The sequence below is a fragment of the Thunnus maccoyii genome, chromosome 18 (assembly GCF_910596095.1).
Source record: "Thunnus maccoyii chromosome 18, fThuMac1.1, whole genome shotgun sequence".
In the NCBI taxonomy this organism is placed as follows: Eukaryota; Metazoa; Chordata; class Actinopteri; order Scombriformes; family Scombridae; genus Thunnus; species Thunnus maccoyii.
This window is the reverse complement of record NC_056550.1, coordinates 10286038-10358126: the sequence shown is the minus strand read 5'-3', so window position 1 is coordinate 10358126 and position 72089 is coordinate 10286038.

The following is a 72089-nucleotide window of genomic DNA, read 5'->3' as shown; positions in this document are numbered from 1 at the left end:
AAATAAACAGTGGTAATTTAGAATTTAAAACAAAATTTAATTGACAACAGTTTACAACTTTTAGTCACACAATGATTTTTCCTTATTGATGCATTTGGTTAGTGTTGAATTATGTCTTGACACCATTGCACAAGTGATGTCTTCAGCACCTTCATAGCCATATTCTCTTGTTTCATTTTAACAGAAGTGCATAAATGAGGGCTTGACATGTGATCCATGCCTTGGGGATTCAAAATTCTAACTTTCACAGAAGTACAGTATATGCACATAATTGGATTCCTGAAGAAACCAGACATTTTTTCTTGCTATGTATCTTTCCCCTGTAATGGTGTGGTGTTGTAGGTTTGCGGCTCAGATAGTGAGAGAAGAGATGTCAACAGGGAACAGAGTGACTGACAGTTAATGGGGAGATAGATGATCATCAGCCTATAGAGAACAGATTGTGGCAGGAGATAACTACACACACACACATACACACACACACACACACACACACACATATACACTGTGTGTGAACATGACTGTGAACATAATTTGGACTTCGGTACCACTGTGTTTCTGTGCTTGTACTGTATGTGTGACAGATAAAGCTTCTCCCTACATCATTTGAGCCAGTGTAACATACCTTTTGACGTGCCTAAGCTTTCTCAGTTGCTCTCACTTTCCTTCTCCCTCCCCAGTATTTCTTTTTATCTTTCACAGCAATCATTTCTCCTTTGTTGATTCAAACTTAATGTTCTCTTCTGCTCTGTGCAGTAGTGGCAGTTTAGCCAAGTGGAGGTCATTGTCTGATTTATCTAAGGTCAGGCTCTGCTTGGCCTGCATGACACTCCAGACCTGGGTCACACAGCATTTATCTTTGTTTTCTGTCCACTTGAGGTGCCAAATATGTAGATTTTGCCACTCTCTCTCTCTCTGGTGTTATATTTATCTTAGAGGGTCAGTGCTCCCAAATCACAATAAAACACATTTTCCCACTTACATTCAGTTATTTTCAGGCATTCAGTTTTGGTTGTATTTGCTCAGGTTATGTAATATCTTTGGTACCTCAGCAACAATAAAAGTGAATGGAATTTTGTTTGATTCGCTCAAAACACAAAAAATAAAATTTGACAATTTTAATCGTAGTGTGTTTTATCAGCAACAGAACAACAGCAAGGTGAAAAAAATTCACTCATGCAAGACAAGGTGCTTTGTCATTTTTTTTGCACTTAGAACTTGTCTGTTGTGGCAAGCCCCACTTGTCTGTTACTCTAATCTTGAATTTGAAATGATTGGCTGTAGCATGGTACATAAGATACAGAAGATACACACGACTCTTACCTCTGTTGTATCAAATTCTAATGCTGACAGGACTGGACGCCAACTGCTGTTGTTCAAGCCTAATATTATTATTAACTCAACTCTTATCAACTAGTGTTATGTCAAACTATTGTTGTATATACTTTTTTGTGCATATAATGAATATTTAGAGTCAGTTTAGATTTATAGTCATGTAGTTTTATAGTGAAGGCACTGTGGCCATGATTGTCCTCCAAATGAGCGGTCCTTTCTGCACCATAGCTCCAAAGGTGCTAAAATAGAAAATCATTACCGATAAGAAAAAACATAAAACATGTCACATAGTGTTTAATGCTCTATTAGACTAGCTGGCTCCGTACAGGTGTGTGTGTCATGGTTATAAATTTATTACATGCTACAAGTCTGACTTTCTCCTTCCCTTCTGCCTACTTTGTACACTCGTCTGATACTATCTTTTAGTTGACCGTAGCAGCTAACACTGAATGTGTAAGCTTAAAGACTCAAAATGTGGAATTGCTGATTTTGGTGATACCTAGTGGTGTGAAAAACAAACAAACAAAAAAAAAAACATATTTTTTCCATCAGACTATTGTTTTCAGGGTCAAGAATGAAATTCTATGCTTAACGTTTTAAGTTAAGACAAATTAGAAGTCTAAAAGCTGGATGTTCATGGAAGTTTTTTTGGCCCCAGTCCCAGTCAGAGTTCTTTAATACTGGGTATCTGCCAATACAGAGTCCGATATGATACTTATACTTCTTCATCTAAATGTTGATTAAATATGTACGTGGCACATCCACTAAATTTGGCGCACCTAATTTTTCATATAATTTCATAAGCTTCTTGCTTGATCCACATACTGGAGGTCCTGTTTCAAAATTATTAAGTTTATAAATTATAAATATGATATGAATGAAAGTTTAACTGGGAAAATGTGAATCTTGAAATTGACGTAACATGAGTTTCTAAAGGATCTTTAGCTGGGTACAGACACCAGCTGCAGAGATTACTTTAACCAGACAACAGCAATGTTTAATTTTGGCCTTTCATCAAGTTGCTGCTGGAGTCAACATTAATTAGTGACAGCTGATATGACCTGCCACCACCCCGTTTGTCATTTCAACCACAAAAGTAACAGTCAACGTAGGCTGAAATTGAGAATTTGTTACGTGATATCTGCATATTTTGTACATTACTCTTTACTAATAAGGAAAGAGGAAAGATAACAGTTTTGAGAGTCAGTAAATCTGTCTGAATTTTACCAGTCCATCAGAGTCACTTGCACTGGTGCACCCTTAATTGCCACATGTATATGCTGCAGCACTACCACAATTACAAGATGAGAATGCATAAACAATATAAGCATGAAATAACATGCAGAGCTGCTTTCCGCAGCTACTCTGACCTCAGAGAAGGAAACATTAAGACTCAAATTAGGTAGTGAACAGCAAAGGGGAAAAGAGGGGGATGATGGCAGGGAGGTGTTTGAAATAAAGAGAGTGATGAGACATAGAGGGAAAACAGGATGAGGGTGAAGGAAGCAAGGTTGGCAGAAATAAGTGAGGCAGAGAAATACAGTAAGGTTAGACAGAAAAACTGATGCATATGATGCAAAAATAGTAAAAACCCCTTAGTGAATGCACTGAAAGCTGTTCTGTATACTTATATACTCTGTATACTGTTTTAGCAAGTTACCTGTACCTTGCAAAACTTGCATTTTAATCCAACTTCAATACTGTACAGTAGTGATTTTACCATCAAAAGCTATTTAAAGTAGTTAATGCTGTATTTCAACATTTTGTATTGTAATACTCTCATTAATGATTGCTTTTCATGAAAAAGCATACATGAGTTGTAAAAAATACAGTCTCTGGGCTCACATTGCTTAACTCTGATGGAGTTAAATATTATTTGCAATTAGTATTGGACCAGATTCGGTTCTCTGCCCATATGATTAGATTTAGGTTTGACAGCTTGATGAGTTGTGGGAATTCAGCAAAACTGGACTCCTTTTTTGTAAAGGTCAGCCATGATCAAAGAGTGAAAAGAACCTTGAGGAAGAAAGCAAGTGAGACGAGGATGGAATAAGTGAGGGATGGCTAGTGACAGGAGATTAAGGGAGGGAGATATTAGAAGAAAATATGAAGAGGATACAGGGATAATACATACACCAAGGTGGGTCAAAGAGAAAAAACAAGAGAGGAGTAAAAAGGGAGAACTTAAAGGGGACCTATTATTATAATGCAGATGGTTGTTCTCTGGGCCAATTTCATCTAGTCATAATAATGATTTGCTGCTTACACCCATAGAAGCCAGGGCTGGTGGGAGGAGATATTAAGAAAAAGAAGAAAATGGCCCAACATATCCACTACCCTGCCTCTCACATTAACAAACATATGGAACCTTTTCCATTATATATATGACTGCTTTTTCAGTCATATATATAATGTTACAATGTCAGATGTTCATATTAAATGTGGCCAAGGTGTCAAATAATGAGATAAACTTATGTAGAAGTGATCCCTGTGAACAAAAAGCTCAGGCTTCAGACTGCTCTACACACTTGGTTTTGCGGGTTTTTTTTCTACTTTGAGCCTGATCTGATGTCGGCTCATAGTGGATTTCTTAATATGGTCATCTGCTCCACGCACAGCATGCCAGTTCACTGCTCCACTCCGCTAACATTATGGCATTTTTCATGGTTTTGGAGGTTTTCGAGTCGTGCTGGCACGCTGTGAGTGTTTTTCCATTACACAGCATGGCAAAGTAAAATAAGTTGTTTACCTGTTGCAGTTATTTAGTTATTTAAAAGCTTTTAATATGAAGCGACAAAAGCAGGAAATGTTCGGTTCTGACACGGCTGCCCCTCAGCAGGTTTCCAGAAAGCTGGCCAATCAGAACAGAGTGGACTCATCAGGAGGGGGGCCTTAAAGAGACAGGAGCTAAGACTGCCTGTTAAGAGGCAGAGGCTGAACCGAGGGGCTGTATAAGGGGCCAGTATAAGATAAATAAGGAGTTTTTTGAACTATGAATCATGCAAAGCTACTCTAGTGGAGGCCCTGAATAAAAATATAGAGCTGGACATTAGCATAATATGCCCTCTTTAAGGGGTAACTGAAAAATATATACAAACAGGATGTGGAAAAGAAAGCGATGTCGGCTAGGAGACAAGAAGTGCAGACAGAGGGAGCTAGACACAGAAAGCAAGAAAGAGAATCGAGGGGGAAATGTTAAACATTAAATTGGGTTTTGGTGAGAACATCTATAATCCGTCTTTTTGTCAGTTGAATTATGCCAGAATTGCAGGATTCTATTTTACTTCCCCTAATCTGTCTCCAACCAAATAATAAACTGTCTGCCAGTACAGGTTCGCATCCGCTGCTTCTAGCACTGTCTCATGTTAGATAACGCCGCACAATAGGGTTGACAAATAGGACTTGTTTTTTACATAGGCTCATGCAGGGAGAAATACTTCTGAATTCTACTTAGTTCAGATCATGTCCTAGCTGTTTGATATCTCTTCCATAGCAACAAAAACAGAAGGTGGAAAAACAGCAACTAAGAAGAAGCAGATGAAGGCAGAGATGAAGGGACGATGTGTGTGTGTGTGTGACTGTCTAGGTTGCGGCGTGTGGGTGCTCTGCATATACATGACATGATCTCTGGTTAACACAGAGATTACACAGCGACTTAGCCTGCTTTGCCACTGTGACCCTGCTAAGCCATGCTAACTCTAATAGCTAATAACAATTATACGCCAGCTGCCTGCCAGCCTCAAACTTTGCATGGCTGAGTTTATGTTTATGTGTGTGTCAACTTTCACTCCTCCTTTCTATCACTCCCTTGAATCCACTTTTTGCAACCTCAAAGCATCTGACCACATGCTCTCTCTCTTGCTTTAATTCATCTCTGCCTACAAGAATCTGATTTTCTATTCCTCTACCTTCCTATCCCTTTTTCCCATTTCTCATAATCACTCCATCTGACTCTCTCTTTCCCCTTATTCATCTTTCTCTTGTTGTTCTCCTTCTCAGCATCACTCTACCCCCCCGCTCCTCCAGCAGGGGTGTCATGCCTTCTCTGGCACGTGAGCCCGAAGCCCAGATGTCTGCATTGGCTGCAGCTGGAAACTAGGTCATGTTGAGAGAGAGAGAGAGAGAGACGAGAAGATGGGACAAGAGGCAAGGAAAGTGAAAAGGAAATGGAGAGTGGGATAGGAGAAGTGCAGGGCAAAAGCAGAGGGAAGAAGAGGAGTGAGGTGAGAGGAGCACCAGACAAGACGAAAGTGCAAGAAGTAAGAGGGAGAAGAAGAAGAGGGTGAGAGGAGTGAGAGAAGATAGAGGCAGTTGGATGAGTGGGGAAGATAGTTCTTTCTTGGGGAGGAAAATGGGGGTGGTGAGAGGGTCCACAATCGAGAGGAAACCAAATGTAAGGAAAAATGCTAACATGGGGGAGATAGGAAAGTTAAAGCTGGTATTCATAATTAAAATGTCCATGCTGGCATATTGTACAAAGTATGCCTGTTTGTTAGGGTTGATCCTTTGTACAGCAGTTCCATGTTTGCATAATATTCTGATTTCATGAGCTCCAAGGCAAATGAATCTCTTGTCAAATCTTTTGTTTCCTCAATTTTTTATTAGCAAAAAACAATTAGCTTTGCTGTTTAAAAATGTACATTCATTTAAAAAGGCAATGCCCTGCGGCAATAATGTAACTTTTAACAAAAATTAAGCAAACCTGAAATAAACTGTGATGGATTACACAACTTAAGCAAGTTTCAAGTTGTCCAGTTGATTTACATGATGTATATGTAGTATATAGTATATGCATGCTGAATGATGAATGGAAACCAATGGCTGCCTGGCACTGTAAGAAAAACACAGTCAAAAAATGTGAAACAGTGAGTGTATCTATTTAAAAATGGTTGCCAAACCAAACATGTACAAAGTATGCATGGTTTGTAGTAAAACTTGAAACAACCCTGGTATGGTAATTTAATTTCACTGGACCAGCAGAGGCAGACTGTGGCTAATTAGAAACATGACACACACACTCCTCTTTGTCCATGATGAAGGGCAGGCAGCTTAAAGAGCCATAACAAAGGGAACAATATGTCACTGCCTGCTGCTTAGTGCGCCCAGCTTTGTGTGTCAGCGTCTGTTGGCATTAGAATACAAGTCAATCACTCATTGAATACAATGAACATGACAGGGAATTTACTTAGTTAATGCTGATACATTACAACACAATAACACAGGACTGATAAACTAGGTCCTGAATTAATGTAAATTATACACTATGCAAATTCATAAGCACCTTATTTGAGTAGATGACAAGCATTTTTAGGCCAGCAATTACCCTAACAGAAGCACAGCCCAAACTGACAACCATATCCTTCTACTGTATACATACAGTATGTGCACTGTAATTGACAATGACTGTAAGACAAGTGTTTCATTTATTTGTATTATACACAGATCACAATATCAGAATCTTGGCCTTATTAAATGGACGCTGAACTACAGTATACATTTTATAAATTAAAATGTATACATACAGCTTTTACATTTATATACAGTATACCTACTCTATATAAATACAGAAGCTTGAGGGTGATATATCTCCATTCATAGCCACTCAATGCCATAAAAGTTTTTAAAGAATCTGTAAATACTGTGTATAGGTAAACAAAAAAATTAGATGATTGTTTCATCTAGACACTGTGTTAAGTTGAAAGTGGATAAACAGACGTGATCTATTTTAAGTCTAGGAGAAACTGAGGTAAGCACTCATCTTTTGCAATTAAATTTGAGATTGTGCCCTAACATGTTTTTCAACATTATATTTCATGTCTTTACCACACTTATTTTCAGTAACACACCCTGTGACATACAGAACCATGTTGCCTGCAATGGAGGGTTGGAGCTATGCTAATAAAAGAACTATCCAATCAGTTAAACATGCTTCAGTTTAGCTTCAGTTGTTGTTAAAACCAGTGTTTCTCCATTTTCAAACGTAAGAGGTTACGAATGGCCCAGTTACTTGCTGGTTGTTGTCATATTAAATTGATTCTATTGTATTATGTTCAGGCAGACTATAGCAAAGGCCTCCATTGTAGGATTTGTTTGGCAATATTACACAGAATGGGTGTTATCTGCCATCTGCTATGGATCAGGTTTCACCTGGCCATGCAACAAATGTGATCTCTGAAATAATGAATACACATATACAGTATTATTTATTAAAGCAGTTAAGAGACCCAACATACATTTCAGAATAGCAGAGTATGAATACAGTAACAATGTATTAAAAAAAAAAATATATAGATTTCAGCTTCAAAAGTCAAATTTGACCTTTGAAAGTTTATAATAGCTGTTTAGTGTATTAGAATTAGAGAGATGGTGACTCTTGTTGCATCATTTGTGGAGGTCAACGTTTTTATATATATTCCATAAAATTACAATCATACAGTTGTCTGCAGCCACATACACACTCAATCACTCACACACAGGCACAAACCGCCACTACACACATGCAGACCCACACACATTTAAGCAATCTATTACATTGATAGATTGCTGTGGTAGTGAGGATGTCTATGCATCCTCAGGCATTATTCAGAGTAGCACTGACTCTGAAGATCCACACACTTCATCATCATCACAACCATTTATATAGGCTCCTTAAATGACTCCATTTATGCACAGAAATACACTCCCACACATACACACACACACGGGGCCTCAGTTATGCACATATCAAACTCACACTTAAATTCAAAATACATACAGTAGTCTTAAATATATAAACTGACATATGCACACACCTGTGCATACAAATTACACAGGCATATGCATTTGTGTTCACACTGCTTATGAACACAGGTGGTCACAAATCACACACACGATTGCATACTAGCACAAACATAGTGTCCATACTAAGGGCTCAGTTGCACCAGCGTTTACAACAGCAACATTTCAGACCAAAATCAAACCATTTCTGCTGCAAATTCAGTTGATTTGTCACTTTGTGCAGTACTTTTGGTTCAACTATTCTGAATTTTGACAAATTTGTGCAATTGATCATTTTAATTTATACTGTACCCTGCTCTGCTGAATGAGAGGCAATGTTTATAGAGCTTTCCACTCATATTAATTTTTTACCACAAATAAACTACAACCACTGCATGGCCTATTAGTAGTTACCATGTCAAGAGGCTTTCAGCACATTTTGCAAGGACATGTGAATCATTTCCAGTGTGCCTCTTTCTGACTGAGACGAGATTGCCAATCATTTCTTCACCAGAATACACTCATGACTTAAATATTAGATGTGTATTTTGTTTCATCTGGAAGCTATTAAGGGGAGGTTATGTTATGGTGCAGGGATTTACAGCATCATTTTAAATTGCACACGATGTAGCAGTATATAAGACCATTTTTCCATTTCACTGATTATCAGTACTTGGCATGGTTACATTATGCTTCTTATTTATACCTCTTACTGATATGTGTCCCATGTTACTATCAGTCCAAATCTTTCAGTGTTAATTGCCTGTGTTGTTACATATTCATTAGTCTGTCTAAAGCTGCAGATTGTATGTGCAAAACCCCCCAAAACAAAACAAAAAAAACAACTCTCTAATGAGTATTGGGGTCATTACCTTGCAGGGCAGCTGGATTCACATCACAAGATAACATGTGAATCCATCTTGTCAGGCTTCAAGTTATGTGCTGGTGTAACCCAGGTTAAATAATCTTTGCATGTAAATTAACCTCAATAAGGAAAAGTGCTACATAGAAAACTGTTCAATCATAAAAAATAGAAAACAGAAAATAACCTGTCAGAATTAAAAAGAATAGAAGATAAAGATTTGTGATAGATGCACATTAAGGAAAAATAAACGGACGACTTGATCTGAAAAGATAAATCTTTTTTTTTCCTTTATTAGTGTTTGATTTCAGATGATTCTAAACATTTTACACGTGAATTTGAGAGGCTCTGTCAGCCAATCAGGTATCAGTTACATCTAGCGTGCTGACAAAACCTATGCCAGAGTTTCACTTCCTGTTTTGAGTCACAGCAAGGAAGAGGGTAGCCACCGTGACGAGCGTTAACTGTTAATCTTGGATAAAAGTTTAAAAAGGAAGTTGATTAAGGGTAGCTAAATCAGCCCGCACACATACTGTGTGAGTGTGACCAGAGAGTCCTGTCGTCGCTGGTTACTGAGAAATAGCCGCATTGGTGAGATATGTTTTGACTGTTGTGGCGTTAGCCGCTAATGCTAACAGGCGCTAGCCGTTAATGCTAGCAAATACAAGGGCAAATGCCATTTGCTTGTGCTAAAAGTATTAGCTACGCTATTTCAAAATGGAAATATAATTTTGTACAGTGAAATACATAAACTTATCTGATGCACATCTGTTATACACTTAATATTTATTTGCATTGTTTTAGCACCTTAACCTGTGCCTTTTAGCCACACTCAGCTGCACCTTTGCTAGTTGTTAAAATGTTTTGTGGTGAGCTACAACCCAATGGAGTGGAACTAGAGACTCAATTGCATGCAGAGGATTTAAATCCCGGACTGGAGGACTTTGTCTCCTCACACACAACTAATGCATTCTACAGTACGGTAGGACGAAAAGTTGCCACTTCCACAGTGGTACAAATAGAACTATTAGTTAGTTCTGGATGATAAGTGTGGGACACAAGGACTGAGATCACATCAGTGACTAAAGTGACTGAAAGGGAATAGGATCTGATTGAATCCTAAACCTAAAGACTTATTGGCCAATTAGAATTTTGTTTTTGCTTTTCAATTACCCCGGTAATAATTGTTTTTCATATACATTTTTATTTTTTCTACTTTTCTTCAATGCTTTCCATAAAAAGGAAGAGTTGTTCTTCCAAAAGGTAGATATTGTGTCTGAGTGTTGTTTCTGGTGTATTGTTTGGTATATTCTGGCTCTGTAGATGATCGTAGTAGCTTCTGATTTTCTAGCTATAGTAAATATCACAACTAGTATATTCCCTGCAACCACTACTATATTTCATAACTTTTAGTAAAAAGGGTTACACTTGTGTCCAAACTACCAGTGGTTCGGACAAATCAGAGTCCTATGAAGATTCTCACGTCATCTTGTGATCTTGTGAATCCAGCTGCCTCACAAGGTAAGATGCTAATAGACAGATCCATCATGATCATCCAATCACCTGCCAAGTATTTTTTGAAAGTGCCTGCCCTTTTTCAAACAGTTGCCAAGGACGACTTCTCAGATGGTTCTGTGTAACAAACCATCTGGCATCTCAGGTTATTGGGGTCATTTAGCATGCAAAATGATGGGAATTAGGTGCATTACGGCCAAATGTGCACAGAGGTGTCAAATGTCTTTAATGCATATCAACACTCAACTGCCCTTTCACCCCCATTTGCCTCTCCCTCCAACATTCTATCCGTCTCTCCATGGCCATTTTGACTTATTTATTCAAATAATGCCCTGCTTTTCCATTTATGAGATGCTGCCTTGTCTTCCTATTTCTCTCCTCATAATTTACAGTCACAGGCTTTTAGCTAATGCCCTGATCCAGAGTGACGTGCAATCAATGCAGCCACAGAATAGTCACAATAGTCAGCGTTTGTGAATCCAGTGACAACAAGTAACCAACTAGATGAGAAAAAGTGGAAAAATGAAAGAACAATAAATGCGGTGCTGTGTTCCACTATCAAATCCATTGGTGGCTACTTATTGCGTCTCTCTTTTCTTTCATGCCTTCCATCCATCCATCCATCAATCATATTAACAGTTCTTTCATTCTATAACTCTTCTCAATCATTCCTTTATCGTTCACACCCCACCTTTTATTCTGTCCCTGTTGCAGATCATCCTTCATCTGTAATTGTCTTTCCCCCCCGTCTTTCTTTCCATCTACATTATTCCTCTTCTTTTGCATGTATATTGCCTTTATCTTTCATTTCTCACCAGTTTTCACTTGTTATGAATGTCCTATGACGTTTCTGTACAAACCAGCTATCACAAAATCATCATCGCTGACACAAATTTGTCAATTGTCTCTCTCTTCTGATAAAATACACTTTCTTTCACTGTGGGAAAAACACTTACAGATAAGAGAGAGACAGACAGGTTGGGAAAGGAAGGGGAATTATTGGTGAAAAGTTCAAGTCTGAGAGAGGAGGGGAGGAAAGTGGAAAATGGGTGGTGAGGACAAAAAAATATGGGCTGCAAAAAGGATACTCGAGGTGAAAAGAGAAGAAAAGGAAAATGGTGCAAAAGAGACAGACAGTAGGAAACAGTGCAACACACATATAAGGGATTGGTTGTGTGATAAATAAAGACGGGAAGATGAGATAGAAGGACAGTAAATAATGATCCGGTCTCAGAGACAGAGGGAGAAGAGAATCAGGGTAATTAATGAAGGAAGGAGAGAGAGAGAGGAGACTGAAAAAAAATAAAGAGTAGATAAATCACACTGAACAGAAGAAATAGGGGAGAGCAGGAGAGCTGCATCAACTGAGAATAACTTTCAGTGCATGCATGATCGTTGACTCAAGACAACAATAGGTTCGCACATCTGGATGTGAACAATATAGATGGACGTGAACACCCTCAAATATCCGTAAAGGTGAAATTTAGCACATTAAGGTCATAGTCATTGTTTCCAATGTGCTTGAGTCAAAACAAAGAAAATGTATCACTGTCCTATTATTTATGGAATGCAGTGAATTGGCTTAACTGGTTGACCTTTACAGTGCACCTCCCTTTAATAAAGCACTAATTAATGAAGTGGTTGTAAAGGGTTGGTTCACCCAAATTACAAAAACACGTTTTCTCATTTAGCCGTAGCAGCCAATGACAGAACATATTATCAACAGTTTTCAAAGGACAGCAAGGTCTTTGGATTGTCCAAAGTAATCAGGATATTGTTTCAGGAAATACAATTTTACACAATCTTAATTAAGAAATGTATTTTTTTACTGTTGTAAGCAGCACAAACAGAACTCAGTTCCTCTACATTCTTTTAGGGTACAAGTAAAAATCTCAGAAACCAATAACTACAATAACTTCCTCAGATAAAACCAAAGCTTCTGGTCTATTCTGCTCCATTCGGTCCCTTTCTTGCTGTCACTATCTTTCCCAATGTCTTTTTTTCCCCTGGCTGATTTATGTTTTGCCACTTTGAGAACGGCATCTTTAGGTCTTTTGGAATATGGGTTGTATAATTTTATTCCTGGGCTGTTAAATATGAGTAAGAGAGCTTGTCAAGCTATAATAACTGGCTCAAAGAAAGAGAAGGAAATGAACATATCGCAGACTGGTGGCCTTTTAGAGTACTGATGGACATGAAGCCTTACAGGTTGATTGAAAAGATGGTATGAATGTATGGCTTCTGGCTTAACAAATACAAAAAACGGATATTAATATGCTACAGTCTAGTGGCCTTTTGGAAGATCGGTAGGCATAAAGAGAAAAACTAAAGGAAAAGTCAATGGCAGAGCAGACAATATGCTCTGTGATGCATTCAGGTATATCAAAAATATGAATGTTTTTATTTGTTTGTGTCACCTGTGTCTTTAAAAAGTGTTTCGTAATGGACAACTGGCAAATACTGTCCTGGATTAATGGTTAATCCAGATAGAAGTAGAGACTGGCAGCATCTCATAAATGGAAAAGTTTGGACACCTTCCCATTCACTTTAATGAGAAAGTGTGTCCAAACTTTTGACTGGTACTGTATAATTACCAGCAACTGATGGTTATCTGCAACTGGCTTTATGAGTTAATAAGGATTACCTGAATGCGCCATCGAAGACATTATTGCTGTGCAATGCTACACCTGTTTTTTTCGTCCATTGTCCCTGCATTTCGTAGCCCAATTTCATAAAGGGACAGCTTTGTCTACTCAATATGACATATTAGGTATTGATGTGCAGACTTCAACTGGCATTCCATATTAGTGGATGCTGTGTTTAGTGATATCACTTAAGACATAACTCAACATAGAAAAAAGGAGGAGATACTATATGGACAGAGTATATATGGAAGAATGAAGATATGGAAGAACGAAAGGATTAGACAAATACAAAACCTGGATAAAAATCAGAGCTGAAGTCAGTACATTTACTAACAAAGTGTGCTGCAGTATGTGTAGACTGATTATTTTAGGAAGGTGTGTATGTACCCTGGAGCTGGGCAGTCAAATGACGGCATCTTCGGCACATCTGCCCCGCAGTCCCCTCCACACATAATCAACTTCTCACTTTCATTCCTAAATGCTTCCCACACACATGCAACACAACATGCCTCTAGGGGAGTGTTACAGAGAGGCGAGAGAGATGGAGGGGGGAAATGGAGAACAAGGAAAAGAGGATTTTGTTTTCCATGGACAGTGATGGTCCAGGAGGGAGCATCAGGCCTACCTTGGTGTGAAGTGGCAGCACCCCCGTGGGCTACACACAAATGAATGAGGCTTACATTGTGGACATCGATAGAAAACTTAGCACTGGTGATTAAAAAGGAGATACAACTGCAGGGCAATTTAAAATCTATTTTAGGTTTGACTTAAGTGGTACCTTACAGGCTAATATAACTTAATTAAAAGACAGTTTGATGTTTTTATAATAGAGCTGGATATTAAAGTAACTAAGCATTTATAGGATAGCCATATTTTTTTTACAGTTAGGGCTATTGTTTCCAGCGTGCACCTTCAGGCATGTAGGCAAGTGTTGACAACAACACATGGATGTTTTACGTGCAAGCATTTTTTCACATGCTGGATTGTGAATGCGTGATCTGTAAGTGAATGTTTCAGGAATCATCAACAAAGCTCTATATTTAGGTCTTAGGGGGTATATGAATGTGTGTTAACATGTTTGTGTTTGATCATGCATTTGCAGCAAATGTTCCTCTTGCTGTTCACTCAGAAAAAAAAAAGGAGATGGATTGGAGTGGTGTGTCTGTGCGTGCATGTATGTGTGTGTGCCTGTTTGGCCGGCTATAAAGACAATGGCACCGTTGAGGGCTTTTCTTGGCAGACTGACAGAAACACTGATGACAAGTGATTGGATAAACCATGCCTGCAGGAGACACACACACACACACACACACACAAACACACGCAAACACACACACGCACACACTTTCATGATCCATGCTGTCCAATGCAGCACTTTTTTTCACTGACCCTGATTTTATGCTTTCACTCTGATTGGACACCGCTCTCATCACTCTGTTGATGCTCGGTTTCAATTGGCTCATGTTAAAGGTTGTTTGTTTTATGGTAAAGGGTCAGGGTTTGAGATTGAGATTGATGCATGTTAGGGCCCATACAGGGTGTGAGGCTGGTTTATAACTTTCTATGACTGGCATGATGTATGGGGCCATGGCTGACCATACACACATGCACACACACACTCACGAACAAACACACATAGACACACTCAGTGAAAATAAATGAATGCGCTTTTACAGAGAAATTGACTGAGTGCAGCTTTCCCGCCTCCTTCCATGTAATGGATGTATTGACAGAGAGAGATTCTGATGTGTGTGTGTGTGTGTGTGTGTGTGTGTGTGTGTGTGTGTGTGTGTGTGTGTGTGTTTTTCATGAACATAAATGCACATGCATATATATTGGTGTCTATGAATGGATTTATGTACTTTTTGTGGGGATGGGTGCATGATTTGTGTGTGTCTGTGTGTACGTGTGTGCGTGCTCTTTTGGATCAATAGGGGTTCAGGCCAAATGTCAGAGTGGGAGGCAGCAATGAAAAAGGTCTTAGCCTTGATCCATATCAGTCGGCAGCTGCTCTATTCTTCATCGCTCACATACACACACATACATACAGTACACGCACATACACACAGAACCTAACAAACACTGCTTTCATCCCCATTAATCACAAACACTGATACACACACACACACACACCAATGTCAAGAACATGCACACTCATACACACAAAATCAAACAAATAGATGTTTATTTTCAGATTTTCAGCTGTACACTAATTCACAAACACACTTGTAAACACACCAACAGTACACATACACATATGCGAGCTCACGCACCCATTATAAAACAAAAATAGTCATTAACAAATCATTAAAGCGTGATTTGATATCAGCACATACACAAACAACATGACTCATACCCACTACATTGTCAGTGATGTAAATAATCATTGACACAGCTACACTCACATCATTTATCAAGCTTAGTGCGCCTGATGACTGACTGCTGTAGGCAATGACAGCTCACACTCTCTCTCTCTCTCTCTCACGTATACACATATATACACACACACACACACACACATTTTTAGACTCAGTAATCTTTCAAGTCAAATCCTTTTTTATTGACCATGGAAATCATTACAGTGAGCCCCAAGGGTGCATGTGTGTGCACGTGCCCACTGTATTAATGTGCTCTTACCTGTTTACTCACCCACTCTCCTACTTTGGATGTGTGCATTTTGATGTAAGTGTGCTTAAGTGTAAGGTCACAGCTGACATGAACTTTATTCAGCAAAATTCATGTGTCGTAAAAATGGTACGCCAATAAATGTACTCAATATTATAGTGACCTTTCAGCTGAAAATCAAATGTGAAGGAGTGTCTCACTGTGTGTTATAGTTGTACTTCAGTCAATTGTTGTTGCACAAACCAAAAGAGGCTGCATTTGCTGTGTTCTGGCAAACTGAAGCAGATACATATATATTTTTTATTTTGTCAGTGTTACAGTTTCCACTAATATAGTAGCTGTAGAGCATAACCAGGTTGTTTTGTAAGTGTTATACCTAAAATATACATTATACATTGATATCAATTTTATTTGCCAGACTTTTTAGTGTCAAATTGCCTTTCAGTAGGGATGTAACAGTGCATAAAAACTACAATTTGATACATGGTTTGGGGTTCACAGTGTTAATGCTAAAAGTGGATCATGGACCATAATCCTTGCTGTAAAAATAAAGGCACTCAAGCATTTGCAAATGATCACTAACTAAAAGGAAACAAAAGGCAATTTGTCAGGCAACAATAAAGAAAAAGTGGTATATTGCCAAAGCTTTCCCAGTGGAGCTCTCCAGGTGGAGCTCTTAAATTGTGTGTTCCAACAAAGAGGCTGCAATTAAACCATATTAGATTAAGACTGTAAAAATTTGGTTCATAGGTCTTACTTAACAGTTTGGGATGTGCAGAGTAATGTTACATCCCTGCTTTTTATTAAAGACTCACTTATTGGCTACGTGTGGCTTAATGTTGAACTTTTGGAGGTCCTCACTTCTGGAGCATGACATCATCTTCTGCTACATCAGATGCAACATTGCAGCAGTTTCACCCAATACAGCTAGTGTCTGTGTTTTGTATCTGTCTGAGTGTCAGAGTTTTTTGTTTTTTTTCTTCTGCGTGTGTGTGTTTATGTTCCTCTTGTTAAGCTCTCCCATGTGCCTGTAAGTTGCCAGCAGGGGTTTAGTAATCCTGTTCCTCCTCGATCCCCTTTACCTCTTACCTCTACGCTCCCCTCCATCTCTTCCTCTCCTCTTATAACCCTCCATCCTTTTATCCAGATTCCCCTCTGGTCTCCCTTCAGCCTCCACCACGTCTTACCTCTGCAGTCTTTGCTCAGCCCCGCATCTGCTTTCTTTCTTGCAGCTGAATTTTACACTTGCTCCATTTTTCACTGCTAAACCTCTTTTTCTTTACAGCAAGCTGCCAGCAGGCATCAGGCACTATCATCAACTTGAGAAGAATGCTTGCTTTACAATCAATTACAGCCCTTTTTCACAGCATGTTTTGTGTTCATTGTATGGCCCCTAATGGAAGCTCCAAGCTGAAAGGTTATTATTTAGTCCTATCTCACACAGGTTCTGCCCTCTACTGGACTCTATGGATAATACTTTCCTCCAATCACATGCGTGCAATCGCCCACTGAAATTTGCATGTATGTAGCTGGCCAATCGCCCACCAATTACATGTGTCTCACACAGTATATAAGGCAGTGTTTTTGCCGCTGCTCCCATCCTTCTTACTTCAGTGACAGCGATCTGCTCATTGATCTTACCTCTCCACGGATGGAGTGACCACTCCAGCAAGCTCGTTCTTGCCCGTCGTGCCCTGGCCCCATCATCGCCGCTGCCGGGCATCTCCTCTGCAGAGATGACCAAGATATTGGTGGCCCAGCCCTGGTCCACTCCCCAAGTTTGGGGGGCCCTGTCACAGGATTTGGGCTTAATAGGTGCACTGCCCACGTTGGGCCAACATCTCCAGGCTTGGCTCCTGAGACAAACAGGCTGATGCGGGCTGGACTGTCTGCGCAGGTGGTACAGACCATCCAGGCAGTGAGAGCAGGATCCATCATTGTTTGCTACAAAGTAAAGTGGTTGGGATTCCAACATTGGTGTGAGGAAAGGAGACTGGACCCCCTGACATGTGCAGTGGGAGAAGTTCTCTCCTTTCTACAGTATCTGGTGGAAAAGAGGCTGTCTCATGCCACTGTTAAAGTGTATGCAGCAGCTATTTCCTCCTGTCATGAGGGATGAAATAGCTGCTCCCCCTGGGCAATATATGCCTGCATTCTCCTGTGCTCCATGAGGACTTGGGGAATGAGGTGTGCAGGGTGTTTGTTATATAGTCTTTGACCTCTACGAGGTTAGGCCATGGCTGCACCCAGTTTTATGTTCATATTAACTTGACTGGGTTGATAAATTATAAATTATAAATTATAAAGCAGTAGGAGGGCTGTGGTGACTAACCTATAGCTAGTTGGGCTCAATAAGGCAGTCTGATGACATGTCATCGGAGGGCGAACATTCATCAGTTTGAGATATTGTAACCCTAGCTCTATAAGCACAGGTGGAGCCTTCTTCTGGACTCTGTGGGTAATACTCTCCTCAAATCGCTGACTGAAATTCGCACACAATGCATGTAAGTAGCCAGCCATCAGGACGCACCTACTGAATACATGTGTCTCACAAAGTATATAAGGCAGCGTCTTGCTGCTGCTCCAGAAACCACTTCAGCGGACAGTGTAAGAGCGGCAGGGTCCATAGGTACAGTGCTAGGCCTGTGCTTATAGAATTTTGTCAAGGTTACTTCATATCACATTTTTATCAGGTACACAATTGGTTAAAAATCATAACATATCTCCTGGCCTGAACTTTCACATTCCTGCGAGCCCAATTCCAGGAATAGACTAATACAATTAGCAACCCTTTACATTTGAGAAAAGAGCTATCATCTTGTGTATCCTTTTTTGTGAGCTATTTCAGAGGACAATGAGAGAACATTCTACAATCTTTCAACTCATGCCATATTCCACTTATTACATGGTTTTTCATCCCATCTGACCTTTTTTCTGAGCTGACAGTATTATTTAACTGCTGTTTCCATGCATACAGCCTTCTATCTTGGGAGAAACGTGGATGTCTGCAGTTCTGAAATATGTATACCAGTTTTTTCAACCAGTGTTTCAAGTTTAGGTTTGGTGACATTTTCTTACACTGCTAACTGTGCAGTGCCAATATTTCCTGATCCTTCAGGCTGAGTACTTAGTTTGCCCTCTGATAAAAACTGCTCTGTTTTCTTACCCAAAACACTTTGGAGAGAAGTTGCTCAATGCTCCCACAACTCGCTTGCAGCACCCGAAAGGCACAGTTGTATTCAAGTTAGATTGTTAAAAAATAACAAAGAATGAATAAAATGTCACTCCTCATCTGAGTTATGGGGATTTTCTCTCGAATTTAAAATGTTTATGCAGGATATGTGTACTTGAGGAAAGAATTGTTCCTTATTGTCGAGCAGCTAAAATGATGTTAAATCACTAATTTACTGGCATATGAAGCTACATTTGTTACCTATTCTTTCACTTACACACTTTTCCTCAGTAGCTTTTTCTGGTCCTGCAGTGTTGGTGGGTGGTACAGACCCAGACACGGGCCGGTCTACCCAGTGAGCCATCCCAGTATCGAGTCACCTAGCTGGGGTAGAAGCATACCCTCTTCAGCCTCTCTCTCACTCAGCTGCTGGTTCTTATCAGTCTACTCCAGCTGCCTCAGCTGAACCAGTTTCAGCTACGCTCTTACTCACCTGCATGTGTGTTGTTTATGGGGAAGAGACACAGGTATGGCAGGAGTTGGTGTTTCTATGTGTTTCTATATGCACACATTTAAGTGCGTTTGCTTGCGCATGTACTTGTGTTTGTTTGAACGTCATTTAAGCTACACAACAGGAGGTTGAAATGGCATGACTGCCAGAATTACACACAGTATTTGCCCACTCCCACATACCTCTAATCCTACAGTGGTGGTCCATTGCTGTGTTCCATGAAAAACATCAGTTTTCAAGAGGCAGGAAGAGGGATTACTCACCTGCATTTCACTTTCTCATCTTCCTCTTATGATAATTGAATGGATCCTAAATGGTTTTTAAATGTGAAGAGAGACTACTGAATATTCTATGAGTCAGAAGACATGGATTCAGGGATTATTTTAGGGTGTAATTTACAGTGGAATGAACACAACATTGGGACCTAAATGGATTGTCCATGTAGTTAAGATTTCTAAAATATCCGATTTACCTTAAAAGTGAGATCTTCGTCATCAAAAGAAAAAAACAGAAGTACGTAAGAAATAAATCTGTGTTGTGTTGTTGGGGATAATGGAGGCAAATTCCCAAACAGTATACAATTACTGACAATGATGTAAAAACTTAAAATGATTGTTATGACAGATATATTCTATTCCACTTACATAATGTTTTGTAGGGAGTTAAATTGTGGGGGATATATTCATAGACAGTAATGGAAAACCTTAAAACTTGATGTTGAATATAAGAGAAATAACCTTTTAGTTGCCCTCTAGCATAATAGCTCCAAATTACTGATTTTTTTTTTCACTCAGTAAGAGAAGTGGGAAAGAATGACAAAATGGAGGAGTAAAATTGCAGTAGTAAATGGGAGAAAAAAAGAACAAAGACAAAAATGAACGATAGAAAGCAGCAAAGGCTGAAATTATAAAATAACAGCGAAGATAAAAGAGAGGATGTCTTTCTATTTTGAATTACAGCCATGCAAATTTGAGTGAAAATGTACATATTTTCACAATCAAAGCTTGCTAAGAGGCTACAGATTAAAAACTGTGGTAGCACAGGTTTACAAAATGGAGAGACAGTGATATATACTGTAGGAGAAAGTGAGAAAATAGTGAGAAAATGGAGAGAAAGGTGGATAGTGAAGGGTGGGAAACGGAGTGAGAAAGGTGTTTGCGAATATTCAATTATCTGTGTGAGATCAATAATGAGATGTTTAACGATTATCTGCTCAATATACTGATCAATACTTTCGGGGATCTGACCTCTGAATGTAAATACGCACACAGCAACAGATGCGCATACGATATGCATATGCAAGAACCCTGCTGTATATACATATATTTAAGCACTAATGCGTGAAAAATGTGAAAAGGACACATGAACATACACACACAAACAAACACTTAGTTGCACATATGAACAGTGTGTATACTTCAACCTTCAAACATGTGCTCAAGATGAGATCAATGCTAAATAATAGGCTTTAATTTGACTGGAGGCCACAGCTTTCAGATTGACTGAGATTTGTGCGCCTTTGTATGTGTGATGTTATTTCACTGCAGATCTGTATTTGAGACAAGAACAATACTCACTTGAGTACAAAGAGCACTACAATCTGCCTCTGGGGTACAGCCTATTTAAAGGCTAACATCACAAGGCATTCATTTTAATGCATTTTAGGGAGGTTCGTGATAGCATGTATGGTGTAGCTTAAAGCTTCATTATGTGATAATATCACTCAACCAGTAACTCCCTGTAAAGTGAATGGCTTGCTAGTGCTGACATTCCCATTGAGAATCAACACCCCGCTCTGCAGCTTGATGCAGCTTTTAGCTCATTGTTTTGTCCAACAAAGCATAACAGTGCCAGCTCATTTTAAATTATGCACAGCAGCTCCCAGCTCAGAAGCTCATACAAGTTCTTTGTGCACTACCTGTCCAGTGCAGCGTGGCAGTGAGCCAAAGTGAGCAAGTGGCTGGTAAAGAAAGTCAGACATCTTGCCAGCTAAAGAGACATAGATATTTTTTCAAAGGAGCTGGCAGACCGAACTAGGGCTGAAGAATATGGACTTGCATTTAACAATTGGAGAGAAAGAAGATGACCATGTAGCCCTGTGTCTCCTGGATATGACATAAACAGTAAGCAGACACAATGGAACTACTTTTTGTCTTTTCTATAAATAAAATCTACCAATTCCTCAACCAGAAGGGCAAAACTGGATGGAAAAAATCAAAGGGAAAACACATTCCTCCCCCAAACAGGAACCCTTAAATTACTTTTGAAATACATTGATTATCTGATCGGTCTAAAAATCTGTATAATATATTTTATTATCTGAATACCAAGCATCATTAACACACACTTTCAGTGCTGCTGAGCTAGAGAACGTGAATTAATTGTTTCATTGCTTAATTTCAATGCACTAAACTCTATCTGGAAATAGAGAAAGTGGAAAATAAAGAGATGATGATGATGATGATGATTTATAACATCAAACTAATTTAGCAGCATGTTAAATTGAAGGTGGTTAGAAGCACAGTATAATACATGGGAAACAACAATAATACTCAATCTCTACCAACTGAGCTAAAAGGTTCAAAGATGCTCACTGTCTTTAGAGTTGCATATAGTAAAGACTCAAGCAAAGTGTCACTCCTTACAGGCCAACATTGTGTGATCAAGTTTATTTTTATTTATTTAGTTGTTGATAAGTCTCCAAAGATTTGGACTGAAAGGACTTTTTTCATTCTTGTCACTATCGTACTCATTTTGTTGCAGTTATAAACTGAGTTTTTATCCATTTTATGCACATTTTAAATATGTGCATAATGAAACATAAATGGAAATTCCAGAAAACTAAAAATAAAGGCTAAATATTGTGAAAGCATTTCAGCTTCCCCCTCCTTTTACTTTGTCCATCCCTTCAACCCTCACTTCTCTCTCTCTCCCTCCCTCTGTAATGGAGGTACTTAGCATGTGTAGCGTGTGAGCAGTGCGGAGAAGTGTTGATTCTGTATTCAATTAACCATGTCTGCCTGGGAACAAGTGAACCACCCCTGCCTCTATCTGTCTATCCACAGAGAGAAAGAGAGAGAGGCCTGAGAAAAGGTTGGGGATTAATTACCAAATCCTCACTACTGAATCGATTTTTATGTCATCATTCTAAAACTGTCTCTGATTATGTCTTTATCATCCACGCCTGTTTGTCTCCATATGCAGTCAATTCAGGAGTGTAGTCTATGGGTTTGCAGGAACATGGTTGCATCACTGTGTGTGTGTCTGTGTGTGTATGTGGCCACGCAGCCATGAAGGAGAACAGATAACTTGTCTGAATCACCATTCTCTGTGATTAATTACACTGCAGCCCTGCTCATTCCTTATAGCAAACACAATACCAACTCTGTTTACCTATGCCTCTCTCTTTTTCCCTTTTTTGCCTCCCCTTCGATCTCCCTTTCCCCTTCTTCCCTTTTCTGTCACTCCATCTGTCTCTTCTTTTGTCCCCCTTCGCTCTTGCTACTCCCTACTTTGTTTTCGTAACTCTCTTTTCCACCTGCTTTTCTATCTGCCTCTTGCTTCTTGCTCCCTTAATTCATACTGTGCTGCATCCTCTCTCTCGCTGCTTCTTTTGCTCATGTTTTTTTTTCCTAAGTACACTGATGATTCATTATGGATTTCTGTGCACTTAGTGTTTCACATATTTTACCCTTCATCACACTGGATGTTGAATCACACTTTCAGGAGAAAAGCTATTACTCATTCGCAAAATGTGGAAACAAATATTTATCTTACATGAGCGCATAATGCACTGTCCGCTGGCTGAGTCACTCTGAGCGTGTATGTGTGTGTTAAGATGCCAATTTTACACATAAAGGTCAGTTTACTTGTCATGGGGAGTGCTACTCAGCCTGTGAAAACAATTTTTATAAAGTCTTCTGTGGCTTCAGAGCTTTATCAAGTATGAGAAAATAACCCTGATGATGTCATCAGTTGCTTTGATATTGACTATCTTTTAAAAGTCTGTCTATCGCTGAGTACCCCAACTGTATGGGAATGCAATACTAACATTAACATTTAATCACTGATGTATTATCATGAATTTGTGATGTCCACTTCATTGTAGCAGTTATTTTGCAATGAGGTGCTGTTCTCACAGTGGATGACAGCAAGTCAAGTTGCTTATCCAAAAGAGGGAACATGTCTTGTATAAAGCATACTGATTTATTCAATCTGCTTTGTCTTCCACAGTGGAGTTCTCCCTGCTTGACTGTTTAGCGTCACTGCAAAGTGGTTAGTCTAAAAAGAAGGCCTTAGTCATTACCATTAATGTTTTAGTTACTTAGTTATTTTAATTTGTCATGGGCCCAATTTGCATAATCTACCTGGTTCTTCAGATGGAATGCACATGAGGGACTTTTAGTTCCTAGTTTAGTTCCTGAGATTAGTTCCCCTGGTTCCATTTTGAGTAAGTGGGTGCTGCCAGGTATGTTATTTTGGAACAAATGTTTTTCATGTGTAACTCAAAACAATGATTTTTGTGGTGATTTAAATCACGCAAATGGTTTTCTTATCATTGCTTCTGAAAAGATGGTCTAGAAAAGATGTGCTTCTTTGAATTTTTTTTATCCAGACACACATTCCTACACACACAGCCGCCTCATTCCTCCTCCTCTTTAAGCCTCTTCATACTTAGAAGTCCAATATATATTCTGTGCTGTCAGCTTTCCATTATTTATGCCTCTTTACCGGGTGTTTTAGGAGATAACTGGACATTGTGTTGTATCTCATGGTCACATACCTGCCTAACTCCTTCTTCCTCCTTCTTCCATCCTTCTATTGCTCTCTCCATACTGTACACACAGTCTCTTCTGGTAATCTGTTTGGCTACAGATGCAGTCTTCCTGGCCACTTCCACCTGCTTCAGTTGCTTGTTCCCTCTTTTCATTATTATTTATATTTCTAAATTTTCCACCTGAAAATGTGCTTGGTCATGGTGCACCTCTATTTCTCTGACGCTGCAACGGTTCTTACTAATTGTGGTTGAATCAGCATTACTGGTGCTGTATACAGTACTTTCAATCACTTTGTCTGTGGGGGCACCTGTCTTGCCTGTAGCTTGTAGTTTTGACTGAATGACAGAATGTGTCTGGACCAACCCACCCCCATCCTTGTGTGAAAATGTAGACACTGTGTTTTGAGTTAGACCATATTCACGGTACAATGTGTATTTTCTGTTATAGTCCTGGACTTTGATGCAGCTGCACAGCCTCATGAGTTCATTTTCATTGATGAAGCTGGATTCAATCTAGCCAGATGTCAGGGCCAAAATGTTATAGGACAAAGAGCTGCTGTTGATGTCCCTGGGCTGAATGGGGGAAATATTACCTTGTGTGCTGCCATTAGTCTGCAAGGAGTTCTCCACCACCATGCCACCCTCGGTCCCTAAAATTCTGCACACATAATCACATTTCTGGATGCACTACATAATGCAGTTGTACAGGAAGGACCAGGGAAACCCAGGTTTGTTGTCATCTGGGATAATGTTACTTTCCACCGGGCTGCTCTGGTCCGGGACTGGTTCAGTTGTATACTTGCCCCCTTACTCTCCATTTCTCAATCCGATTGTGGAATTCTTTCTGGATTGGCATTGGAAGGTGTATGACCACTAAGTAACAACATGCCCAGCTGCCTCCCCTGACAAGGAATGGAAGAGGAATGCAGAGACATTGACGTGGGGTCAGTCCAGGGTTGGATACAGCTTGCAAGGTGATATTTTCCCTGTTGCCTAGCCAGGGGTGATATTGCTCGTGATATGGATGAGGTGATGTGGCCAGACCCTAACAGAAGGCAGGACCAATAAACCATCCACCCCATCCCTTACAATCCCTTACAAGACTATTTTTGTTTACTATTGCACTGTAATTGCACTGTAATTATTTTTGTTTGTTTTTTGTTTCCATGAATTTACAGATTACATATTGTATTGATTACCTTGCTGTAATTCTACTTTTCTTTGTGTTTTTTTGTTGTTTTAAAAACCGACAAAAGCAAAAAACCTACACAGCAAAAAATAAGCTGTATATATTTTTTTCTGATGCCTCTCTATTTTTGCATCTTCTTTCACAGAAGCCTGCATGAGAAAATTAAATTGTACACAACTTACTAAAGACAACAGTGTTTTGTACAAAGTGCATAAGTGTGTTGTTGCTGCTTTGAAAGAGTAATTCAAATGGTTCATGTGTGTATCAATTAGTTGCAAATATGTCAATTTGTAAAATGATAGTTTGGTTTTGATTACAGAGTTTCATTTTGACATTGAAGTGAGATGTTTATCTCCAAGTGTTGTGTCTTATTTGGCATGTGTAGAGTTTTGACACAATTAGCCAAATTCCAAAATTTGTGTAAGCAAAACAACTGAAACTTTTCCCACTCCTCCTCCCTCTCTTTCCCTTTTTTAGCCATTCCCCTCCCTTCCTCCCTCCCTCCAGGCCTCTCTGCCTCCTGCTCTTCCTCCTGTTTCCTCCATAACATACTCCTTTCCATCTTTTTTCCCTCTTCCCCATCCTGCCGGTTCTTCCTTGCTTGGCTTTCTCCTGTGTTTTAACAGTAATGGTGGTGTGTGTTTCATCTGACAGAGCTGGGCTTTTGTAGTGGTGGCCTGCTTACCATATCAAAGGCTGTGATGGCATGATAAGGCTGCTTAGATTAGGCAAGGGATCTTTCAGAGAATGGCATAAAGCGTGTGTCTGTGTTTGTGTGTGTGTGTGTGTGTGTATTCACGTGCTTATGTTTCCTAACTTGCTAACTAGTAGAAATAAGAAGTCCTCTTGTTTGCATGCATTTACTCTGCATGTGTCAGTGAATTTCTCTTTGTTTATGTTAGTATTAAAGACACAGTGAGTCTTTTTCAAACTGGACAAGAAAAGTATGAAAAACTCTGAAAAAGAGGAGGAAGCTTTGCATACATCATGTACCACAGAGAAACAGGTGATGGTAACTGCAAGATGAACCAGTAGTTAGATAAAACAAACCACAAGTACAGCAAACTGCAGCCCATAAAAGAATATGATCAAAGATCTATTATTACTGTAACTTTGCCTTGAGCATTAGTCTGACGAAGCATCGAGCAAAACACGATGCTCATTCTTATGTTAATAAAATGTTCTAGATTATATACTTCCACTGAGTGACCTGTCACTGCAAACACAGTTTTTTGTTGTTTTTGTATTCTCAAGCTAGAGGGAGCAGAAAGCGACACAGGATGATCAGGGATGATCAATTGCCCTGATTGGGGATTCCTAATTGTTTTAATACAAGTTAATGCATACAAACTCAAACACACTCCAACACTCATTTGTATTACTGTGTTTATGAGCACTGTTGTACACTACATGTATAATCATTCCCACTAATGGCAATCTTAACTCTGTCTTATTGTAAATCAGTAGTGGTTCTTCAAAGCATCATTGATCAGTCTGAATTTTACTAATTTACAATCACAGTACATAAAGAGTTGATGGACCAGAAAAGCCTTTCCGCCATAGAGGAAGAAGAGCTTTACACTTATTAGGATGAGGCTTCTATGTTTTACTGGGAAATTCAAATTACAGTAGGCACTCAAATAGCACATTTGAAATTCATGTTGTCATATGTGAAATTATTATTCATGTGAAATGTTCAAGAAACGTGTGTCTCTATTATGTTTTAACGCTTGCAGCGTGGCTCTTGGGATTGCAATGACTCTATGTGTATATATAACATGTATCAACAATTTTTGGGTGGATTGTAATGAAACTTGGCACAGACATTAAAGATGCCCACCTGATGACTTGTAATGACTTTGGTGATACTCTTACCTTTAACCTAGCACCAGCATCAGGACAACATTTCAATTTGTCTGATTCTTTTGTTTATGATGACATACCTTTAAAAAAGAAAGATTGACAGTCCTGTCAGCCTCAGCTGTACTTTGTGTTTAGTGCTGAGTTGCATGTAGGCAATTGATAGCATGCTCACATGCTGAACAACCATGGTGACATTACATGAAAAATAAACATCTTCATGCTAACTTTTAATTTTAAGCACGTTAGCATGACAACCACTGTCTTTCATGTCTAAAAACTATTACAAAACCACATTAGAAAACCAAAACCATTACTTTTTGTGTCACCTTACCCTGTCGATATGCAGTATGTAACACTTACAGTACAGTACTAAGTGTAAAACATTATGCATTACAATGTGCCAGAGCTTTTGTAGCCCTAATATCTTCTGAAAATAAATAAATAAATACATTTACCGCAATGACCATAGATCAAAAGCAAACTTTGGTCCTCAACATTGATCTATTTTACAATTTGTGTTTCTTATAGCCTCACAGAGCTTAGTCATGTTTTATTACAGTGGTTTGGGCCAGTACCTGTATTGAGTGCAAGACAGCAAAGTAATAACCTCTCATCACCTAAAGTGTTGCCAAAGCCAAGAAAAATAACATTCCTGTGAATTATCATTGTATAATTAGACAAAATGTTGTGACTTTTGAACATTTTCAGCATATTTCTAACCTTGTCAGGAAACTTGTCCAAGTATAGAAACACAGGAAAACTAACACGCACACAGAAAATAGATCTTTTATAGCACATACTATACACTCACAATATTTTATTTACCTCCATTATAGTTTGAATATTTTAAACATTTAATCTACTGATTGCAGTACATCAGTTATATGAAATACACAGTTAATGTTTATATTGTTTCATTAGGTACATAGGAACAGTTCAGTAGACACTTGTTCACACTTGCAAGGTAAATATTGTTGTTTGCTATATATTGTTCTGTGTCTGTGTGTGTTTTCACAGCCTTTTTCTATCAGTTCTCTTTCTGTCCCTCTGTTTGTCACAGGTGGGGGGATACATACTGTAGATATACAAATACCAAATCCCTTCGCTCAGATGTGGAATGTTTGTCATAAGTCTGCATGAGAGAGGGAAAGAGATAGAGAGATAGAGAATTTCATCTACTTGTCACTGTTCCTCTGAGACAGAATCGATCTCGCAAGTAGACAGAGCTGGAAATTGAGATGGTAGCATATTCCTCTTCTTTTTACACTTTATATTTCACTTTCCGTTTATCTAATAGATAGATCTGATAAACTGTAATGTAATTCTAGAGATACAGGCATTTTGTGGTTAATATGTAGCTGAAATAATTAACAGTTTCGTGTGCAAAGATGTTGTGGGGCACAGTTTTGAAAGTTAAATAAACGTAATTTCTGCTTATACACACATATATATATTCACATCTATTTTAATGTTTTATTCATGTCCACATGGCTGAAAACTAAGAACATGCAGATCTGTTCATGGTCGATCAGCTACATAACATGTACCCTCTTGACACACACCTCAAGCTCATTTTAGGGCCTTGAAATAAGAAGGTGCAAAGAACAATCAGGTAGCTAGTATAGGCCCATTCCTATGTACTGTATGTTTATTAGCATGTGCGTGTTTCTCATTTGTTAGTTCTTACATGTGACATTTAGTAGGTCGGCCCTCTCAGACAACTTCTGCAGCCTAATTGGCCAGACCAGACTGACCTCAGCCAAACGAACAGACACATCACAAAGCTTGTCACACACTTTCCTCCTTCATGACATCCTCATTTCTTTTCACTTACTTGCTTGTTGTTTCTCTTGTTCCCTTTCAGTGCTGTCTTAGTTCCCTTTCTATGTCAAGCCTGCGGAGACCTTGGCAAGGACACACACATGCACTCACACACTATCTGAGTCATCCTCTGCTGCCACAATAGCAAGCATATCATCCATATTTTATCCTGTTAAAACTAATTCAATGTAAAGCTCAGAAAAGCTGTCTCAACCTCTCAAAGGTCAGATATGTTTAAAACAAAAAAAAAGATGACCTTTGTCTAAAATGTCTAAGCGTGTGTGTGTGTGCCCACTGGTGAATGCAGTTGTGTTTCTGTTCGCCTATTTTTGTTAGTAAATGTGCAGTTTTTTACGTGTGCATGTATGTTCACATGTGTATGTGCTACAATTTCAATCAAGCTAACGCCAGCAGCAGACACACAGGCAGTAAGTCCTCTGTGGGGAGGCAGAGTAGTACAGAGAGGAGACCTCACTAAATGATACACAGACACTAAGATCCTTTACTTGTAACTGCAGCAATAATCAGTGCAATTACTGGATGAACCAAGGGACAGCTAGAGTGGATATGGGGAATGTGGAGAGATGTACTGTAAAGAAGTAGAGGGAGAGACACAGAGCAGTGGCCAGATGTCAGCACAGGCCTAAAATCTCTGCCTTAGCCTGATCTAATGTAGCTATGATACATTTTGATGTCAGACGGGGTTGTCACTTTACACACCAGTGTATCTGTATTGCTGGTCAAGCTTTAAAGGATAAGACTGGCAATAATCTATGCTTTTGTAATTGTCAAAAAATCCACGGAAAGACTAAAACCAACAATTTATCCTTCTCACACGTATTTCCCATGTATCAAAAGCCTGATAAATTGTATTCCTTTGAGCCATAGAGCTTCATTGCCGTCAGATACTATTAAAACACATCAGTGAGCCACACTGTTGCACTGGGAGACATGTTAATTCATTATGATGAACAAAGGCCCTTTTGTTTATTTTGAGTCACTCCCACATACACCGTCCTGGTGCTGTAAAAGCTCACTAGTGTACAAATGTTGATTAGTCAGCGGTTGAAAATAGTTCTCAACAAAAGCACTATTTCCTCCTGTGTGAGTAGCATTTGCTGAAAACTACAGTGACCAGCTGTTTTAGGAAATCACATTAAGTGTAACTTCATCCCCAGGTCTGAGCCCAACTCCACCCACTGCATAATTTTGAAAAATGCTAAAAAGTGGGTGAGAGAGGAAGACTAACAGTGAGAGGAAGACAAGCAGTGCAACAACATTTAAACATGCTAAAAGTCAATTTCCATATTTAACATGTTTAACTTGGTCTATTTTCACATGAAGACAGTTTTAGCTTCAACAGCTGACAGCGGCACTGACCTGCTAGAGGAAATCTCTCTGTCTGTGACTGTCCATGGGAGGAAACACTTTTGGCAGTCACAAAAACAAGAGAAATCCTCTTTGCATTTCTTCCTGTTAGCTAAAAATGTCTGGATCAGCATATACAGTATTTGAAAATAAATGCAAGTGATTTCACAAACTCACACTCAAAGGTGGGGGCTGGGGGAGGTGGTCATTAACATTCTACCATTTATATAAATTTCATGAGATAGAGAACTCCCAATAGATCGACTCTACTCCAGGGCTGATTTTAAACAGCAGATGACAGGTTGAGCCATTTTCAACCCATGAAATACTGATTTTTTTTTATAAATTTGGTGTCAATGTCAATATTAACACCAGCTTTGATGTGTTTCATTACAGTGCAGTCATATAATTTAGTTTACAGCTCAAAGCCTGTTTAATTGTGGAGTACCTCTTTACAATTAAACTGTATATTTTTAAACCCATTTATATAGATTTATGTTTTCAGTAGGAATGAGTGGGCTTGAGGCTCATAGACAGTGCAGTGAAGTCAAAGAATTAAGAGACAGACTAACTCATTGTTGGTTTTGGTCTTTTCATGGGATTTGTTGGTATTAAGAAAGTTAAAGAGTAACAGCATTCTTATGCTTTAATGCCTGAACTCAACTGCGGCAGATGATTCCTGGGGAACAGTTTTATACACCCTTAGAAATGCACACAGAAGGCCAGCATGGGAGCAGAATGACAATGCACACACAGCTGATTTTTTCTTTTTGCTTGTTTCTTTTTTTCACTTTTGCAACTTTGCCCCAGAGAGGAGAAACAAATTGTTCAACTGTACACCTATATACTGATGAATGACTATAAATTTAAACTTAAAATTTTTATCTCTAAGTGGAGGCTGTGCCCTACAAGTGCTTGATATGATAATTTTTAAATATACATTTCATTGCCATTTACTAGCAAAAGAAATAAAATCAAGTAATGACATTTTGTGCACAGGAATTGGTGTGTGTGTCACTGCTCCACTCACACTATTTGATTGACATGTAATCTGAGAAACTCAGCACAACAGAAGACCTGAAGCTGCTGCCAAAATACGGAGTATTGCATACATTAACATTTCAACTGAGCAGAAACAGTGAGCGAAACAACGATAAGACAGCAGGAGAATTATTACTTTAGTCGCAACTGAAAATTGTAGCAGAATAATACAAGCCCATTGTAACAGATTTTGTAGTAAAAGGAACTATAAACAAATACTGTATGTGTAGGTGTTGTGTTGTATGTGTGCGTGTGTGAGCGAGAGAGAGAAAGAGGAAGAGATAAAATGTGTTTGAACCTGACAGTTCAATTTCTAATGGCTTAATTATTAGCTTTGTCATTGCTTTCTCTGAAAAAAGAGTAAACTGATAAGCTTCATAATCATTACCTCTATTGGTATGTGTGTGTGTGTTTGTGAGGGTTTGTGAAGGCGCGTGCGTGCATCATAATGTTTGTTATCCCTGTTTTGTCTCACAGTGATAAAAGCCAACATTTCCTCACACCGATATCTCCTAAACGTGTTCGCTTCAGTGCTTACTTTCTCCTTGATTGTTTCCAATTATCTTTCCTCTTCTCTTGCACAGATTGAAAGGACTTTAACACCACACAGCAGACTGATTGGAGCCAGTGTTAGAGTAAGCATTAAGGGAGAGTAAAGAGAAAAGCTTAATGCAGAGTTATACAGCCTTGACAGTGGGGTAACATCACCAAAAAAGGAAAAAACAAAGAAGTGGAAAGTTGTGTTGGTTTTAGAGATGAGAGTAGCTTCTAATCTGCTTTTGTTGTCATTTATAGGTAGAAACTGGCTGTGGAATGATACATTTGAACATGTATGCATCTAATAAGGTGTTGCATTTATATATTGTTTAGACTTTCTTTTTTGTTCTGTATATTTCCAAAAGGGACTTCACTGTGCAGCTTCCAAACTGTTAAGTTAGGAATATTCATTGCAGCATAGAATGCTGTAATAGTCCATTTAAAAAAATACAAACATATACAGCCACCTTAACCGCATTCATGACAGGGAAATCTGCTGCTCAGAGACTTTGTCACAGTCCTTACGTGTACCTGCATGCACTGCATATAAGGTTCCTATTGCAAAGGTATTTTCTTAAAAACTTGCATTTTAACAAGTTTTAACATTTTAGATTTTGTCATATCATTTCCTGGGATCCTGAACAGCGACAACAGAAGAAATGTGTGCCTAAATTTGAGTTTGATATATTTACTAGACCACATCTGAAATCAAAGTTTTCCTGACACAGGAATGTCATCAAACACTATTATGGCTCGTATACTCTTGGACATGATAAAATTGTACATGGAATACCTTTCAACCAAATTGTATTTGCAAACAAAGACCATATTTAAGATAAATCTGCTAATGGCTCTGAACCAAGCTCACAACCCCTACATTGCATATTAAAAGGGTTAAGTGCTGGGGGTTTGTATTTGCAATTGCAAGTAACTTCAGATTAGAGGAGAAAATCACATCATCTTTGATGGAGCAGCAGGAAACACTGCATTATATGTCCAAAACTCAGCTGCTTAATGTAATTTTACCTAGAGTGGCTGCCAACAAACATCATAGTAACTCAGAAGCATAGACAGTGAGGAGAATCATAATGTTATATTACAAAATGTAGCAGATGTGAGCAGACACAGTTTTTGTTCAGATTTAAAAACCGACACACATGTTGATGTTGGAATAAAATATGTCATTACTCATATCTAGTCTGACACCTACTTACACAGACATTAAAATACTTCCACTTTCTATTTCCATTCTTCCGTTTTCTTTTTACACACGCATGCTTGCAAACGTACACACTTCCATAAATACTGGAAGTAGAAGTCTTAAATAATAAACATCTTTTTTCTGATAGTCCCCCTCTTGATGATGTAATTATAGAAAATTAATTTTTCTAAATTTTCTATCAATCTAAAAGACCAGAAATAAAGTGTCTGGAAAGAATACACTGATGATCCAGTGGCTACCACTGTGCAATTGTATCCAAGAAAAGTAAATAAAAAAACAACTTGCTATTGTGGGAACTTCAGTAACCTGCCAATGTTGTTGGGATTACCCAATTTATTCCAACTTTTGTACATCACCAGTATTCTCCATACAGTATGGAGTTTGTGGAAAAGAATCATCAGGATCTAAATATAGAGCTTTACTCAGTGGCACATCAGTGCAGGAGATGCACATCTAAGCAGGATATTATGACAGTCCTGTGACACATTGTATTGTGTGTGTGTGCCCATGTCCGTGTCTGTGTGTGTGCTCATCTGTGATTGTGATTTAATTGCCGACGACACATTAAGCTGTGGGGAACTGGCAGAGTCATGATGTGCAATCTCATATGGTATGGAGGTGATGTGACAGATCTCAGTGCATGCACACCACACTGCACACACATGCACACACACACTCACAGCATACAACATACAACATACACAGAAAAGTATATAGACATCAGCACACATGAAAACCCATAAAACAGATACAATCCCCTACACACGCATGCAGAAATGTTGGATGACTCAGTTCTTTGGTGGTTTTCACAATGAGCACATAAGAAACTTTAAATGTTAAAGGTCAGTATTCCACACTGTTGCTCTCACTTTGACACACTACGCTTTTAAGAAGAATGAATCATCTCAGCGCCTCTTTCAACTGCGCCAACACACGCACTACCGCTTCACTTCATCGTGTCTAAACAGAATAAGGTGTTTCATAGAACTTTTACTTCAAGTGCTCCACTAACACATGTTGTGTTGGCAAGCAGAACAAAAAGTACCTGGTGTGATGAAAATGTGTATAAAATGAGAAAATGTGGAGAATGAGATTTCTTTTGGAAGTGTTGTGGCTGGTCTTTTGCGTGAACAAGATTAGAGTGTTTGATAGATGTGTGTGAATTCACACACACAAGTGTAAGTGCTCTTATGTACTGTATATTAGTGAAACAATCAGCATAGTGAAGTATTCTCATGTAGTGATGAAACACAATCATTCACAATAATGAAATATGAACAGTGAAGTTATTTTACATACACTTGTGCAGTCAATGAGCAGCAAGTATTTTCAGTATACATATGCATTTAAAAGCAGTACATCTGAGTGTTTTTTGGTGAACAGACCAATAGTTTTGGTGGTATTTCTAGTTTGGCAGGCTTTGGCTCTTATGACAGTGACATCTGTAAGAAAAAAAAAAGCAAAAAGCAAAAAAAAAGTCAGTCTCGGTGTAGACTGACATTTCTGTAGTGCTTACGTGCCGCTGACATCCAGCTCCTTGTGTGAATTTTCACTATATGTCACTTTCCACAGAGCAGTGGATTTTAAGAACAACCTAAGACTATTAATCATATATTTAGATTTCCTATTCTGGTTCATATTGGATCATGATTCCGATTCCTGTCATATCATTTAAGTTAAGAGAAAAATAAAAGATATACAGTGAGGTCCAAAAGTCTGAAACGGCTAGTCAAGATACTTTTATTTTGCTTTTGTTTTAAATGTAATACTATTTTTTTTCAGTTTAAAGGATCATATCAGCTTAACAATTTGAGTGAAAAGTTGAATCTTTGGAAAATGTAAATGAATTTCAGAATATCTTAGTATTTGGTATGTCCCCCTTTTGCTTTAAAGACAGCATGCACTCGAACTGGCATGGACTCCACACGTTTGTGCAAAACCTGATGACCCATGTTATCCCAGCATGATTTGACAATGTTCCAAAAAGCTTCTTGTGATGTCACAGAATGCTTTGTTTTCTCAGTCTTCAACTGAAACCATAAATGTCCAATGAGGTTGAGGTCAGGTGACTGTGGACCTTGGTCTTCTGTGATCCTCTAGTATTTTTTGCAAAGCTTTGAGGTGTGTTTGGGATCATTATCCTGCTGCAGTATGAATCCTTCTCCACAAAGATGCAAACCAGAGGGTAGAGCATGTCTCTGAAGAATTTAGTGGTACTTCTTCTTGGTCAGGGTGTAATCAATTCGGTGCAGGTGTCCAACTCCAGAGTAGGCAAAACACCCTCAGACTGGAATATTCCCACCACCATGTCTCGCTGTCCGTTTGACACACTGCAGTATCATCCTCCCATTTGTCTCCTTACACACCCCTCTGTTATTTCCATAAATCTCAAACTTGGATTCATCAGTAAATAAGACTTTTTCCAGTCATCCTCTATGAAATGCTGGTATTCCTTAGCCCACCCCAAGCGTATGTCTTGTTTCCCCCCCTGAGAAGTGGTTTAGAATCTGCCACTTGTCCTCTGAGACCACTTAGAAACCTTTAGTCTAGTCATGAGTTGATGCTGAGAAAGCCCCTCTTTGCTTAGAATAACAATTTGATGTCTGACACTTTCATTTAGTTCTGATGCCATGTTTCCCACTATCACAATGCTGCTTAGTAAGCAATGATCTGCTGGAAACTTGAGGCGCAGCCATATTTATGACAGGTGAACACTGGGTGCAAGTTGAGTTAGATTTTGCTGTGTAAAGGTTACACATACTAGAGCAGCAGTAAACCACATTGTAGACAGAGTCCAACCTTTGCCTTCAGTATTGATAAATTGAAGCAAAATGGAATCACAAAGTGCATTTCTTGTTCACCCAACCCTCCATTTACATGAATCCATGAAGGTAACATTTGTAAGTTACAGTTGTTGCTTTTTCCAATATTTCCTTTGCTCTCTGTCTCTGTCTCTGTCTCTCTCTCTCTCTCTCTCTCTCTCTTTCCCATCCTTGATCTCTACCTCTGCTCTCAGCTGTGGTGGAGCTTTGATGGCCAGGTCATTTACCAGATTGCAGAGCAGAGATGGCTGTTTTACTGCCCTCTAAATCTATCCATAGTGTGTGGTGTGTGTGTGTGTGGGTGTGTGTGTGTGCGTGCTGGTACCTATATGGGCGGTACGTGTCGGCATAGTGCCCAGTCAGGCTACATCTTTGAGCAAGGATAAATAGCAGCAATTCATTCTCTTTACTAAGTCCTAAATCAGCAGCAATAGAGTCTCTGTCTATCTCAGCTATGTGTTTCCATCCATGAAATGTTCTCCAAATAGCAGCTCAACAATACGAAACTGTCCTGTACCACAGTCACATATACAGCTATCAGAGAGGTTGAAAACTGATACTCAAAAAAGAAAGATCACAGTAAAAAAAAGAAGAAAGAGCAAAAAGCTAAAACAGGGAGAAGAATGGAGATATATAGAGTGATTGGGAGAAGGTGAAAGAGATCTAGGTGTAGATAGAGATAGTTGAAGGGAAAAGATGGAAAAAGAGAGTCTGGGTGAAAGATTAAAAGAGTGTGCATGGATTGATGATTGGAGAGACAGAAAGAAGAATCAAACAGGGCAGCTCCTGATCTTTTAATACTCTTTGATTGTTAGAAGGCACTTTGGGTGCAGTTGATGATAGGTTCAATGCTGATATAGCACTATCATACAAGCCTCAAGGTGGGTCCTGGGTCCTGCATTTTTACCTGTATTATCTGTCTTACAGAGGTGCAGGGAGTCAGCGGGGAGTCAGCAGGGGGACCACAACAAAATTTGGACCCAAGGCCATCTATTGGGTTACAGTAATACAGCCATGACTTATACTCTGAAGTTTGCAAGTTGTTCATATAGCAATTCAATTTGCTCATAAGGTAGAGGAAAGTGCAGGTAACATATCACAACCTTTTTTGAGGTAAAAGGATCTTCTCGTTCATATTAGGGCAGTAAACTCCTCTATCTCAGTCAGGTATTAGTTCCATAAAAAGACAATTTAGAAGAGAGAGGCAGCATATGTGCTTTGTCTACATTCGGAGCAGCAATATGGAGAGGGTTTATGACTGTCTCTTGCTGTTTCTCAAGCAATTTCAGAATTGTTAAAGGTGTGTGTGCTCGTGTATGTGTGTAAGATGTTTGCTTTGCAGGGCTGTGTGTACAGTAGGTCTCTTTTCTTCCTTTGGAAAGCTTTGTATCATATATGTGGGGGTTGATCCATGTTAACACATTAGCAGAATGACTGTGGATGACAAGCATTATGTCAAAAGCAAGAAACTAAGAACTTGTAGCTACTCTAAAGCTCAGGTAAGTAATTTTGATGTGCTGCTGAGTCTGGCAGCTTTGTGGAGGGTACTGCTGAAATGTAAATGTAATTAGATGCAACTTGAACTGTAAACTGTGTGGGACTATTTTCACTGTTGACTGGACATGGTCGGTGATGCAAGCCTGTTAAAGATCACTGCACAGCTGATGAATATTTGATTTTTCGGTAGAATTTGTTCAATTTGAAAGCCATGGTTACAAAAGCTATTACGCCAATACAAATTTTTATTACATAAAAGTAATTTTTACACCTTCTCCACACCAGTTGAATGACAAAAGTAGCACATCAGCAGCAACTGCAGTCATCATTGTCTACATTGAATGCATTCGGGCACACAGTATTGCTGTGCAGTTGATTCATGTGTTAACGTTAGGTGTATAAGTTGGAAGAAAGAAAAGACTTAAAAGGATGCGAGTAAATCAACAAGTCCTCCAAATTAAACGACTTCATCCTTCATTCTAAAATGTTTTGTCAGTTTAGATCCCTAAAGAGAATAGTTTTTGTTTCACTGAGAAATGTGAATGCACACATTCACAGTGCAATGAAGGCATGGACATTATTTCTCTCTCTAAGCATATACCCACCCTATTCTCCATGTGCTATCCTTTCGGTTCCATCCTCCTTTCATTGACTCACTTTGCTCCCCCTCTTTCACCCCCTCCCTCCCCCAGTATTTAATTAAGCTATCAATTCTGCTATTCTGCCTGAATTTAAAGCGTGTTTAGTGAAATTAGCTTGTAATAGCCCTCTTAAATTTTGAATCAAAGTATGTTAATTTGTGTTAATGTTATTACTTCTTTCTGTCACTATTTCCTTTCATTTTCTTTTGGTTCACCCTTTGCTCCTTCTTATGACTTCCTCCAGCTGTCTCTAACTTGTGGCATTTTGAAAAGAGAAATGCAACACCTTGTTGTTCTGAGGAGCTATTTGCTGGCATTTCCAAAGGCCTCTTGCAAAGGTATGATAAGGTTGTGTGTGCATGCCTGTGGGCACATGTGTATACATTTGCTAATCTGTAGCAGGTACATTAGGCTGATTGTGTATATATACACACTTTATTAATTTGTACTCAGGTTATATGTATGAGTAAATGTGTTTTCCTGAACAAATGTGCATGAATGACAGACAGGGTGGAGAAATGTGTAGTGTGTGTGTGTGCATGTGTGACATTTGGCTGCTCTGATGCGGCAGGTTAAATACGTTTCCATTGTCTGTTTCCTGTCAGAATTACACAGTCAAGAAATCTCCATGGAAATGAGGACTAAGACCCTCACACTTGGAAGAAGAGTTAGAAGCAAAGGGACCCATCGTAGGTCATATGTCTATGCATGTGCTGGGCAATATATTAAATTCATTTGATTAATCCAAATAACATGTATATTAATGCAAATAATGTGTACACTGTGCACAATGTGTAAAATGTCTACATAGTGAAAACTGAATTTTTACATGCACAAAAAGGTTACTTTTAGTCCAAAAGTTGACGGAGCTGACATAGCTGATGTCAAGAAACACAAAAAGAAGGAAAAAAATAAATTAATAAGCAGACTGACTATTAAAACTGAATATTAAAGTGGCTGTCCATGCTCTTCTTTGTTGAAGAATCGGGTACTGACATTCCATAGCTGTATGGGATAATGTATTTTTTGAATATGCATAACTATGACAGCCACGCAGATGGTGCAGTTCATTTATTATTCTTGCTTAACTGTCTTGCATATGAAAAAATATGACGCCTCAACGTCATGTTTTAGTCTTCCTAAGCTTGATGAAAAGCAAGATTTTACTTTTTTGGCCATATCGCCCAGCAATACTTGAGATTCATGTGGTAAATATTCTAAACACAATATACACTTAGCTGTTCTGAAGCTTTCAACCATATCCCACAGCCTCCTTCAGCAAATGGAACTTGCTTGTGTGTTACATAAGTACAGGACTGTCCCCATCGACCTTTTTCCTGTTGTCCACTGACTCCCTACTGTTCCTAATGTCTTGTTCAGTGCATCCCACTCTAGGTTGCAAGACACTGCTGAGGAATTCAGTTGTCTGATAGGTGATGCTGCCAAAACTGGAGATGATAGGTTTACGAGGGTACTCGGTTTTATGTACCTTAAGTAGTCCATAAAACTTTGGTACATCTTCTGTGAAATATGGTGATTCAAAATCACCAACTCGAGTCCTTATTTCTTCAAAAATAACTTAAAACTGATTTTAATTTTTACATTTGGGTAAAGATTGGCTTCATGCTTGGTTAGAGTAAAGCTTGAGGTAACAAGGGTTGAGGGTTGCAGGGTGAAGCATTAAGTTTGCTCGAACAGCAAAAAGCATCTAAAAATTCTCTGCTGTTTCACCTATGCTACACTGATCTATATGTGTGTGCATTTTTCCTAGTGAAGTGGGATCAAGGCCAGCAGCTTCGACAGCCTGTGTGCATGCCAACACGTAAACCCTTGTAACTCATAATGGCTTCTCAGGAGCAGAGTGTGCTGCAGTAGGCAGTACTGAAGCAAATCCTGTTTCTCTACCTCAAGGCCATGCTTTTTTCTTCTTTTTTTTTCCACAGCTCTGCCACCAATTCAGCTTTTTGTTCTGTAGATACCTCTTTCAAAGACATTTTAATCAATGTACTTTAGAGTTTCACATTAAGAATTTCAATGATACATGGAAAGTCTTAACCATCTGAAAAAAAATGTCTTGCTTTCTGGCATTAACTTTACTCTGATTAACCAAGTCAGTAGATACAACTGCACAATAAACTAAATCTTTATCAATTCTGTAATGTTCTGTTTCTGTCACAATGGAGATGATTAAACTCTATATTTTTCACACCGTACTCAGTGATCCTGCATGAAAGATAGTTGCGAGAGAGAAGTCTGTAACTTCATTCAAAGCCCCTGAGGTTGGATGAGTCCATTTGCCTTTCAGTTCAGTATAATGACTCCTCTTTTAATGTGATGTCTTTGCTGGTCAATAAAAGTGACCACACAATGCCATGTTGTATACACTGACATCTCACGATCAGGAGAAAATCAATAGACACTTAACCTCTAACGGCCTTTGACATGGGAACAATGTAATTTCTTTACCCCACACACATACACACACAATTACACTCATTTATTTATTGTATGAGTGTAACAGCTTTTCTCTGTCCTTTGTGGTGGAACCATCTTCTCTTCTCCATTTTCTCCTCCTCCTTGCAGTTTGCTGTCCTCTTCTCCTCCCCTCCTTCTGTGAACAAGGAGAAAACACTTCACAAGACTTTCACGGCACCTGTCTGCTGAATGCATCTGTGCGTGTCTGTAAGTGTGTGTGCACGCCTGTTTACAGGCGAGCGTTCGGATTTTGCACATGTAGATGTGTGGGTCCATTTGCTTGGCTGTATATGAATGTGTTGTGGGGGTGTGTGTGCATGTTAGTGTGACACACAGCAGTCGCTGTCTAATGCATCTTTACCCTGGCTCCAAATCAGAAACACTTGTACTGTATCCCCTCAGGGAGCTAGACGGACAATGGCAGACTGACAGCAGCAAAGAGACAAAGAGAGAGGGAGAGGAGAGGAAAAAGGAAAGCGAGATTACAGATTCAAAGTAAAGGTGATAACACAAAAGGACAAGGAAATGCTCATAAAAGAAGGGGAGGGAAGGGAAGGTGAGAGAAAAGATGGAAAATGAAGGAGGAGGACAGACATGTAGGTTTAAAGTAAAAAAGGAAAATGATGAAAGATAGTGAGGTATAAAGAGTGTTAAAAAAGGAGATAATAGGATTCTCAAAGAAGGAGGGGAGGAAAGGTTACACAAAAGAAAGATGAGGAGAAGAGTCTTAAGGGGAAGAGGTGAGACTGAGTCATGTTGGTGTTGATGTACGACATCCCCGCTGTGCTGTTTCCTCTCTTCTCCTCACATACACCACAGGTCAACTGAATTGTCTGTGTCTGTGTGTGTGTATGTGTGTGTTGGTGTGTGTCCACTATCAACTGTGCCCCTCCTCTCCTCATCTCTAGGAGCATGTCTACACTATGACACTAAGCCGGCATTTTTGACACCCGAAGACAGCAGAAGAGAGTTTTTTGACAACAGTTCTCAAAACGGATGAATCTGAAAATGCCGACCTTGTGTTTTAAATGTGGATGAAGAAACCTGAGCTTTAAGAAAACACTAGAATTTGTCTTCATTAATTTTGCCTGATGAAGGTCTGAGGACCAAAACGTTGTTAATAAAGTGAGTACAAGTGATAGACATTGTGTGGGATCCTACGCACCTGTCACCAAGACTTGATAGTGTGCAAGAAGTATTGCGACCAGAAAACATAAGCCAGGTCAGAGGCTGTGTGGAAGTAAACCCAACTTTCTGTTTCCTCTAAAGGTGCCAGTAAACTTCTGTGCAACGTGGCTGGACACCACATTGTACAGACAAGTTTTTTTGGCGCATACCCCAGGCTTAAATCCTCTCATGAGCTGCAATCAGATCACCATTTTATGCTTGTTTAGTTGTCCGACAACAGACACAGAAAAATGTGTTGTAATATATACGTGTAAATCCTGAGTTATCTCTTATTACATAAAACACAATACAGGTGATCACAGAGAGTGTGAGGGGACTGAACAGAGAGATGATGCAGTGTGGAGAACAACTCATATAAACATATATGCACATACACACACAATTCAGTTGACCTGCAGTGTATGTGAGGAGAAGAGAGGAACCAGCACAGCAGGGATATTGTACATCAACACCAACATGACTCACAAACATAGCCATATAGTCCAATAGTCCTCTGGCCAATAGGCAGACTGTCCACATATTCAAATGAGTAATTACAGCCCCCCCCCCTCCAAAAAAAATAACTTATTTATGTCACTCTCTACCCCTTCCTCACTCGTTTCTCTTCCCCCATTCCTCCAGTCATCTAATTTTATATTTTCTAATTAATTCTCTTGATTCATTAGGGATGGAGGAGAGGAGAGAAAAAAAAATGAGTTGGGAAGTGAGGGATGAGGGAGGAGTGGAGCATCTTGCCATCTGCATTTCTCCCCTGCAGGGCAAAACGATAAGTCTGTCTCTCCAAACTGCAGCGAAAGTACTCAGTGCTCTGAAATAATAAAGAGGGGGGAAACTGAAACAAGGCGAATCAAAGGAGGAAAATAACTAGAGTGAACTCTGCTCAAGGCAGTCTGACCCTCCCCTGTTTTTCCTCTAACGCCTAATGTTTTGTTTTTTTTTTCTTCCCCTACCTCTTTGTGTTTTGTTTCCCCCTTCTTGCCTTCACAACATTTTGCATTTATGTCATGTGTTATTTTGAGAGCGGGTCTGACAGCAATGGAAACAAGAGTGTGCAGACAAAGGCTGAAATGCAAAGAGAAGTGCAGGGAGACATGGTGGGATGGACGGAGACGGAGAGCAGACGGCGAGAGAGAGAGAGAGAGACATAAAGAGAAGAAAAGCATTAAAGATTCAAACTGAGAGATGGAGACAGACAAAAACTATGGTGACAGAAAAAGAGAGGGAGCTCCATAAAATATCTTTGGCTCCTCCATCTCCAGGAAGTTTAAAGAGAAATTTCATGTATATGGTGGAGGTTGCTGGTGTATACAAACATTATATCCCAAGCACTTTTTTCACCACATGTTTTTATTTCTGAAAGTCTGACGGCAGGGCATGGGCACTGCTTTAAGATTTTATCATTTGAGACAGTGAGGCAGACACCTCATCTTGTTTACTATTCTGTTAGATTTGTCTTTCTTTTGTGACTTTCATTCCCATGGTAACATCCAAACTCCTCTATTTATTTAGGTATTCTGATGTATTCGTGAACAAGATATGAAGATGAATATAAATAGTTTATCTACAATTTGACCATAACCAGGATATTAGCTAATATTCAGAGTACTGTGTGCATGAAAAAACTGAAAGAATCGCAGATGAGAACATTGGTTATTTATCTTTCAGAGAGTTACGTTCACAAAAATCGTACCGATTCTATCTTTCTATTGTCGTCATAGTCATATATTCATTTTTAGATTATTAAAATTTCAGTCACACTCAGTTCACAGTTTGCATTTGTAACTATTTTAAGCATTCATTTGAATGTATGTTTGTTTGTTTTCTCTTATCACAATGAACATAATGAAAACAAAATGTTATGAACTGGCTAACTTATGAATAATCACTTAAATAATTAGTTAAGTTGGATATTTAGACCATAGACCATTTAGACCATTACCGTCTAGACTTAAAGGGGTTGCAGTGTGATGTCAAATGTTGTCCTCAAACACGCAATGAGCCTGAACTTTCTGCAGGGTTTGGAGATTTATTTTTTTTCTTGCATCCTGCTTTTACCTGAGACAATTTGGAACAGTGGATCTGAGTCAAAAATATTCTGTCTCCCCATTTTTATCTATTCTATTCACAGCAAAAACCAGAGGTGATAGTTTGACAAAATAGATAGGAAGACTTGCTGTAGTGAAAAATATGTTAATTTGTGAAAAAGACATTCGCACAGGGTTCTTCAAATATTTTCCTGTTTCAGACATATGCCTTCAGACTTAATTTGACAGGTTTTGACTCCTTTATAAGAGGATACTTCTAGTTGTAATGAATAGTCATACATTATACACAATAAATTGTACTGCATAACTTAACGCAATTGCAAAGTGACCATAGAAAAACCACCTGTATGATAAGAGAAGTTGTTCTTATTCTTCATGGGATACTGTTAGTTGAAGTTCATTTTGCTGGGGACCATGTGGATCCTCCTGAAGGACCCGTAAAGGATATCTAGACTCTCTGTGTCACAGATAACACTGATAGACATGTCGGCTGTGCTGCTGCTACTAAAAATCTAGTCACACAAGGACAGAGAAGGAGAAAGGCGTGCAGAAACGATTGGGAGTGCACAGATTGGTATTCATTGTCCAATTGTGGTTCAATCAGCGCTGTCATACCCTCCAACACTTGTGCGAACACACAAACTGACATTGCCTAAAACAGAATGCCAAGTAGGGCTGGGTGGTGGGTGAGTGTTTGTTGTGAAGTAGCTGTCAGGGCCCTAAAGCTGCAGTCACCTAACAGGACACCCAAAAGGCTGACCACAGAGCTGCTCTACGGTTCTTCTCGGTGGTTAAGATTTGACGTCTGGATAAAAATAGACTTCAGCGAGAAGTCCCGGCTGAGTGACAGGGAAACAGCTGACGCGTGGGCAGTCGACAAATTTGAAAGAGAAAAGTTGATCATATGACAACTCAGGTCATCCGCTGACAACAGCCATTCGATTCCCAAACTTTCTTGTTTGTTTCTCAATCAGTGTGATTTATTTTCATGAATTTGGTATTTGTGATACTTACAATAAGTTAAACACAGCCTTTTATAGCTTTGTCCCCATTATGACATTTTTTTTAATAAGAGAAACACATTTCAAAGGATGTTAGAAGAACAATCATGTTAGTTGGATCTATGTTACTGTATTTAATTGATTTAGTTATTTCATTGCATGTGTGAAATTATGGAATGGTCCTTGATAAAACTGTGAGAAGTGTTGAATTGAACCTTGAATTGATACTCATACTGCTCCCAGGCGGTTACATGTCTAGGCTGGGTGGTATATGAGTTCAATTCAAGTTTAAAGCTGAGAAATGCAGCTAAAATTGGTTTTAGCGTTTGCACATATGGCTGTGAAGGACTGTCAGAGCCAGATGAGGCCTACTGGCTGCTGATTGACCTTCAGCGTCCTAGATATTGCTGAGACATGGCATTGCTGATGGTATTACTCACAGTGTAGTCACAAAGGGGCAAAGAGGTGGCTCGACAAGGCACAAAGGGGACAGATAGAAAAGCTGGAGGATAATAAGTGGCTGCTGATGGTCAGAGATCATCATAATGAGGGACAGTGGGCATTAAAGTGTTCCCACTGTAACTATTCTACCTGGCTGAATTGGAATAAAGTTGATGTTGGACCTTTATTTTGTATGTATTTATACAATTAACTCAGATACTGTTCCATTTTTCCCCTTACATGTTTACTACACAGTATTTACTATTTTGTATATTCAAGCCTCTGTGAAAATGTTTTTCCTCATTGCCAATTTAAATTTCAGTATTTGTGAACATGTGTTTGTGTGCTTGTATGTGTGTGTGTGATAAGTAGTGACAGCAGTGACAGCGGGTCTTAACGCGATAATTGCCTGCTGTATACACAAAGGAATAACTATCTGCAAGCTCAAAACTCTTGCTGTTTAAGATGCAGAAAGCTTTTGTTTTCAGGAAGGTCAATGCTCTCTACCTCTCTCTAGCTAAATCTCTCTATTTTTGATGCCTGATGATATAAAAATGATTAGGAGTGTGGGTGTGAGAAATGGATGAGGGAGAGAGGGCAGGAAGGCAAGAGTAAAAAAAAAAAAAAAAAAGTAAAAATGAGGATGATAGTACAGAGGGAGAGTAGGGAGCTTGAAAGGAAGGATCAAAAAGGACGACAAATTAGAGATATTAGAGGAGAGATGGCTGTTTCCCCGGACATCACAAACAAATGTTTGAGTGTTACACATTGTTGATCATATCCGCACAGGAATAGCTCACATCATGTAGGCCAAGTGCAAATGCTCACTGCTGATGCCCCATCAGTGGTTGCTAGTGGAGAAACTGACCTGGAAAGAGATGATCTGACCAGGCGCTAACTCCCAAGTGGGAACTCTGCTCTTTGTGTGTGTGTGTGTGTATGTATGTGTGTGTGTTTTCTCTCTAACAGTCTCTCTTTCTTTATAGCTTTCTGTGTAAGCATTCAACAATAATTTTTTGATTGTTTACTCTTTGTTTCTTCCATTGTTTTTCCAAAAATAGTGTTAATCCAAGGACTCTAACTTCCCATAAGGCACTGTATGAATGTGATTCTTTGTAGCCCTGTGATTATCTTCACAGAAAACATATGTTTCTCTCTGTCTCATTGTATTATTTTTCTCAGCTTACCTGTTTCTTATCTTTCTTGCTTTTGTGAGTTTCATGCACCTTTGCAACACACATACACTCTCTCCATTCCTCTGCAAACCAGGTCTTGCACAAATGGATGATCACCCCCCCAAAAAAATCCACATTCTGGGACCACATTCTTGATGAGCTTTTTTTGTCAAGAAGAAGAATATATTAAAATTGATCAGTTAAGAGTTAGAAGGATAACAAAACCCAAATAAAGTAAGTTTTGAGAAAGTAAACAAAAGCCAGAAGGGCATTTACATTTAAATCATCAGTGATGATTGAAGAACCCTCCAGACATCATTGGCAACATTTAATGAGAGAATCAATTTGTGGATATGTCATCCTGTTTCTTGTTAAATTAAATATGAATCTCTGAGAGCTTTGGCATTTTCTGGATTTTGAAAAAAAAAAAAGGAATCTGATCCATTTAATTTTCTGATGCCTTGATTGAATCATTGAGAAAAAAAAAATCATGTTTTCCTTTCCATTTCATTTTGCCTTATATGCAGACTTCTTTTGCTACACTGCCATTTACTATATGTTGTGCTATACCCTCTATGTCATCTTGGCTTTTTTTCTGGAGGGAGGATGCAAGTGTGCTTCTGGGAGTTTGAGCATGTTTGTTTGTGTGTGTGTGTGTGTATATTTGTGTGCATGTCTTCCTGTGTGGTGTCCTCCTTGTTAGCTCTTGAGAGCTAAAAGAAGATGCTGATTGGCGATAACCAGAGTGAATGACTAATTAGAGCTGGTGGCAGGCAGAGAGACTGCCTCTGCCACTTCACTGTGAATGGGACTTTGATGCTCAATCCAAGCCCTCTGTGTTCAAATAACACATGTGCACATGCACGCACACACACACACACACAGAGATACTTATCCAGACGAAGACAAAGAGGGAGCACATTCAGCCACACATATTGACCCATATTCATACAACACATGTCCGAGAACTGGCACTCTTGTCTAAGCCTATTGAATTGCCAAGACCTACAGTCGTTAGTCTAAATTGTAATCAGGCCTATTCTATTCTATTGTATTCTATTCTGTTCTATTCTCTGTAATCCAGATTCCTTCAGTTTCCTTACGTAAAACTAAAAACAGGGGTTACCGGTTGCTCACTCTGCTACATTTTGCTGCTCTCCCCTGTGAGGTCCAGCGAGTTTTAACCTTCTTTATTTACCATAATACTCTGTTTTATCATGTTGCCCATCATTCCCACTTGAAGAAGAAAGGCTTCATTTCATTAAGGATGATTCTTGGTGATTTATTTACTACAAAAATATGCTGTCACAGAGGGAAGCTAACTAAAGCAATATCTGCTATCCACTTTCCTCACTTCCTCACCTTCTCTTAATTACAGTAATCCAGAGATTTCAATCTGTAATGTTCACAGTCACAAGAAAGCTTCTCTGACCTTTAGGCTATCACTGTTGAAACTGTGTGTATGTCATCGTTGTCCTGTCAGTCATGTTGAAGGGAAATGACAGAGGCTTGGTGGGAATTAATGATGACTCTTAAATATATATTCATTGATACATTTTTCCCTCAGGGTGTCTCATATCTCTCCACTGACATGCTTGTCTACATTGTTAATTCATGTACTGATCGATTGTGACATTAAACCCATGGTATGGGGGCACTCCTTGAAACCAGAGCAGATAGGTTACACTGGGTGTGAAGGAGGGGGGTTGGCCTTGGCAAGTGCTCATGAGTAGCTCAAAGGTAGCACGGCATCCAAGCAAAAGGCTTGTGATATGATGTCACTTTGCCTCAAAGAACTGTCTTATAGGGGCGATATGCAGCATTTTAACATCAGCAAATCAGGATTATGGATAAATACATCCAAGAATTACTGATATATTACTATCACATGACAAAACCACACTGCAGTATGGATTCATAGCATTGGAAAACTGGGTAGTTACCAGGTATGGGATGTAAAGTAGTTGCACTTTTTCCTCTTATCTGGTTCTTTCTTCCTCCTTTTTCCCTTTTTTTTGCTGTGTCCTGCTGAACACACACACACACACACACACACACACACACACACACACACACACACACACACACACACACACACACACACACCTGAAAACCAAGAAAGACACAAGCACAGCACTGCAAATACCCAACTGTTACACTGCTGCTGCTGCTCTACTTTGACAGCAGCCTCTAATAGATGGCTCACACTGCCCCCAGTAGGCTGCAGCAAGTAGTGCAGCTTAACCTGACAAGGCCAGCTGCAGCAGCAGCACTCGTGACTTCCCCGCTGTGAGATGACGCAATGTAAGGCTAGACAAAAGATATGCATACAATACATAACAACAACATGAGTGATGATTTACATACTTAGTATCAATAAAATCAATAAATAAACTGCAGAAATAAGGTTACATTTCTGATAATTCTGATAACAGATAGACAGATAGATAGATAGATAGGTAGATACTGGGCTGTAATATGCAGCAAACCACACTATATATGTAAGATATCCGTGTACTAAATGAATAATACCAAATAAACCTTTCGCTCTGGTGGATATTGTATATGTGCATATATCCAGTCACTTACTCACGTGTGCACACACAAGCACACACATACTAGCACACAAAATGTGACAGAGGTATGGAATTACCCCCGGACCACTTTCCAATCATTCTTTATCATCTCAGCCTTCATTCGTTCATCCATTCATGAGTGTGTGTGTGCATGTGTGTGTGTGTTAATGTGATATGACTTGGCTGGCCTGGCTCACCACAATGCAATCCAACAGCCACGATCTGTGGCATCAAACCACACACACACACACACACACACACACACACACAGACACACACAAATGCATGCACACGCACAACTCACTACACACATTTAGAGTACTTGCCATCTTGATCTGAGTGCAATCCAGGAGAGGTTGCCAGAAGGAAAGGTTGAACTGCAATCACTCATAAGACACACACACCCACACACAGACACACACTCACAAACACTTGTGCACACACATAGTCATACAGGCATGCACCTGCTCCTCAGCATGTATTAGAAAGGTAACAGTAAATCTGGGCTTTCAGGACAAAGTCAATTTACACCAGAGCTGGTACTCTACACGCACAAATTAGACCACCAGCTACACACACCTTTGTCCCTGTTGTATCCTATCCAAATGATCATATGATCAGAAAAGTCAAAAGTGTAAAAACAACACATTGTGGTTGTAATGGGTGGCTACGAGCCCGATTATTTCCTGGCCAGTAGCAGTGACTTCCTTCAGTCTCCATCGTCACCTGGCAACCTAACAGTGACAACAGAAATTCAAGAAGTCACTGCACCCAGCCAAGAAATAGTACACAGTCACATAGCCTGCATAAAACCACCAAATACTTCACACTTCAGTTTTTGAATGAATGAAACAAACGTGATTTTTGTGAAATTTAGAGGTGCCGGTATGACTGATTTTTAACCGTTGGACAGAGCCATGCTAGCTGTTTCCTCCTGTTTGCAGTCCTTATGATAAGCTAAGCTCTCTGGCTGCTGAATGTTGAAACTATTTCTTTAATTTTAGTCATTTGGAATTTTACTGTTCTTATTTCTATGTATAAATTCATATAGTGAATCAGTTTGTACTTATGAGAGAAGAAACTTTTCTTACCTGCCCTCTAACCTCCCTGTGGAGGCAGATAACAAATGGGGATCAATAAAACTTCTTTATTATTTATTTATAATATTATTTATGTATAATTCAGAAGAACACACAGAATAAGAATAATTTCAAATATGGGTTTAAATCCAGCCCTGCGACCTCTGTAGCACTGACTCTCTCTCTCCTAACTTTCCTGTTGCCCAACACTATTCACCATCTAAAAATGTAGAAATGCTCTAAAGCTATGTATATACCAAAGAGAGATGAATGCCGAGGGACAGCAGAGGAGTTGCCGATAAAGAGAAAAACTAAGGCAAAGGGAAGCTGTTGGTGTTGAGAGACAGATGGCAAACAGTTGGAGATTCACAGAAAAGAAGATAGATGTATTCAAAGTATGACAAAGGCAGCAATAGATGAAGAAACAGGGTGGGTGGACGGAGGAAAAATACCGAGATAGGTTGCGTTATTGTGTGGATATGTGCGTGTGTGCTCATGTTCAAGTGTGTGTGTGTGCAACTGTTCGCTGAGTCCTCTTATTTCAGAGTGATTAGTCAAAGCCCTGAGTTTGACACAATGAGATCAACCCAGCTGAGGAGAAGGCATACATTACTGTTCTAGGCCATCACACACACACACACACACACACACACACACACGCACAATGAGACAAACACATAAAGGCATACATGCACAGATAAAGGCACAGACGGAGAGATGCAACAGTGATGCCCAAACGCATGGGACTATGCAGGGGTTTCATCAATCACTTACACATGCATGCACAAAACACTGAAACACACACAGTTTCTTGTTTTGTGGTTGTGTGTATCCCCATCTCTTCTTCTCTGATACCTGTATTCTCTGACTCCCAGCACTATCATTGCTTGTTCCCCCTCAATCGCTCTCCTTTCTTCTATCTCACTTTCCCTTTCTCTCTGCGTTTATCTGCTCATTTCCCCTGCTCCTCCTTAACCTCCTCCACCTCCTCCTCCACCACTGATTCACCCCCGTGCACCCGCTCTGTTTCCTGCTTGTCGTTTACCTGCATAAGCTGCCTCCTCCAATCTCTTGTCATCCTTTTGTTTTCATCTGGGAGCAACATTTATCCTCTTTGCCCTCCCTCTTTCCATCAACACTTTCTCCTCCTCTTTCCAAACCCTTGTCAACCCCCAATCACACACTCCCCCATTTTCCTCCTCCGCTTGCTGCCCAGTAGTTATCTAAGTCAGTTTACCTAACTGCCTGCCTTTCTGTATTACTCTGAGGAATGAATGAAATTTACGCCTGTTTCTGTGTTTCCCTGCTTCTGTTTGTCTGCTTTCATGCCTTCTCTGCCTCTGCCTGTCTCACTCTCTCTCTGTTTTCTCTTATGTAAAGGTCACCATAAAGTGTTAAGTTCAAATTAAGTTCAACCCCTGCAGGAGTAAGTGTACTTGTGGTTTGTGGAATTGTGTGCAATGGCACGTTTGCTGCATTTTTTGATGATATAAATGAAAATTTAAGTTAGCTATGATTTAATAGCCAAATTCAAATTCGGTCATCCAAAACAGATGACTTAAACTTCAGAATAGTTTCCATTTCTCAATTTAACAACATTAATTGTAGGTAATGTTCATGTCCTCTGCCATTAACTCCCACTGATTTCTTATTTTGATCTACAGTGCTCTGTATTTGCAATTTCTTTGGGCTTTAGTTTCCCTTGATGGGATAGAAATTTTTTTAAATTTAAAATTTCCAAAAATTCCACTCGGTGAGGAGATGAATCCTAATGCATGCTGAAAAGGCAATGCTACAATACACATACACATGACATATGAGTGCACTGATCAAGCTATACAAGGTCAAAAAAGTTCTTTAAGGATCAACATATCAATCACTGCATCATTTAATAACAGAAATTGATTTTATTGACAGAAACCAAATTGAAATGGACAAAAAATCCAACCCCTATGCAATGTATGTGCATGGGATACGTGTGAGTCTGAGTATGTGTCTCAGTGCCACAGAAGGATGTATGGATTCTAGCTGCCTCACTGCCTAAGTGGGACACTCAAAATAACTCCTCAGGCCTCACATCAAGGACACAGTCTACTGTAAATTACTATATGAGTGTGTGTGTCTGGTTATGTGCTCTCACATGCATAGATGTGTGTTGGCTTGTGTACAGTACATACCTATGGTTGTGCACGGGAGCATGTCTGCATTAATGCCAGTGCACCTGATATTATTTTGCATCAGGTGTTCCTCACTATCTCATATCACTCCAGTCTGGCTGAAGTAATGCCTGGGTGTTCAACAAGCATGCAGAAGCTACTTCATCAGACATGAACCAAGTGGTTAATAATAACAGATTGTCCCAATAGTTCCTTGTGGCATGGTGCTACAGAGAGCAGAACACAAGGCTACGAAAGCACTGCAGCAAGCATTGGAAAAAAAGGGAAATGAGAACAATCTTCATTATTTATAGCTTGGCCTGAGGTGCAGTTGCACAGGGAGTGAGGTTTACTATTATATTTTATTTATTATTTATTTATTGTATGCTTGAACATTCCAACCCACTGTTTTTGTGTGTGTGTAGGTCTTTATCTGACAATATGTGTGGTAAAGTTTTAGCTCAGACATCATTGAAAGCTTAAAAGAAAGAGCAAAAGATGAAAAGAAAAAAAAACAACAGATAAAGTCAGAGTTCTTAGGCTAAGGGCTTGTGTGCATTATGTGAAAGTAATGTGTGTGTGTGTGCGTGTGTGTGTGAGAGAAAAATTAGTGATGTAGAATATACACAATGTACATGAGCTCTCAAAGTAGGCATGACTGAGCAGCTAGCTGAACCACTCTGCTTCAAATGCGCTGACTGCCCTGAATTTTTGTGCTTGTTTCTCTCACATTTTGCCTCTTTCAGTCACACACATCTGGGTGCTCTCGAGAAGAAAAAGTGATGGGCCACAATACTTCAATGACCTACATTGGAAGAGTTTTTCTAGTTTTACTTGATTAGTGTAAAAAATGAGAAAGACATAAAGACAAAGTAGACAAAGAGGGACTAAAAACAAATTGCATATCACAGACTCACACTCACACTGTACAGCTGTGTTGATGTCGGCTCTGTGAGCTGTGTGATATCCAGACTTGCCCACAAGGCTCTGTGCATCCTGGGACATATGCAGAGGCAGTGACATGAGATTGTTCAGTTCTGGTTTTACCATGGCCCCACTGCATTTTACTCATGTGAAACTTTTTTTTTCTCATATTTGGCTTTTCTTCTTTGGTATAAACAAATGTCCTGAGTAATTTTAAACATTCAGTGGTTGAACTTACTGAATTATGATTTTGTAGATTCGATGTAAATTGTAATCTTGGTTTTTGATTGTTTTATGATCTAGCATTTTTTATTTTCACTATGAGATCTCAATTAATAAAACAAAGCATTATAACAATCAATTAAAAAAAAAACAGAACTTAAACTGTGCACTCATTGTGCCATTGTTTGCACCTACTCAAACAACCAAAATTAAAGTTTTGAAAAACAGATTCAAACATGTTTTTGTGTAAATACACCTTGCAAATGCAGCTTGAGAGGGAGTCCATTTTAGTCCAACTTTATACCCATTTATCTTTTAATTTAATTATGTACAGAGTTCTGATGACATTTGCACCACGGTCATATTTCGTTTCTGTGAGTCATTGATGTTAACATTTTTTATATCACTGCGTTAACCTCAGTGAAGACATCTGTTTTTGAGTGCATCTCTAATTGTAAGTAAGTTCTCTTGCATATTTTGCATTGTGCTTGATTTAACAATGTTGAATAGTTTAATGAGTGAGGCCCATTGCCTTTGAGGTCTACTTTGAATCAAAGTTGTTTGTAAATTCTCAAATAGAAAGCTGTGATTCAAATAATAGCCAAGTCTCAAATAATAGCCGGAGGCGTGTCCAGCACAAACAAATAAAGGCAGTTGCTGCCCCTGGCCTGGTGGGTGTCAAGGAGGGGTGTGCTCATAAACCCTGTGGCTGTATGTACAAACAAAGAGGCAGAAAACTTATGCTTGTGTTCAGCTTGACTGCAGGATTTATTCTGTTTCCTCAACATAGAAAACACTTAACAAATGACTTCCTGAGGTAATCAACAAAATGTTTGTTGTAGCACTAGGTAAGTTACAGTATCTTCAAGTATACAAGATATCACAATATCTTCAGAAAATATGTAAGTGATCAGAGCATATGTAGATACATTGAAAGCTGAAGCACCGTGAAATAAAAAATATGAATGTCCTTAAGTGTTCTTGTCCTTCAGTTGCAATTGAATTACATATTGACCAGTAGAACGACAAAAAACACCAATTTGGTCTCATTTTGTTACTGTAACTACATTTTCCATTTTTTGACACTTTCATCACGTTGCACGTAACAATAATAAACAACCTTATGGTGAGTAACTTTTACATTTACCTCTCATATTACATTGTCACACATTCACAAATTACTGTATGTCTCTTCTAAAGTCAGTAACAAACACACATATACAGGAAAACAGTATTATATACATTTGTATCTTCAGATCGGTTAAACAACAAAAGAAAAACAAACCCATTTTGCATGTCTCATTAGCATTTCTATTGCACTGTGTGTGTTACATTACCCATTAGCAATGGGTCCGCTAGCCTAGCATGACAGTGTATAGCTAAACATCTCTATTTCAACACATTATTGCAAAACCACTCTACTCTAAACATTGCATGTTATCACCAAGGATTCACAACACTCTTATCCCCTATACTCAGGTACATGCATGTGATGTTGAGGAATATTAACCCACCTGTATGTTGAAACAAAGAGGCAGAAAACTTGAGCCTGTGTTCAGCTCAATTGCAGGATTTATGGTGGGTTACATTTGAATCAGTCCGAAATTTCACCTGGAACGCCCCCGAAGTCAGATTTCCGACTCGGAAAGTTGGAAGAACCTCACCAACCCCAACCTCAAATTCCAAGATGGGTGGTCCGCGAATCAGCAGTAGTGAAAGCTGTAGTAATGTACTGTTTTTGAACACTTCTGTCTTATTTGTCTCATTAAATCAGTCGTACACACAGTTCTGTCCAACTTCTATCTGTGGACATGTTGCCATAGTGTTTGTATGCGCAAAATACCGTGTAATGTGTTGTGTCAACTGGTATTGCTAACTGCGCTTAACCTGGGAAGAACTGGCTTTCCGTCTTGTTGTACTGGAACATGGTCTCTGACATCCGACTCCCGAGGTAAATGGAATGCAGCATTATTCTGCAGCACTTGCCTCTAAGGAGTTTTAAGTTCCCCCCCAAGCACCATCATCTAGTGACCTGTTTGAGTATCAAGATTGTTATTTAATCACTATTTAAAAAAAAAAAAAAAAAAAAGAATACATATATATATATATATATATATATATGTAGGGGTGTCTATTTTTAAACACATCTAACATTATTTTGGCAATGAACTGTGCCGTAGTCCCAGTTACATTTTAACATCTTTTTTATACCATTTTTAATTCCTGTATATACATTTTTTAACACTTTACACAGTCATAAAGAAAACTGAAAGAAGTTTTATGAGAGAAAACTGCATTTTTATTTAAAAGAGAAACTCAGAGAAACAAAGGAGTGAGTATGGCATGACTGTTTTGGAACTGGTGATATAAATGTTCATATACTAAATCTGTCAAGACAAAGAAGTAATGGAAAAATCATTTGATTAGCAGTAAATCGCACATCAGAAAAGAGGGATACATACAATAATAATATGATATAATATCCTTATAGAATAATTCAGAAAATCCATTCTGCAAGTTCATCATACACATGAAGGTATAATACACAAGAGTTTGTGTGCAAATAACCAGCATGTTTAATACATGACATCAGCAGAGTAGTGCAGAGCAAGCGGATGCAACAACAGCAGCATGTCAACACTGCTCACTGTAAGACATTAACATGGAGGCATAAACAACAACACACACATTAAATCATACATACACACACACACACGAGAAAAACACACACAGGCATAGTACAGTTGACATACACATGAAATGGGAAACAGAATGTTTGAGCAAGATGTTGGGAGGTGCTCTGAAGGATAGATCATTGTGTGTGTGTGTGTGCGTGTGTGTGTCACAGTTAGACATAGAGTTCAGTGACTAATGTGTGTTATTTAGTATGAGCGGTTAAATGCCAACTCCACTCACATTGATGGTGTATAGAAAGATCAGGCAGGAAAGAAAGGGCTAAAAGCACTGATGGATAGATGAAAAAAATATTAGAGAGAATTTATTTAGAGACGGCCAAATGTTACTTTGTAGAAAACATTAAATCAATGAAAGACAAGTGCGGTGTTGGAGCTGTATTTCTGTATCCATGGAAAGTGTTTGATACTGTTAACCATAAAGTCCTCATAGCTAAGCTCTCCAGGTTTAACCTCTCTCATAATGCACAAACTTTATGAAATCATACCTAGCAGACAGAACGCAATGTGTGAGGGTATACAACCAACACTCAACTCAAGTCTTCTACCGGTGTCCCACAAGGCTCTATTTAAGGCCCATTCTTGTTTAGCCTGTACATAGATGATCTACCATCAGTTTGCTCTGATGTTAATGTCCAGATGTACGCTGATGATACTGTTGTCTATGTGTATGTCAAAAACAAAGATAAAGCTGCATCAAAACTATTTCCTGTTATGTACAAGTTACCACATGGCTAGTTCAATCTTGCCTTCAGCTTAACACCACAAAAAAGTCAGCATGTTCTTCACAAAAAGACCAACCTCAACACCAGATCCAGAGTCAACATAGTCTCTGGAAAAGACCACAGATCGTGTCTGAGTTGAAATACCTTAACATCACTGTTGACTCCAAGCTGTCTTTCATGTCACATTTTAAAAAAGTTGACCAATAATGACCACTAATGCAGTTAAAATGTTCATGAATACAATGATCCTCCCACACATCAGGTACTGTCTGACAAGTTGGGGACACATCAATAAAACCAAGCTAAACCCAATAGAATCCCTGTACAAACAAACAATAAAAACTCTAGACAAGAAGCCACAAGGATACCATCATTGCATTATTTTGAAAAACACAACTTATTAACCTGGGAATACATGGTTAAATACAGTAGACTGTGTCTCGTTTTCAAGGTAGTACACAATATAGTTCCTCCACCGATCCGTACTTAGATCACATTAAAAACAAGCCAACCTACTAGAGCAACAACTAGAGGAGATTGTCTTACTCCTAGAAGACTAAGTAGTTTTGGCTGCTTTTTCTTTTTCTATCAGAGCCTCTCAAGATTGGAACAATTTGCCACATCACATATAAAACTGCGCCAACTACCATTATTTCGCCACAACATTAAAAGCCTGGTTCATTAGAAATCAAACTTGTGAACACTAGAACAGTGAGGTGTTTTCGTGTTGGTTGTTGTCTTATTTCTCATTATCATGCTTAGTGTAAGAGCTGCTCCTGCTTATGATCTGGGCTCTGTACATAATAGCCACACTTCACCGGTCCTGACCAGTCCTGTATTGGGATGCTATTTGTTGAATGTACTGTCATGCTATTTGTTGATTTGTCGATTGTTATCATACTATTATTGATTCTGTGAGTCTTAAGAGCTATCTTTCTTGTGTCTACGTAGTGCAGGCTATGTTTGTATCTGCATATTTTCACTGCTTTTATTGTTGATTGTATTCTCAATGCTTTTATTCGTAACATTTGTTCCTCCAACTATTTGCCCGCCCAGGGACTACAGAAGATAATTAGCCTTTCTGCTTAACTCTGGCATATTTTAAGAAATGTTATTAATATGCTCTGTCCCTGTCAAATAAAATAATAAAATAAAAATAAAAATTCTATCATATAGGGTGTCATAGAAATACTGTAAAATCCTTGAGAAAACACAAAAACACCCACAACCAAGTTTTAAACTTCACAATCATCATCGTCATAAACTTCAGTTCTGTTAAACTTCAGTCAAATGTTCTTTGTTGGCATTCAGCTTTTTTAACCTCTTCTTGATATTCTGGGTGGTAATGTCTGTTTTTAGCACAGCACTGAGGTTAACATCTCAGTGCATCTGTAGATGTAGAGAACAGGACATTGTAGGGAACATGCACCTTCTGATCTGTTGCCCCTGTCGCTTGGGCATGGTTAAGTTTAGGCACACTGAAACTACTTTGTTTGGTTTAGAGAGAGGTTCATATCAAGATAAAGGTTAGGGAAAGATTGTCTTCATGGATTTCTTTTTAATGTCTATCTCAATAAAATACTCACATGACATTTTATTTGACTGAACTTTAAAACACATTTTCGCACAGAACATTGAGGATGATTGAGGATGATTGAGGATGGACTGTTGGAATGATTACATTAACCAATACAGAAAGTGAGGTGTAGAAGACACAGTGCCTATAAAAAGTATTGACCCTCTTGGAGATTTTCATGTTTTATTGCCTTACAACAGTGAATCATAGTATATTTAGTGAAGTTGATTTAATGAAGTTTAGAGATTGTGGACTGTGGAATTCCATGCTTATCTTTTAAATCAAAACTAATATTGACTATAATTGCAACTACAATACAGTGCCATTAAAATATAGCTGAAAGAGAACCTTTCAGTTTTAAGTGAGTTGTAGAGATGAATTGCAAGAGGATCCCTCCCTCAGTCTAAGAATTTGCTTTTTTCCCATCCATCTCTATCCACTAATACCAGTTCAGATGCTCATTTTGCCTGCAGACATTCAAACTTTTAATAATGTGAAGCAGTGGATTTACTGTCTGTCACTGCAAGCAATAAATTTTTAATCTGAGCACCAGTAAAGTGGAGGCTTAGAATGGAGAGGTAGACTGTGTGGTGGTAAATGTGTAGGCAGAGCTTGCTTCTTTAATCAACTGTGTTGACCTCAGTTCAGTTCAGTCACACTGACAAAACCCATTAGCCAACACATGAACACAGCCACACACACACAAACACAAACACACACACATACTGGATGTACAGAAACTAACAGACACACTAAAAGACATACAAACAAGGATACACTGTGCAGAGACATACAAGCCTTCACACATGCACACGCATGCACACATGTACACACACACGCACATAGAGACACACAGTGATTAAAGATATAACACTGGAGTCAGCAGAATCACTCTTTGGACACAAGAGGGGTGAGTCAGTAAGCCACATACCACATACTCACACACACGCTTATACATGTACACTCACGCACACACATACACACACATTCATATGAAGGGGGGTGTTGAGTCATAACAACCTAGGAGCCCCTAAGGTAAAACAGAAGAAAGTACATTTTTACAAAGTGAATGTGATTCTATTGGGAGATGCCATAATGATTCCCCTCTCTGTGAGGTGCATGTGTGTGTGTGTGCGTGTGTGTGTGTGTGTGCATGACATTTTTAGTCATCCTTTAAATTGTGCTAAAATAATGTCTAAAATGTTATTATTATTCTTTTTTATATAAGCTAAGAGAGGAACTACAAATTTTCTATTTAATTTTTGCTAACCAGAAACAGTGGTCCACACTTGGCCAGTGCAGAATAATAGCCCACTCTTAGTAATGTAGGAATGTATCTGTGTTTGTTTTTTTCTGTTGTTTTTTTTTTTGTTGTTTTTTCACCTCAAACCTCACAAGGACACAGACCTCCAAACCTATAATTATCCATTTTTGAAGCATCAACAAGAAGGATTGAAAACATTGTGGCTGTGCTACACTATATAGTTTGTATTTGTGTGTGTGTGTGTGTGTGTGTGTGTGTGTGTGTGTGTGTGTGTGTGTGTGTGTGTGTGTGTCTTAATTGTTCCCAGTGCATTTGTATTATATCAGTCCTCTGTGTTTTTCTCGCTGGCATTTTGCTGGTATTTGGAGAGGTCATGCATAATCAACTGAGCCTACTGACCAAATGCATGGGCATGTGCATTTATTTTTTTACAGGCATACTTGCTTGTGTGTGTGTACCTGTATGTACAGTATATATGGTTGTGTTTATGTAAAGAGAAGAGTTGAAGAGTGAAGCTAGGTAGTCACCTGGAAATTTTCTGTGCTAGTTATTAAATATGTTGTGATTTCAGGTAAGGTATTAATGGGAAAGCATCTACATTTTAAATATATTTTTGTTGATGTTAACCTGTATATAACTCTGTGAATTCCTCACATTTACCCTAAACAAACAATCTACCTTTCTAAATGTTTAAAACACATGGCAACATTATTGTCTCTATAGATACAGCTGAATTAACAATTAATGCGAGCTAGAAACTCTGCTTTTGGATTGATAGGATGATGGATCGTCCTAAGCATATGACTATATGAGGCTGGCAACTTTGTTGCATCAGGTGTAGCTTTACAGTCAGAGAGATATGTTCACATCTGAACATCCCTAAAGAGGTCTTATTAGCTAAAATGACTAAAAATACCAGAGTGGGTGTGCAGTGCCTCCAACTGAGGAAGTGTAGACAAAGTGATATCATGTCAAGATAATTCTAGCTCAGCTACATAGTTTGATAGAAGAGCAGTTTGCAGTCTGCTATCTAAAATACCAATACTAGTCCAGGGAGAAATCCATCACAGAACAGTCAGAGATTTCTGCACTGACAGGAACCCCAAATGAGCTGGACTCAAAACAGCCGCAAGAGATGTTGAGTTTTGAGAACAGATAGTCTTCTAGGCATACGCCAATCAGATTATTCAGGGCTCTGGGTTTAATTGGACCACAGCCAGCAAGAGCAGAGCTCTGCATCCTCAGGTCCAAATCATGTACTGCTGGTGCTCAGCTCCAGCTCCTCCTCCTGGCTGTAAGCTACAAGCTTCTCCATTATGAGATAAAGGGGATATCCATTAAACATGTTAAAATGCTTTTTGTAACTTTGTAATATGCTCCCGTGTGTCCTGCCCTCTCACTGATAAAGTTGACAAAGAAGCTGCATCTCTATCCACTCATTTTTCACACAGCCTCTTTCTTTAGCCCATGCAATATAAAAAACATCGGTGGGTGTCTTTGTCATGTAGTGCTTCCATTGTAAGACTGGCTTTCTTTTGGCTAATATTCCTCTTAGAAAAATAATACAGCAGTTTCTCAAATAGAACATCTATTTTTTTCCTGTTATGACCACTTTAATTTTCATTTTTGCCACTACAGCACAATGCAACATGCTCAAATCCATTTTCTTGGGTTGTTAAACAGCTCTCTCAGAAATCACCAGGAAGCAGAAGTAGAAGGGCAATTGATATAGTGAGCATTTCACCCCTTCAATATAAAATAATTCTCGAAGTATCAGAGAGTGGATTTGTCTTCTCACTGTTTGCATTTTATAAAAACTGGCACAGCTGTGTTTTGGATCTCTAAAATGATTGCTGCCTTGACTACCCAGCAAACATCGTTCAGACAGTGACGTAGTGTCTCCAGACAAAAGTTTCAGTCAGATGCTAAAAACAGCGACATGCACATAAAATGCAAATCAAGAAACTCAAGTCAAATTGCTTTTTAGTGGACGTGTGCACATATTTGGAATACAGATATGCATGTGTAAGTGTCATTTCTCCCTCTAATGAATATCAGGTCTGGTCCAGTTTTGGTTTAAAAACTGTTGTGAGCGTCACAGGGTGTTGCCCTCTCCACGTTCAAAACCCACCTCGACCTGACTTCAAAAACACTTCAAATACTTCTCAAAGTTTTGTTGTGCAACACATCTATGGGTGTTGTTTTGTATTTTTCATACAAAACTTTTATTTTTATTCATTAATTGGTTGAGAGCATATTATTCTAGAAGGACGTCCTCTGCCCATACAATCAACGCCATTTGGCATTATAAGTTTCTAACAGTTTAGCAACAATGTGGACTTTATCTAGGTTAATAAAAATAAAAGTCACAAAGGGTTTATTATTGAGTCACATATCGTCATACTTTTGATCATTCATGTTTGATATGAGTGGAGCATCGTCTCACAAAAATACACGTAGTTCACCATGAGAGTTGAGAGCAGAGTTGAGGATGTGCTGCTTGCTGAGTTTTAAAAGCAACAAGAGGATAGAAATGGTGTGGAAATAACACTGTTGGGCAAGTTTTCTTTTAAAGTTTGTTTTTCTGTTGGCATGTATGTTCTATTACACTCATGTTGATGAAGAGTTTAGTGATTTAGAGCCTCTGTTTTCTTCACAGAGTACAGACACAGACTGTCAGCAGCTGTTTGACATCCTGGAGTTAGCATTAGTATTAGCCTGCCTCAGCGCCTCGATGTCGATGTCAACTGGCAAGCAAGGACTTGCACCTGGACAAGCAGTTGTACTTTTGATGATCATCTTTTTCTGTTGTTCATCCTAATAAAATACTGTTACACATCAATATTGACTCAGTGTTTTTCTGTAAAAATGATTGCATGTCTTGTATTGACTAAGATACTTAATGTGTTTGTTGTGTGTTTGGTTATATATAATTTATTATCAGAATTATCTTGAAAGGGACTGGAACACACAGGAAGGACATCGAGCTGATGGCCAGGTAGCATCCTGGATGTTGGCACAACTTTCACTTTGAAACTATTTTTGAATTACATAGGGACATCTTACTGCGACATTCAGACAATGGTCATTCAACATCTCAATGTTTGCTGGGTAATGACATAACATTTGTGATCCTAGACAGCTCTCGACTAATTAGTGGCAAAAAATAGTCACATTTATAGTATATACAACTTAGAGTACCGATACCTTTTCTATAAAAAGCTTGATGCCAGCAAGCTCTCACTGCCTCCCTGTGACTCTCATCACAAACATCAAATAGCTGATAAACAAGTACGAAGCACATGAACACATCTGCAAATATTTGCTGCAAGATATTTATAACCACGCACTATTGAAGCATTTTTGTAGATCTAACATCATGGAGTGGAGGAGGACCTGTTGTCATTGCAACATCAGTTTTATGCATGGAAACCTGTGCCAACTTAAGGAAAGGAAAGTAATAGCAACAGTGGAGGTAGCATGTTCATGTTGAAGCATGTAGGTGAAGTAATTTAAAGGCGCAGTGTGGGATTTAGTGACATCTAGTGGTGGGGCTGCAGATTACAACAAACTGAATACCCCTCCCCTTCCAAGTGTGTAGGGGAACTTATGGTGGCCACGAAACTTGAAGAACGTGAAAGGCTCTCTCTAGAGCCAGTGTTTGGTTTGTCCATTCTGGGCTACTGTAGAATCATGGCAGTGCAACATGACGGGCACTGTGGAAGAGGACCTACTCCCTATGTAGATATAAAGGGCTCTTTCTAAGGTGATGAAAACGCAACAATTCTTATTTTCAGGTGATTATACACTAATTAAAACATACTTATGAATATTATAATCCATTTCTGCCAAGTCTGTTCTGCTAGATACAACTAAACTCTACACACTGCACCTTTAAAATCTGCTGCAACTTTAACAGGTGCCACCGGCAGTCAGCATTATTTATTTAACACTATTATTATTGTTTTATTGGTTACATTTATACTTATTTGTATTTGTGTTTTTGAGGTTTTAAATTTAACATCTAAAATACATTTTAGTGTCTTAGGAGTTGCCCTGTGTGTGACTGTATTAGCAAGTGGCAATCTTGGCAAAGTGGAACTAAGTAAAGGTCAACAGCAAAGTAATACAGCAAATTATAGGACCAATCACCATTACTGAAAAATAGGGAAAAGAGGTTCCATTTAACAATCATCCATTAAGATGAAGCTCTTTTTGTTGTCTTGTATGTTTCAATGGCTTGTTTCCCACTGGGACGTCCAATGCTAAAATATATAATGCTGTGGCTCTGTGAAGTAATTTAGCGTGTGCAAAATGGCTTCTGATATATTTAAAAACTTAAAGGTGCTCACACATATCAAGAGACATTAACAAACCATTAAAATGTCCAAAAAAAGATATACAGGAAGTGTTTATTTCTGTTTGGTCTGGTCTATTTTGGAGAAGCTAAGGCATGTGAAACATGTTTTTTGTTTGTGCTGAGTGTGTAAATATGTGTTAGAATATGTGTTGTTGAGGAGCATTTCCGTGTGTATATGGGCATCTGTGTGTTTGTGTGTGTGTGTGTTGCAGATGGCAAGAGGAACCGGCAGCCAGTGGCAGTGTCAGAAAGCATCTCATCAGGGATGGGGTGGAAGAAGAGAGGGAGGAAGGGAAGAAAAGAAAGCAGAAGGGTGGAGATGAAGGAGGTGTTGCAGGGTGGAGTGCAGAGCATCCTTCTCATCTGCTTCCTACCTTCCTCCTTGTTTCCTCTTTCCTTTGCTTGCAAACTAAAGCTATCTCCTCTAACTACCCACCTGCTTTTATTATCCACTGTAGAAAAAGAGAGTTGTTTTATTGCACTTTTTTAATCACTGTGATAATTGTGACAATGTTACATGAGTGCTCCGTGACCCTGGACGGAAAATGTTTAAATTGGAAATGTCTTCTGTTTGTTCTCCATCGCAGTATAATAACATCAGGCTCAGCTTCTTGCCCCTGGCTATAATTTTTGTTTTTGGGGAACCGAAGCAGAACTGAAGAGCTGTGTGTGTGTGTGTGTGTGTGTGTGTGTGCGTGCGTGTGTGTGTGTGTGTGTGTGTGTGTGTGCGTGTGCGTGTGTGTGCGTGCGTGCGTGCATGCGTGTGTGTGTGCGTGTGTGCATGTTCACATCCAGCTCTGTGATGGCCTGACCAATCAGCTCAACTTTTCAACTTTCAACAGAAACTTTGTTTAAGCAGCGGTTGGCCATAGGGAGGGAGGAAAGGAGGATGGGGAACGAGGTGGGAGAACAACAGAGATGAAAGGATGAGACAGAAAACTGGGGGAAGAGGCAGGAGAGAGCAACAGTGGAAACAACGCTTAGAGGTAGAGAAAGGGAAAGGAGAGGAGGCAGAGGGAGAGCAAACAGAGGTGATAAAGTGAGAAGAATGTGAGGTTAGGGGATGGGATAGGAACAATCTGAGAATAACGCAAGCTGAAGGAGAAGAGGGGAGTGGAAGGTGGTGTGGGCAAAAAAGGCAAACAGAGCAAGAATAGGCAGGAAAAAGAGACAGTTCATTATTCATTCTTTATTTGGTGTCTGTTATCTCCCTGTTTGTCCACCTTTTTGTCTTGAGTTGTCTACCTCTATTCTTCTTTTCTTTCTTACATCAGCTCATTTTTTAATGATGAAGTAATAATATTGACTGTCTTTAATTCTTTGGCTGCCAATTAAAATATCACAGCACTTATCAAGCAATAAAAGCTGGTCACTGTTATAATTGAAAAGTTTACATTACAAATATTACATCTGGCAAGTAATTACAGACTTTCAAGGGGTTATTTTAATTGTATTAACCCAAGTATTGTCAGCTGCTGGTCTCCACTCTGTGTTCTCTTCTTGGCATTTGAAGGTGTCTCATTTTGAGATGTTCGTCATGTTATTTGAATTTTAATTAAATAGGAAACTGTCCCATTACTGTTCACTACAAAATGGCTTTTCCTTTACTATTTTAATGTTAGCAATATGAAACAAAAGCAAAAAATAGCAACGAATTACAATTAGTATAATTCCAATCAGATACAGTATGGCACAGGAATGCTACCCAGACATGAAATTTAAACTGATTTACTGATTTATTAGGTACATCTGTGTAGTAAAATACAATACAGCCCTCCAATAAATCACCAAAACATTGTCACCTAAAATGTGATTGATTCAACTCAATATTTTAGGTTGTAAATAGTGGTAAATGGTAAGTGGACTGCAGTTATATAGTGCTTTTCTATGCGCTTTCAACTACAAGCCACATTCACCCATTGACGCACACATTCATACTTTGATGGCAGAAGCTGCCATGCAAGGTACTTGCTCATCAGGAGGAGTTTCTAATCATTCACACACATACTGATGGCACAGCCTTCGAGAGCAATTTGGGGTTCAATATCTTGCCCAAGAAAACTTTGTCATGCAGACTGGAGGAGCTATGGTGGTGTTATATTTAACTGCTTCACACTGAAAAGCAAATCTAATGTTTTATACACTCCCATTTACAACAATGAAGGCAGCAGATCGTTAGAAACATCGCTAAGTAATCACTATAAGTCTATACCATTAACTAAGAGTAGAATCAACACCAAAAGCTGAGCATTATATGCTTCATGTAGGTATGATTTGTTGGAGGGGTGTTCAGACTGAATCAAGTTAGTATGCAAAGAATGAGTAGGAAAAAAAATGTATAACCTCATACAAAGATAATCCCTCTCAGTCATCACTTATCACCCATTAGAAGTGTGCGGCAGTGTCTGTATCTGCAGAGACCCTGCCCTCTGCCTGTATGTTCTTATTTTGCTGTGTTCTGACGTTTCTGGGCATCAACCTTTGGGCAGTGGGTGTGCAGCCAATAACAGTGTGCAGGGTGTGAGGGCGGGACTCTATAAAAATGTAGCGCTGTACTGCAGCATAGTGCTTCTGGTGTCCTTGAGCCGGGCAAGAGGAGCTGACTTTGAATGTTGTGTTTACAAATCACAACTGACAAATCCTGCTCATTCTGCCTTTAAATGTTGATGTCAGTTCTGAATCAGATAAAGTAATGTTTGAACTGTCGTATAGAAAATAAGAAATGAACAGCAATTTGAAAATTGCTGAGCATAAATGCCTGCAGTGAGAGCACAGACTTAAAATCAATTTACAAATTGGTCCATCAGTTTAAATAGATACAGTATATTAAATTTGCCCTGAAACATTTTTGCCTTATCCCTTAATTTCTGACAGAAATTACTCCCAGACCCATATAATTGTGTGATGCTCAATTGGAGCTATACATAAATTTAAATCTTTTCCTCTGACATCTGTACCTTTTTGGTAAAATCTTATTAAGTTGTCAGGGTGCACGCCTGACATCTCTGATAATGCAGTTTTTGCTGAGACCTACATCAGATCACACAGCAGCACTAGATCATTGGCCCTCAGGCAGCATTAGATTTTTGTATTTTGTAGGTTGAAGCTGGAGGCTGCTTGCATACAGTCATACAGTATTATTGATGATATATCTGTGTAAATGTTGACCAAAGGTTGAAATCTACATTTGTTGTTTAGATATATTGTTATGAATTTAATAACAGGATTCCACTCCTCTACATTTCCTAATATTTTAAAATTTAAGAAGGGCATATACATTTATCTACAATATTCACTAAAAATCAAATTTGACTTCTTCTCAGGTTTTTCTCTCATGAGAGTTCTTCTTCAGATTACTGCATGCTGCCACATTTGCATCTATATGGGTTTATGTGTGAGGACTGAAAGTCTTTACTCCTTAGATCCACAGGGAAACAGGTCATACTCCAAACTATGATGAATCAACCCGCCCATCAAATCGCCAGAACAAAACGCTGGCATCAAACGTTTCTGCAAACCACAGAAATGTTGAATATATACGTTTCAACACGGGTAATACGTATCATATCAACATTTCTACAAACAGCATATTAACATTTCTATCCATTGAATAATGAAGTTTTATGGTGTGACAACGCTGTGGTTAAGGTCTGGTTAGGTATAGGCACAAAGACCACTTGGTTAGGGTTAGAGAAAGATGATGGTTTGGGTTAAAATAAAATAAAAAATAAAATAAAAACGGCTGCAAATGTCCCGACGTCTCGCTAAAAACACCCACCCGCTTTTGTCGGTTGAAATGGGAGCCGGCATTGGTTTTGAGGTGGTCTCGAACTGTGCTCTCTGCTGATTTGCAACTTACTGCCAAGAAACTTCCTAACCACCCACGGGCCCCTCCTCCTCCTAATAGGAAAGTCAGTTCATATAGGTCGCATATGAACTACGTCACTTTAGAAACGTTGATATGATACATATTTTGGAAATGTTAATATGCTACGTTTTGTAGAAATGCTGACATGATACGTTTTGTTGACATTTTGATATGACACATGTTGTTGAAATGTTAATATGCTACGTATTACACGAGTTGAAACGTAGATATTCAACGTTTCTGTGGTTTGCAGAAACATGCAATGCCAACATTTTATTCTGGCGACCAGGCTGGATGAATATTTTAAGCAGGGCAATATGGACTTTATGTATGTTTAATCACTGCATATAGTATGACTTTGTTGTCTTCATACCTCTGTTTGTTCTGTCTTTTATCCATCTCAATAAGTTTTTGTCTCTTTGTTTTCCTTCACTGTCTCTCTCTTTCTCTGTGTCTTCCTCGTTTTCCTCATCTGTCAGTTCTGCTGTCAATGTGGTGAACTTTCTAACATGCTCTATATGTGTGTGTTTGTGTGTGTGTGTGTGTGTGTGTTGGGGGCGGCGGACAACATCAAAACAGGTTACATCTGAAAGAGCTGCATTTTGTATTTGAAGCCTGAGGGGATGTACTGTATGTCCTTCTACCAAAGGAGCAATGTGCAAACCCATGACCCAAGTCAAAGCTAAAATCCACATAAATATTCAAATATGCCTATGTGTATACCCACCTACCACAAACCCCCAAGGGAAAAATACGCTAAACAGTGAACTTGCACAGTCACTCTACTGGTGACAAAGGTAATAAAATGGCAACATTAACACCTGTCAGTCTCTCTCTGCCTCCCCTCTCTTTCTCTCTCTGGATTGTTTTCTTTTTCACACACACACACACACACACACACACACACACACAGGTGTGCTCACAAGGAAGTGCCACAGACTAAGTTTGAAGTGACCTCCCTCGGCTGATCACACTTCCAAAACATGTCAGACTGTGGCTGGCAACAAGAGCCACTGGGATTAAAACAACTGTGAAGCAAAAAATAATCTTTCCCATAGGTGTCAGTTTTATTCTTCGGAAGTCTTATGAAGTGTACATAGCATAAAAACTTTTTAAAATCATAAGGGCAGTTGTAGAAGCAGTAGGCAACAGCAGAATCGTACTTGCTTAACAACAAATGGATTTAGGAAACAAAAGAAATAAAAGAGGCCAGTTCATACACCAAAGTTCAGCATTAGCATTCTACATTCAGTAGTAGCAATTACTGCCAATGCAGGAAGTAGAATTATGTTCATATGCAATAAAAAAAATAATGCGTCTAGATCAAGGTCCAAGCAAGCAATTATCTGCTTTAAACTTTAAAGCTCTGTTGTCTGTCTGACCGCAGCCTGATTCCTAGCTGTAAAGTACAAGTACAATAACTTAATGATACAATATTTTTTGCTGTTGAAACTGAAGCACTTGGGCATTACATCAACAATATGCAGTTTTACTGATGTCAGTTTCTTTTTTTCATTGCAGCTCTCCTGTGTTTTGCACCCTAAAATCTCCCTCACATAATAAAAAGGCAATTGCAGGCAAGTGTGAGGATTTATAAAAACAAAGAAAGCACAGACTGATAATGCCATATGTCTTAACTTCTTATCTTATTTAATGTAAAACACATTTTGCAGGTTTATTTATCCAGTGGTATGAAAACATTTGTCATTCACTTTCACTGCCAATCTAGGATTAAAGCGTATGCCCTCCATGACTGTCCCACCTATTGGCTATTGACCCACATTACTGTAATAGGGAATAGAGAGGAAGGAGGTGGAGGTAGAGTAGAGGGGAAACCAAAGAAAGACATCATCCCTCAGTTACGTCCTCAGTTTTTAAACCCCAATTAGAAACATGCGCCTCTAGAAACGGCACCTCAGGTTAGTTTTCTGTATAACAAGTTCCCAAGCGTAATTTTATGGGTTTAAAGTAAAGTGTAATGACAGCCCACTGTGTCTCCACCATTTCCTAGCCAACTTTTGTGCTTCAGTCCCAGACCTCTGTGAGCTTGGCTATGCAAGATTAATCTAGGCCAAACCACATCCATGTTTTATTCAACTGTACATAAATGTTTCTACACAATACAGTAAAAGTTTGTTTTGAAGTTTGTTTCAGGTTGTGAGAAAATAGAAAAAGAAACTCAAACATTTGTGAGAAATATTGACATTCCTTCTACAGTACATTCAGTGACAATTTTAGATACTGGGGTGGCTGAGGAAAGATAAAAATCTATTCAATATATAAATGTTTATTTTAAGTGTCTTATTTCAGATTTTTGAGGCATACAGGGCAGCCATATAGCACAATAACATTTTATTGAATGGTAAGTGGACTGCATTCTGTGTTATTTTACTTTGCTCCACTTCCCCTTATCTGTCCCATCTTTTCAGCAGTGGAAGCAATTTTTTCTTGCTGGTATTTACTGAAAAGAACTTCGCTGAGTCTCCCAGTTGATATTTACATGTGCATACTGAATCTATTTACAATGTGCAAATCCTGATGGTGATCCTGCTTTTTTACTATGCCGAGAAGTGGAATAGTCCTGGGATAATTTCGACAAGATTTTTACTTCATCTACCTGTAAGCCACATGAGATACTCAACTGCTGGGAGCCTGTGACCACACATGGGAGCGTTGTAAGTAATGTAAAACCATGTATATGCCCAGATTATTGTTGTTATTGTTACTGTTTGATTTCTGTTTGCACTCCCAGTAAAGAACATATCAAATTAAAGTGCTACTAAAATTAAGTGCTATATAAATAAAGTCTACTATCCATGTTATTATTGACCACACTGAGTGTTAACAGCAAAACACTTCTATTAATTTGTATTTACGCCTACACTTTTATGTGAATATGAATGAGTCTCATCTTAGTATTCGTTTCAAATCCTAGACTCGCTCTTTGGAGCATTGTTTAATGTAAACTGTATGGGTGTTAAATGTTAAGTAAAATATGTTTTCAGTCTTTACCTACTGTAAGTCGACCCAGTCTCACATCAAAATGTGTACTAGCTATGTTGGTCCAAATGTCCTAGTTTCACAATAATGGCTCTAAAATTGTGAGATGCCTACATTTTTTGGCCTAATCTTTTTTATTGGCCTGCATCCACATCACATGACTGTCAAGCTTCTGTCTGCTCAAACAAATAAAATGGCTGCCATTTGTTTTATTCTCAGTGGAAAATGTGATATTTTAAGATAGTTTCAGCATTAAAATGTGTTTTAATAACATTTCTAACAAGAAATGAGTGCATTTTATTTGAATAATCTTTGTTCAGTGAATGTATATGATGTTGAAGAAATATTGCAGGCCTTCTATCATTGCCATGGTGGTTGCTGTGAATGTTGCTATCGCTGAAACCATGTAGTTGTATGTTGTTTGAATCATTGTCTTTGCGTTATGTCGTTAACTGACCTATTATATTATTAATGCTATTTTATGTAACTGTTTGATGATTTTATTTCAATAAAAATGTAGATTTTAGAGCACCCCAGGGATGAATTGAATTTGAAATCCAGAATTTGAAGCTTTGTGATTGGCTGACCGGAGGACCCGCCCGGAAGTATTTTCCTCACTGTCACCGTGTTAAGGTTTTCTTTTAATGATATCTTTAACATAACACAAACACACAAAAGTGTTCTTGATAACTCACCAATACAATAGGTTAATGTTGAGGCCAACAGTTTTAATTATTTCTCCTCCGATGATGAGAAATAAAGTTTTTTTTCGTCAGGTTTGGATAGCGGAAGGCTATGGAAGAGTATTGTGTTGTGGGTACCTTGGTGTGTTCGACTACTGTTTCGGGTTGTCTGCTGTCAGTGGGCTTCATTCCATTTCAAATTGCCACCAGTCCACAGCAACTCAACTCCAAACGCCACTATCTCTGTTAAGAAAAGGCATTTTATAGCCTGTGATTTAAGATGTGAAGTTCCTCATTTAATTTTATATTTCCCTCAATGTGTGGCTGAGGATATTTAATATGAAATCATCTTTCTTAAAACATAGAGTCTATAGTCATAGACTAGTCATATTGATCCACATCATCCAATAAAGCACTCCAACGTTATGTGTGAGTGTGT